At 34.1% G+C, this 72089-nt stretch overlaps 4 protein-coding genes across 5 annotated transcripts in view; all 4 read left to right on the plus strand.

Moving 5' to 3' along the window:
• Window positions 1-13627: 13627 nt before the first annotated feature.
• On the plus strand, window positions 13628-26018 carry LOC127853330 (uncharacterized). Of its 2 annotated transcripts, none has more exons than XM_052387765.1 (18): window positions 13628-13748; window positions 14088-14185; window positions 14680-14708; window positions 14991-15327; window positions 15446-15486; window positions 15876-15962; window positions 17102-17224; window positions 17658-17792; window positions 18108-18179; window positions 18565-18689; window positions 18872-18958; window positions 19191-19277; window positions 19712-19789; window positions 20335-20524; window positions 20741-20890; window positions 22303-22379; window positions 23976-24046; window positions 24172-26018. In XM_052387765.1, the coding sequence occupies exons 1-18, from the start codon at window positions 13737-13739 to the stop codon at window positions 24290-24292; spliced, it is 1920 nt and encodes a 639-aa protein (XP_052243725.1). In that variant the 5' UTR covers window positions 13628-13736; the 3' UTR covers window positions 24293-26018. The 2 variants fall into 2 exon arrangements, with proteins under 2 accessions (XP_052243725.1, XP_052243726.1); XM_052387766.1 differs by having other exon boundaries at window positions 13687-13748; window positions 14088-14156.
• Window positions 26019-36970: 10952 nt separating this feature from the next.
• Window positions 36971-37777, plus strand: LOC127852415 (uncharacterized). The gene is made up of 3 exons (XM_052386370.1): window positions 36971-37136; window positions 37386-37532; window positions 37692-37777. Exons 1-3 carry the CDS (start codon window positions 36971-36973, stop codon window positions 37775-37777), a joined length of 399 nt encoding a protein of 132 aa, XP_052242330.1.
• A 4207-nt stretch (window positions 37778-41984) lies between these two features.
• On the plus strand, window positions 41985-57595 carry LOC127853334 (uncharacterized). The gene is made up of 16 exons (XM_052387768.1): window positions 41985-42122; window positions 44060-44148; window positions 44413-44441; window positions 44820-45095; window positions 46886-46972; window positions 47199-47321; window positions 48322-48456; window positions 49265-49342; window positions 50280-50404; window positions 50640-50726; window positions 51289-51381; window positions 53044-53236; window positions 53964-54116; window positions 54887-54963; window positions 55452-55522; window positions 56078-57595. Exons 1-16 carry the CDS (start codon window positions 42111-42113, stop codon window positions 56166-56168), a joined length of 1719 nt encoding a protein of 572 aa, XP_052243728.1. The 5' UTR covers window positions 41985-42110; the 3' UTR covers window positions 56169-57595.
• An 11953-nt stretch (window positions 57596-69548) lies between these two features.
• Window positions 69549-72089, plus strand: part of LOC127853333 (uncharacterized) — a 16985-nt gene continuing 14444 nt past the window's right edge. The window contains exons 1-3 of the mRNA XM_052387767.1: window positions 69549-69579; window positions 71611-71702; window positions 71962-71990. Of these exons, the coding sequence (XP_052243727.1) occupies window positions 69568-69579; window positions 71611-71702; window positions 71962-71990 (133 nt within the window). The 5' untranslated portion in view covers window positions 69549-69567. The remainder of the gene's footprint in view (window positions 69580-71610; window positions 71703-71961; window positions 71991-72089) is intronic.

Raw genomic sequence — 72089 nt, forward strand, 5'->3', positions numbered from 1 at the left:
AATCGACCAAACAATGCCCCGTGTCTGAAACCCGAATGAACAGAACATAAATGCAAAACAACTGAAGAACTCTCCTCTCGCGCATGGCTTTTTTGTTCTCTGTTATCGAATTACCATCTGTTATCAAAGTATTCGCATACCTGACGTGTAATAATTGATACAAATAGTGCTAAAACATCTTACTACGGCACACTTAGTAAAAGACATTTGACAGCCAACGAGCGATGTTTAATTTATTGTCCTGAATAAATAATTTAGACCTTCCCATCGATTTACAAATTAAAATATTTGATCATAGAATTTTGCCAATCATAACATACGACTGCACAAGTTGGGGGTTCGAAAACCTAGATATTATTGAAAATTTTCATTGAAACTTTCTTCGCAGGATAACCAAAACTAAATTGTCCAGCCCAAAATACTGTCTTCATGCTGAAGAGGGCGGATATCCGCTAGGTATCGTAATAACACGCGAATGATCAATTTTTTTTACTAAAAGATGCTCGTCTTGAGCATCTAAAAGCGCACCAGTTTGTGTTATATGATTCTATAACAAGTTTTAATAATTGCTTATTTCTTTTTCGACATTGGATGTAACAATATTCTTGTATATCGTCTAGTCTGTATTATTTAGGAGAAATTTGTCATTCTTGAAGGCCCTTTAGCAATCAAAGCACCGACATCGAAAGTCAGATGGCTTATCATGCGTTATTATGAAATGCATGTTCAAGAACGTCTAAGTGAAGTATCGATCTGAAATTTGGCATACCCCCATGTGTCACTGGCAACGGACCGATTAAAATTTAACTTCATGTATGCCATAAGCGAGTTCAATTAACGGTACACAAATGTGTAAACACGATCCTTGTCGTATAATTTTACGCTTTACGCAGTAAACAAATCACTAACTACATAAAATCATTTAAATCCTTTCCTGTATATTTTCAGAATGATCATTTACTTACCGAACACAATAATATATGCACTTGTATAATGTAACCCCTTTGCTACCCTCCTATAATTTTGTTTCGATGGGAGAGTGTCAGACATGGGATGCGCTCTATTTAAAATTACTCCCACGCAGTAGAGTGCACAAAATAATACAGGCCCGCTTTACTCCGGTAATAAAATGCTATACATCTAGTACCTCAATATTTGTATTACACCGGTAATCTACGCGTGGTCTAAACGATTATATTTTTTTTACAATAAATATAATTTTCGGCGTTTTAAATTTATTGAATACGAAAATTACTTTCCCTTCAGTATGTAATTGCCACTAGGGGGCGCTGTAAAAGCACGAGGATATTCATGCATGAGTGAACAGAGGTCAGTTTTTGTCATTCAGCCTTGGGGACTCGCGTGGTGTACATGTTATTTTATCGGCTACGGTTTACACAATGGACGACACGGACCGAACCACGTGTAACAATTCTGAAGACATTAATATCGATTTGACGGAAACAGTGTCTGAATTAAACTTGTAATTATAACACAACAGGAAACGTGAGTTACGGTCATTGTTAAAATAATATTTTGTGTGGTCAGTTTACCGTTTTGGGTTTATGTTATTTTTTTAATAGAGCTCTTTAGACGGTGCCGTAAACGTTACCATAAAGGCCAACACCGTCGAATGGTTCTTTTCGCGGCCACTCTGGATGCAGTCCCCAGCTCGGTCCATGATTCGCGTTTTCAGAGGTTGGCCACTTCCAGCGGAAGAGGTTTGCAAGCAAACGCTCAGGACATGAAGTGGTGACGTCGCTTAGGCGACCTCACCCTAGAGCGATATGGATGAGTTTTGAGATAAGTACTCAAATGTGCGGTTTGAAGATGACAGAACTACTTATGATAATATTATTTACGAGCAAGGTCAGAAAGACTTTGTTGTTAAAAAAAGATTGAGAGAACATATTCAATTTTGGGAAAAAATGCTGCCAATCAATTTATTATTGATTTTATTGAACTTGGTTATAGTAATACATTGTATTCTTATAATGCGGCGTTTACATTAGTTCCCGGCAGCCACGGCAGTCCCGTTTGTCAGAAACGTATCGCGCCGTGTGACTGTTGCAATTTTTGCCCTTTAATCCAAGGTTTGCTAGGTTGTGCTATGTTTCCTCACGGTTTATCAAGGTATCCATGACGTCGAAGCGAAAACGCGGCCCTTCGACGGTGCGCGAAGTTTTCATCGACGGCCTGCCACGGATGTATAAATGTTGCTTCAAGGTACGATGCGTGCTGTTAAGTTCCCGCACGTTGTTTGCGTTTGTCATGCAGGTATGCTACGTTGTACACGTTTGTCATTCATTTGTCACTTTCTGTCAAGGTACCGTGCGAATCAAACGTGGACAGCCGAGAGGTTTCGGGCACGATTGTGCTCCCAGTATAAAAGTAAACTCTCAAGCAACAGTATTTATTATAACAAAATAATTCCAGTGACATGGATGTGAACGGCGAAGAGGATTTTGTGTTTGCCTGCTTATTTGCAGCATTAATTCAATCTTTGCGTTGTAAAGAGCTGAAAGAAGCACAAAAGTCCGGGAAAAGAAGAAGGAGGTCAATGTCCCTGTGGGTTCGTCCATGGCTGTCGGAAGTTAGAAAGCAGCAGCAAGGGCACTTTGATGCATTTTTTACCTAGGAACTCCGCAACGAAGATATCAACAACTTTCAGAATTATCTGAGGATGCCCCCAGAACTTTTCGAAGAGATCCTTAAAAGGATATCTCAAGTCATCACAAGACAAGATACGAAGTTTCTCTTTGCCCTTACACCTGGATTGAAACTGGCACTGCATTTCATCTTTGTGGCCTGCTCCACCCAGAGCCTGTCTTTGACCGCGGCGTCTTTGTAACCTGTGAGCCTCTTTGATGAGACAATTGGATTTTGCTGGAGGAAGTCAATTATGAGCTCTTTTCTTCATCAGTAAAATGTGTTATGACCATAGGGGTTAGTCTCTTCGTAGCACATGCCCCTCCGTCTGCTTCTTCTCATTTCTAAGGGGCGGATTAACAGGAGCAGTGGGTTCTTCTTGATCGTGCGGTGGTAGGCATGGACTTTCAGGTTGCTCCTCAACTTGAGCGTCCTTTGCAGCGCGGGGAGCCTTTGTTCGGCGCTTTCTTGGTGGCATTATACTGATCGAGTGTTCAGAATAAAATGAATGTTTCCTGAATAGGTATTTATATACTCATCTTCAGACCGCGCGAATCGTGTCAGACCGTACAACAACTCAACTGGTCGTAACGCATCTGCCTGCAAAACGCAACACACCGTAAAGGGTCAGAATAAACACGTAGCAAAACGGCTGTCAATTATCCTAGCTTGCCGTGGTAATCTTGAGAAAACGAAACAAAACGTAACAAAACTTGATAGAAACTTAACATGTAGGGGAATGAATAGGATTCCCGTCAGAGAACGGACCCTTTTCGGGCTCTGTTACATACTGTAAAGTTTTGTTGCGTTTAAAACGTGTTATCACGTTTCTCATTTCCGCCGTGGCCGCCGTGGCGATTTTTTTTGACAGTTTAAAATTTTGGCACGGCAACCCGGTTGTGTCACGTTTGGCTATCCCGTTCCCCTACGTTGCCTCCTGTTCATCCCGTTTCCTCCACGGTGGCCCGAAACGTGATTGCCGTGGTCGCCGGGAACGTAGTGTAAACGCAGCATTATCCAAAAGAGAATCGCTTAAAAACAATAAATTAGCGTGCGATTATAGTGAATTTGTTAGGAAAGAAATAACAGATTTGTTAGATCGGGTTTTGATACAAATAATTGATGGCCCCCTTGTGTTGTTAATCCTCTATCTGTCTTCATTCATAGCTATGATAAAAAGAGACTCAATCTTGATCTGAGATGTTTAAACAAACACGAATGGAAGCAATCTGTTAAATAACAGGATTTGATATTAACTTTGATGTTTCTCAAAAAAGGTGTTTTAAAATTAAGTTTGATATACATTCTGATAACCATTTTGTAAATATATTTCCTGAACATACAACTTATCTTTGGTTTTCATTTGAAGAGTTACAATTGTCTTGGATGAGATTTTACACACAGAATAATTACGAGCAGACAAATAAAACAGCTTGCGTCGGATAAAATGCAAGATTTGCTTCTCACTTTGTTAATCCTTTCGGTAGATACATGTTACTGGAAAACAGTACAGGAAATATACTGGATGGGAGATAATTGTAATTATGGGAGAGTTTTCAATAAGAATTTCTGAAAGAAGAATTAACAAGGCTATGAATACCATCGAGATTTAAACGGGCTCTGAATATATCCCAGTAAGGAAGGTAACTATTGTATAGCACATTATGTACATCAGTATTGTAATTGGTCCTGTAACTCATATAATGAATAGACATTTTAGTATCGATGTTGCGAAATGGCGATCGTGGAATTTTTACGTAAAGTTTTCAATAGTCTGAGGTAATTAGCATTTTGGATAAAAACGCTCAATTAGCTTTAATAAGGTTGCTGTTACTACTAGCGTTTGCTCAAACATCGTATATGAATGCATCTGTTGTGTTCTATGCCGGATATGGCGTAAGCACGGTAAATGGAGTGATGCATGTCGTGGACGTCAGAGCAGACAAAATGTCTCTTACTTGGCGGGAACTTTGTAGAGTTTACAGAGTTTTAGAGCATTATTTGATGTTCTATGGTTTACAGAAAGTCGGGGAGTTTGTAGTGTTTTTTGCAAAATGTTCTATGAAAAAGGATTGTCAAGATTTAGCTATCAACACATTTAAATTCACAGCGAAAAGAAAATCATTAAGAACTTAAAGGGATTCCGATAAAAAAAAACGCATCGGCAGATTATTTATCTAAAAGTGTAGAGAAGGATGACTGGGATATTGGTTTTAATTCATTTGACATGTTGCAAAGCAAATGGGGCCATTAAGAAGATGTAGATGTCTTTGCGTTAGAGTAAAATTTTAAACTTATATGATTCTTTAGTAGATTTTTACCGAGTTCAGTGCATTTGTTAACGATTTTATCATTATGCCTACAAATAAAGAGACTTATAAACCATACAGAAATGGTGTTGGCATATTTGGTACTGAAAACCTGCGGTTCAGAATGATTACTTTTTTCATTTAGTTTTACATATTTAAATCGGCAAGTGTTAAATTAATTGAACATTTTATCAACATTAGTTTTTATGTATAGTATGTTCTTGCAGAGGCATGCAGATGATATAAACGCGCTGCCTGACGTCTTAGTGGGTAGATGTCCTTGCTGCTGGGGTTACTCATAAAAATCAATAGCTTTTAAATCGTCAAGTGTTATTTACCGAGGGAGGTAATTTTGGTTATCATAATGACAATGTCATGGTTTAGGCGCTTGCCTAAATTAATCATGCTGTTTTTAAGCCCTCGATGTAAAAGAGGGAGATTACTCGTGAATGACTATGCGCTGAAGTGTTCAGTGGTTATGGCGTTTGCCTTAATACAAGTCACTTGTTACAAACCAGATGTGGGAGCGTGAGTGTAAGCACGGCACGACGTGCCGGCATCGGCTGTCGGGTAAGTTATATATATTGGAATGTATTTGTTTGGTTTTCAAAGTGTGTCCTTATATTGAACTTTTTATTAGGATTAATAGGTGGTGTAATTGGAGTTTGAGAAATAAGTTGAAAATTTGAGGCTATTTTACCCGCCTTGGGGTTTCATGTGCTTTATTTTTGACATCTTTATTCAAACTGCTTAGTCACCAAATCCTATTGTGAATGCTTTTTATACTATAAAGTGTTATCATGATTCGGTTCTAATTTAGTTAAGAGCAAATTTCGAAATAAAAAACAAATTATGTACCTGTACTGCAAAAGTTTTTCACTGAAAGAAAGAAAAGAAACAAAAGAAAACAATTTGTATAATCAAAGTACAATGGGTTCACTGCTACTTTTCTTTGGTAAGAAGTAATGGGCTGTTTAATTGAAAGAGATGTGATATAATTATTAACACAATGTATATGAGTAACTTGATTCAGTCATTCAAGACCGACAAGTATCGTTCATTTGTTATTTTTATAGTAATTCGTAAATATTCCATATAACTCATAGTTGTGAGTAAATTTATTATTCTCAAAATACTATTAAATTATCATCATCATTATCAACCATATCATCATTATCCAATCAACATCACTTCCATGAATGCCATCATTATCCTTATCAACGATATAAAACATCATTGTTATCCTCGTTAATCTTAACAAATGTTCTCTACAAATAATATCCCAAAGACACAATAAGAGTGGGTGTTTGTATTTAAGAGGACTTTCGACATATAAATGCAAAAATCAATTTGTCTGACGCCCGTTTGTCTTCCATGTGCAACAAAGATCCATCTCAATGGCACCGCTAAGTTGATGAGTCTCGAGACGCGCGTAAACGGTGTAACATCCTTGTTCAGATGTCTGAAGAACTCAAACGATACTAATTAAATTTTGTAGGACATGTCGTTATATATAATTAAACCTGCACATGAATGGCATGTGAATAGTGGAAACTTATTATTTTTAATCAGACGGTAAGTCTAAACCGAAAATCAAGAGTTAATGTTTGAATAACCTGATCCCGCCGATGCCCAACGCGCATACGGGACGCCCAAATGCCCATCAATCACGTTAAGTTGCTTAAAATCGTACACATATAGAAAAATGAAACATTACTTTTGTTTAAAGAAGCTGCGATTATTTGCGAGCTTCATCCACCACCACCAATCAAGAGAAGTGTACATGATTTCACGTACACCCCATACAATAATCGGTAGTAATAAACGATTCAGATAAAACCGCGATTTGGATACGCAACCCTACTGCTCATTTTTATTGCTTTCTTTTTTCTTTTAATGGCAGGGGGACGTATGAGGACCCATGGCTCAAGGCCGGTTTCTAGGTGCCTTCATCACCTCCCGAAACCTCTTAGTTTAGAGAAATCTACAATAAGAATCTATAACTTTATTGTAAACATTAAGTATTCTTTAGCAAAATATGTAAATAACACATAATCAATCTCATTTGCGCAAATTAACATAACAAACATCCATAAACTAATACTTAAAAATAGTGTAGATAAATCATACGTATTCGAGTATTATATATATTCATATGAAGAAATTTTGCAAATGCTGTACTAAACTGACATCAACATCTAACCAGTCACACCAAAACAAAAAGATATCGGGAATCGTAATAAAATAAAGAAAATACGAATACCTTGTAGAATTAAACGTTCATTACGTAACAAAACTAAAAATGATAGCACCCACATGTAAACATTCTAAGATTTCAATAAATATGCAGAAAGATATATCCCCAGGAAGTGAGAGTCTAAGATGATACACAAAACTTTGAATTAAAATTCACATTAAAAACACAATATCAAGTAAAAGATAAAACAAAATAATCAAGAAAAACTTAGCTGCTTCAGACTTAAATGAAAATACACCCATTGACTTTCACGGTAAAGGAATTGGTTCGTGTTAAGATCCCATCTCATATGTACTAAAAAACCGAACTGAAAATAAACTCAATATAGACTTTATAATTGCAACATTACCAACGTAAAAGAAATGTAACCGATTATTTAAACATACACACGTTCATTAAAGGCGGGCGGGCGGGTTTTTCACCCTTTCATTCTCCTTGTCCATACCTTGTTCCTGTCAAATACACACCTCGAATGGCGACTCAACAGATTTGCAGATCATATAAACCACAGAACGAGAAACCCGTTCGTTTTCGTGCTGAATCCCACTAAAAAAACCTGCATTTTTCGCGCTAAACCATTACCATCTCTCTTCTAAATAACATGTATAAAACCAATACAATACCGTATTCATCAAACCCAGAATAATTTCATTTATGGGAATGATATATGGAATTGAATAGTTGATACATGTATCGAACTAAATTGACATAGAATGATACTGTATGATGGCTGAGAGAAGATTGTATTATCATCCGTGTTATTATATGATGTATATGTTATGATGGATATTAGGATGTTAAGTTTGATAATACCTACCTACCTACCTACCTACCTACCTACCTACCTACCTACCTACCTACCTACCTACCTACCTACCTACCTACCTACCTACCTACCTACCTACCTACCTACCTACCTACCTACCTACCTACCTACCTACCTACCTACCTACCTACCTACCTACCTACCTACCTACCTACCTACCTACCTACCTACCTACCTACCTACCTACCTACCTACCTACCTACCTACCTACCTACCTACCTACCTACCTACCTACCTACCTACCTACCTACCTACCTACCTACCTACCTACCTACCTACCTACCTACCTACCTACCTACCTACCTACCTACCTACCTACCTACCTACCTACCTACCTACCTACCTACCTACCTACCTACCTACCTACCTACCCTACCTACCTACCTACCTACCTACCTACCTACCTACCTACCTACCTACCTACCTACCTACCTACCTACCTACCTACCTACCTACCTACCTACCTACCTACCTACCTACCTACCTACCTACCTACCTACCTACCTACCTACCTACCTACCTACCTACCTACTACCTACCTACCTACCTACCTACCTACCTACCTACCTACCTACCTACCTACCTACCTACCTACCTACCTACCTACCTACCTACCTACCTACCTACCTACCTACCTACCTACCTACCTACCGACCTACCTACCTACCTACCTACCTACCTACCTACCTACCTACCTACCTACCTACCTACCTACCTACCTACCTACCCTACCTACCTACCTACCTACCTACCTACCTACCTACCTACCTACCTACCTACCTACCTACCTACCTACCTACCTACCTACCTACCTACCTACCTACCTACCTACCTACCTACCTACCTACTACCTACCTACCTACCTACCTACCTACCTACCTACCTACCTACCTACCTACCTACCTACCTACCTACCTACCTACCTACCTACCTACCTACCTACCTACCTACCTACCTACCTACCTACCTACCTACCTACCTACCTACCTACCTACTACCTACCTACCTACCTACCTACCTACCTACCTACCTACCTACCTACCTACCTACCTACCTACCTACCTACCTACCTACCTACCTACCTACCTACCTACCTACCTACCTACCTACCTACCTACCTACCTACCTACCTACCTACCTACCTACCTACCTACCTACCTACCTACCTACCTACCTACCTACCTACCTACCTACCTACCTACCTACCTACCTACCTACCTACCTACCTACCTACCTACCTACCTACCTACCTACCTACCTACCTACCTACCTACCACCTACCTACCTACCTACCTACCTACCTACCTACCTACCTACCTACCTACCTACCTACCTACCTACCTACCTACCTACCTACCTACCTACCTACCTACCTACCTACCTACCTACCTACCTACCTACCTACCTACCTACCTACCTACCTACCTACCTACCTACCTACCTACCTACCTACCTACCTACTACCTACCTACCTACCTACCTACCTACCTACCTACCTACCTACCTACCTACCTACCTACCTACCTACCTACCTACCTACCTACCTACCTACCTACCTACCTACCTACCTACCTACCTACCTACCTACCTACCTACCTACCTACCTACTACCTACCTACCTACCTACCTACCTACCTACCTACCTACTACCTACCTACCTACCTACCTACCTACCTACCTACCTACCTACCTACCTACCTACCTACCTACCTACCTACCTACCTACCTACCTACCTACCTACCTACCTACCTACCTACCTACCTACCTACCTACCTACACCTACTACCTACCTACCTACCTACCTACCTACCTACCTACCTACCTACCTACCTCCTACCTACCTACCCCTACCTACCCACCTACCACCCACCCACACAAACCCACCACCCACCACCAAACCCACCACCCAAACCCACCCACCCAAATCCACCCCCCAAAACGCCACCCACCCAAACGCCACCCACCCACCCACCCCCCAAACCCACCCACCCACCCATAAGTTGCATAATTTATCGCTGTGTGAAGCATTTTACGTGAATTTGTTACTTGTCAACTCAGAAAATCGTGTGCCACATTGAATATATCGGGTAACCATACACATTCAGTAAACCTAACGATGTAATGGACAATCACACGATTATCGTTGAAGATGTGTCCCATCGTACGTTGCATTGATCGTCGTTTGAGAACCTCAAATGGCGACAGACGACATTCAATGTTATTATGAGCGGATTCCGTAGATAATATTGTTGGAATTAAAAATGAAAATTTGGTAATTTTGCGTTGATTAAACAACAGTATATAAAACTCATCTACCCTAAGTTTATCCTATCTTTAGATAACTTAACCAGTTTACGAGTAAAACTTTTTAATGCTGTGAAGCCAAACATTGGTCGCTATTGTAGTCACAGGTTGTTACCACTTTTAATTGTGATATAATGTTTGGGCCATGGAAGTTTCTCGGCCAATACGCAATGGCAATGCTGCAATCTCGATAGGTAGTTAATACACCAGTGAACACATGCTAAATCTCAACAAATGGGCACGAGTTTGAGGTGAGATTGTTCAATTATTGCCATTAGGAATTGCATTTGTAATGTGTAAATCTTCCATGATTTCGAATTAGTTTTGCTTTCGGCGCTCATTGTAGCTTCAAAGTTGTTTTTTTATGTAAGCTTATATATAGACGAGTTAAGTGTTATTGTTTACATTCGGGATTCTCCGCGCATGCGCACTGACTGGTTGGCAACATTTTTTACCGTCCAAATTGAACTTTTATAACTTTAACCACAGTGCATTTAAATATATAAAATATAAGGCACGTTTCGGAAATCGGGTCACGAGTCACACCGGCCGTCAACAAACAAGTGTATATTGGATTCTCAATCAGATACATGCCTCTAAAAGTCAACAGAGCATGAGCAATAACCCGCCTTCTATTGAGATATTTATTTAGTTTAAACCTATTTCTTTTAGATAGATTGCATAGAAAGCCAAAGACTTATTGGAAACGCTCTGCTTTTCCCAAGTACGTTTCTTCGGACTAGAACCAGTACTTGGTGTCTATGGGGGAAATACAAACAATGCTCCAAACATGGGGATCGAACCCGTGACCTCCCGATCGCGAAGCGTACACCATATCCACTACACCACTGCGACTCATTTATTTACAGCCAGATATAGACGCTGTCAGTAAGCAATTAATATACGAAAAGCATATTTGTTATGGAATAATAATATCAATGTTATTATTTGTGCGTTTTTCTTTAAAGTTATAGATGCAAAATTGTTTCGAACAGTGAAAGCCAATTTATAGTGTTTCCTGAAGTTGTAAGTATTTATCCCGGCTTTAAATGCAATAAATACGGTAGTGTATGTCTATTGTTTAATAACACAAGATACATATAATACAGGAATGATAGTATAGTTTATAAGCTTTGAAATGCCTTTGTGAACGATAACAACGAACACATGTGTCATTAAAGCCACACAATTTGCCTCTTACCTTGAAATCAAATACATGTTAATTAATACATATAGACGCAATTTAAAAGTGTGCAAAATTGTCATTAAATCCATAGCCTAGTTTGCAAGAAATGTATTATTTTTTCAAACGGTACCGCTTTTAAACCGAAAGTAGGATTTCCATACTTATAAGTCCATTTCGACAAACGCGATAATTTTAAATTTTAAAACGCATAAAAGGCGGATAACTACCTTGTAACCACCAGATATTTTCTAATTGGCATAGATAAAATTTAATCTATAGCCCAGTTAGCAAGTAATTTATTATTTTTCAAATGGTACTGCTTTTAAAACCGAAAGTAGGATTTCTAGACGTATACGTCCATTTCGACTTACGCAATTATTTTTAAGTTTCAAAGCGCAGAAAAAGGATTTCTACATTGTCACCACCAGAAATATTCTAATTGGTGTAGATAAAATATGTTTCTTATTTATTCTAAAATTTACTATGCAAAATAAGTTGTGTTGCTTTTAATCATCGTCTGTTAAAATGACATTTAATTAATTGCTCTTAAAATCATCCGCGCATTCCCGGCGGCCACAATAAAATATATGGCAACTATCAATGCTAACTATGCAAACAAAGAAGTACAAACGACAGTGAAAAGTGACTAGTTATCTTGGTGTAGGCAAAACTCATATTCAGACAATTATAAGGCGTACACGTGAGATAATGGACCAGTTAGAGGTGAACGTAGATTTTGAAAGTAAAAGCCCTACGCGTGAGTCGGTATACCGGTCAGTGAATGAGTAAGTGCATAAGTGGTTTATGAACGCTAGTGCGAGGCTTGTACCTGTGTCTTGACCTATGATTCAGAGAAAAACCTTGAAATTTACGAGTGAGTTGGGACATTTAGATTTCAATGCAAGCAATGGCTGGCTTGCTGTATTTATTTGTGAAACGATATAGCATTGTGTTAAGACTCAGGATGGTCAGCGAGGTGAATTGGAGAGTGTCACTGTACGAGAGTGGAAGCAGTAGCTTACTGCTGTTTGTGCGGGGTACGAGCCCAAGAACATGTTTAATATTGACGATAGCCGTCTGTTTTTCCGAGATTAAACCAGGTCAACCTACTTCACCAAGGATTAATCGTGTGCCGGTGGCAATCAATCCTAGCAGCGCATCACTATCACATTCTGTGCCTCCATGACTGGTAATGTAACATCATGGTCAGATAATGGGAACACATTTTTCGTATCATTAAATACGATGCAAAAAGGAATAGAAAACACAACATTATCTCAAGAAATATGTTTGTCTATTTATGCGAGAAGCAGAAGCCGTTCGTTATTGGTAAGTCACGGAAGCCGCGCTGCTTTGGTTCCATGAACACAAGGAAGCTACCGGTCCTTTACGAGGTGAATCGCAAGGCTTGGATGTTCACCACCTGATGGAGGATTGGCTCAGGGACCTCGATCGTCAGATGGGGGAGCAGAAGCGCAACATCCTGCTGCTGTTGTATAACGTCCCAGTCCAACATGATGTTATAAACAAATTAAATATGGACTTTCGCGTCAAGCAGAGTAAAATAAGTGATTTTTCAGGTAAGTGATTTGATTGTGTGTGTGGGGGGGGGGGCGGGGTCGTCATTGTGCTGACTGCGTTTTTTTTTGTTACCACTGGTGTATTGGTTAACTGGCTGGTATTTTATTATTTCATGTTTTCAGTATTGAATAAATATCAAATGTATTGTTTATTTTTGACAATTTACTGGTTGTGTAGTTATATCTATTTTGTACTTTGTTCTTTGTATAATTGCATGTACATAAATGTCAATACTTATTTATACATTTATATGATTGTTGCAATAAATAATATAAAAAAATAACGAACTTGAAGTAATAAATATAACAACATAACTGTGATTTCACTTCTTAATAATAGCATACATGCATTTGCATTCAAACATTTAAACAATAGAGAACATACATAGATGAGGTACCAGTTAAAAGCCTGCTGACATTTTTACAAAGTTTCAATCGATCTTGCGAACTAAGACCAGATATGAACACATACCACAACAACCAATTCCCGTGAGTGGTCTTTATTGGAAGGTTAGACTGTATTTATAAATACGGTAACGTTTATTTAGATCTCGTTAAGTCACATGGTGTTGTTATCGATTGCGAAATGGTTAGGTACAGACGAAATCGGATAAAGGGAACACTATGGACGAACAGGTATTCATTTGTTTACGTTCTACCGCATTAACAACTATTCATGCTTAACCGCAATTTTACGTGTACGTTTTCATGTGTGTGCATGCACTGTCTTATCATGCAAAAGCAGATTTAAGCGAAAACTTGTCATGCATTAAAATAGAAAGTAGGTTTTACCGTACCTGTACTACAATAACAGTTGTGTACCATATTACGTCTGATACATGAAATAAAACCAGTTTATTTTATTTAACTGGTAGTATCCACATTAAACAACATAAGTTTAGCTGTTTAAAACATGTATGCTCAGGATGAATATAATCACATGTATAATACATTGATGAGTAACGTGTCTTGTAGGTTGATTTAAATACCGAGCTCGAAGAGATAAAGTTGGGCATGCGGCGACTCGAGGCAAACATAAACAAGGTTATACAGTGTGGCTCAGATTGTCCTTGGTAACTGAAACTCAGAAACTGTGTTTTAATTAGTATCGCATTTTCATCATCTAATATTTGTCCGTTTATTTAACAATATCCGATGTTTTTTCTTGTTTCGAACAACTGATTTTTTGTTGAATACTACTCATGATTCAAATCAGATAATACATTATCGGTGTAAAGAATGAATGTTTATAAGCTTGTAGCATTATTTGGCGTTCTCGTATTACACGTTCAGAATTTATAGAGCATATCGTGTACACATTATTGTGACAGTAGGTAGCGGTTTGCCGCTGATTTTAATGTCTTCCATTAAATCTTACAAACAACTATTGGTAGTGTGTCGATCAACAGAACAATATAAACAGAAATAAATGTACAGATAACAGACACATTAAAATGCAATACATGTGTATGATAATAATAATATATAATATTTATTAATCCTATTAATAATTAAACTCACTGCGACGCATAACATTGCTGTTAGTAATACAGTTTTAATATTTCAGTTGCAGCCAAACGAAACGTTTACGGACAGGTACCTGATTCAAATCCTTATTAACAAAAGCACGACTTATTTATACACTAAAATGCATGTTCTCTCAGTTCTAGAATAAAACACAAGTATGAAAAATATGTTTCACTAGGTCCTACACGTAAGTAAACTTAGGGTACTAATGCATTTATGATTTAAACACATCAAGATGCATTATAAGTGTGCTAGGAAATGTATAATATCTATTCTGCGTTTACGAGATATAAAAAGCTACTTATTACATTAGGTAACGGCACTAGTCGTTTAATTATATCGCGACATTAGATTTAGATGCTGTTTCGTCACGCCTTGACGACCTGAAAGCTGCGACAAATGGCATTCTGTCATTTGAGAAAAGACTTATAGAGATGCAGACGAACATGTCCGAACTACAGAACGTAATAATTGCATGGCAGACGGACCAGGATAACAAAGAAGATACCTCAAAAGTAGAACGAGAACAATCAGAGGTTGAGACTCGTCAAGAAGCACATACGTCGACGTCTTTAGAGAAATCGGGACTGCACGACGGATGCACTGAAAACTCCGCAACATCAGGAGCCGAAAAGAATACAACAGATCTAACCCCCATGCCAACGAGCATGCAATCAAATGAATCGAGGTTATTTTCCATCTTTTTAACCAAACGAAGTTTTAATAAATCGATTATTAATAAAATGATACAAATATTTATGTATTGTATATTGACTCATTAAAATATTGCATTTCATTTTTTGTAGTCACGATCACACCCATGCTAGTTCAATCCGACGTGACATAGGTATGCATTAAATTTGAGTGTGTAATACTTAATTATTAATCATTTCATACTCTGTTCATTAATCAGATTTTTTCGTAAATAATTACTTAACTTTTATTGAAAAAACATTAATATATTTCGAATGTTTCAAACCAAGTTGAACTCATAACTTTGTGTTTTATAAGAGTTTACGTCAAAGACGCGAGATTAACGTAGCATTAGTGCATAAAACATTACAATATGTTCCAATGCGGAACAATATCCTGTTTCAAACATATATGGTACTAATGAAATAACCGCAATTTGTATTACATACAGCATATAGTGTATCCATTGAAGACGCTAATTTTAAGTTAAGATTAAGCATGAAACAGATTATGTTAATATTTTAATAACCTTGTTTCCTGCAGGCATGACTGTGATAAAGCAACCGCAACGAAAAGTGTTCCAGGAGCTAGATGCGTGGATATTGATGTTTCAAAGTGAACTCGACATTGGTAATATTTTCAGTGATAAAAAATGCATACGCACAAAACCAACGTAATCAAGATACATTAAATATGTATCCAATTCATTTACTTATATATGCAGCCAATTTACACTGATAATCATACAATATATTGCGCCTCACTAGCAAATTGTTTTGCGGGAAGCATACAGTTTAAAACTATTTATCAATTCCACAGCAACTTCTTCTCTGGGCTTCACTTTTATATTTACAAATACTAAGGGGAGATATCATTTCGGACCTTACGATCATGGTCTTAGTGTGTTATCTTACAGAGATAATAAGTTTACAAATTAATGGCGCTTTCTATGACGTATTATTGTCAGAATATTCTGTATTAAAAGTTTTAAAATTTTCATTAACATGATGATGTTTTATGCGTACAATAAACATTTCAATGATTCTTTCTCAGAGTTATGGGACTTCGAGGTCGTATTAGATGACAAATATACTACTCAAAATTTGCTAAGGATCACTTTTTATAGTATGTGTAATTTGGAGTTCACCCCTAGCTAGATTCAGACAGCGTCACGCATCAATGATACATCAATACATACAAAAAAATCAAAAACATACATTCTAATATCAAAACCTGCAAAATAACAATCTAAATTAAATGAAATTAAATTGAAGATAATGTGAAAATAAAAAGTGATCCTTAGCAAATTTTGAGTAGTATATATGATCTGCCCCATACGCAACAACTCATGACTAAGTATCAAAAATAAATAATAACTATTTGATTATTACAAACAAAAGGTGTGCAATTCACACATTTTTTTGAACTTGGCAGAGCTTTAATCCGCCATTTACTTGTGTATCCATAATTGAACTGACTGCTTTTTTTGTAAAAACGCTATACAAGATAAAATATTTTTTTATATTGTACATCACGCAACTAGCATATATTTCTTTTAATGACTGTATTTTGTATCATAACCATTCAGTACAAAATTCAGTGACTCTTGTTTGTATGCCATTAAACGAAAACATATTTGAAGCATAGCTAATTTATCCCAATTATTTTCGTTTACATATGTTTGTATTGTATTTATGCTATTGTATATTATAATAAAATATTGTTAATCATATTAGTAAAAAAACATTCGTGTACATGTTTTAATTTAGCTAGATTGCTTACGGGTGATATTGATGGTGTGGTGACAGTGTTGTTAATAGACATATCGGAAAGCATGGCGGAGGGTGAGGCGTGGGTACAGGCCAGAACTTTCGTCAAGTATTATCTAAAAGGCACTGCTTTCTTTTTATTTAATTATATTCGTTGATGTTTGAGAGAATAACAATGAAAAATAGCACGACATGTTTTCTCAATGACTAGTGAAGATATAATCATAGATTATGTCGAAACGGGTTATATAGCACTGTTATTCTCGTTTTTGAAATAACAATTAACCCTGAAAACTGATTAATACATAAAAAATTGTTAACAAGTGGTCTATGGTGTATATATTTATGATAGATACGCATTATTAGAAACGCACGTATCGCTCATTTAAATTGTTTCTTAAACAACTATATTATTGAACGCACTTTAGACGATTTAATTCTCAAATATTTGGTGACAAACAACTGATATGTAAAAAAAAATACATAAATTTACTACCAAACTGACAAATATATTTCATATGAACCATTTTACATAGATTTTAACTAAACTCTACAGGTTTGAAAGAAGTTCGACGTCTTGAAGGTGCTAGTGACATCAAAGATGAGTACATTGCAATTGCAACATTTGGGCACGAAACTAGATTGCAAGTACATTTAACAGTGGAATACGACACCATTGTTAAATACATAGGTGAGAACGCACTCATCATTATTTGCATTTAAGCCTGCAATTATAATTTTCAATCTCAATGGATTGCTCAATGTATATAAGCCGTGCTCTGTGAAAAATGGGATTTAATGCATGTGCGTAAAGTGTCGTCCCAGATTAGCCAATGCAGTCCGCATAGGCTTATCAGGGACGACACTTTCCGCCGTAAATGGATTTTTGCAAAGAAGAAACTCTCTGTAAGTAAAAGATATAAAAGCGGAAAGTGTCGTCCCTGATTAGCCTGTGCGGACTAAAACCCCTGTTCACAGAGCATGGCCCATATGTCTTATTTTGAAGATCATGTCAGATTGGGTGGTCCAAGTCCATTGTATGGCGGATTATGGATGGCAATGGCTGGGGCAGCCGCAGGTTGTTTATTTTAATAACTAGATGTTTTTTTGTTATCCTGTTCTTATTGTACAATGTTTGCATGTTGATCATTTGACCAAAACGTACAATATGTTAATTTGAAGCTATAAAGCATGCGTACATTTAATGCATATCTTAAATTGCATTTTTTTCGAGATCATTAATTAAGGGCACGTTCTACGATACTTACATAATAATATGTAAAAAAGGTTTATTTCAAATGTATTGATACAATAATTATATGTTGATTTCATTTTTAAAAAAGCTCGTGCAATTTATTTTGAATCTGTTATCCTTATATAAGTGTTATTGAACATGCCATCGTTATGTATCTTTCTATATTTTTGTCAATAATAAGGTTGTTCTTTCTATTGTCATTTTAAAGGCAAGTCCTTCACAACTAATGGCATTTTAGTTGTACCAAAAATAATCGTCATTAGCGACTATCGACCAACTGAAAGCCTTTTAATAATGGGGCCCGACATTCCAAATGGAGAAACTATCGACGAGGTCTTTCTTTAGTTTATTATGTGATTTTACCAGAAAATATACAATAAAAATCGTGAAATCTGACATGTACACTTTCGAACAAGCTACCGCGTTATTACATTTGCTTTTATTTATTTGCCTCTGTGCACGTATTGTATAAACAAATCGCCATTCCAAAGCAATCGTGTTCTGTTTTATTTTAGAGCATGACTGAGATCGTGTCCATATTGGGAGAAATGAATAAAAATAACAAATCAGTGTTCTTCGTAGCTGTAGGAGACTTTAACAAAGTAGGCATTAACCGATACTGGGACTGTACACTTTGTAAGAATAAATTATTTGTTTTAATCATGTGCTTATAAAAATGGTAATTACGATACTATTTTCTATATTTGCATGAGCACATGCGGGAGAAAATAGTCTTCAGAATCTGTTAAAGTTTTTCTTGGCAACTGAATTATTTTATGATGTTTGTGACGTTAATGTATGTCGGATATCAGTAATGGCACCATTAATTTTTAGGATTTTGTCGACGTGCTTAAGTCCATCGACAAAAAGGTGTACAGCTACACGGACGGGCGAAGACTCGCAAAACGTTACTTTCTTTCTGTAAGAAAAACATTCTTTCATTTTAACAATCTATGTTATATGTAACAGTAACTGCCATCTATGTACATTTTTATATTAAAAGCCACACACCTTGAAATGAAAGTAAACTTAAGTATAAATAAGAAACATATTTTATCTATGCCAATTAGAATATATCTGATGGTTAAAAGGTAGAAAACCGTCTTTTTGCGCTTTAAAACTTAAAAATAACCGCGTTTGTTGAAATAGACGTATACGTATAGAAATCCTAATTTTCGTTTTAAAATAAAAAAAATAAAATTAATAACTTGCTAGCTAGACTATGGATTTAATGACAATTTTGCACACTTTTAAATTGCATATTTATGTATTGATTAACATGTATTTCATTTAAAGGTGTGTGGCTTCTAATATTTTACTTTATTTGATAGTAATATATGTTTCCATTTATTTAGACCATGGCCGCTTCTTTTGATTTCGGGGCATTCCTGTTTGACCTCAGAAGACGCCCACACATGTCGAGTGAAGATCGGGTAATCAAGAAGCCTTTATTAGTACAAAAATGCGTTTTAAAAATGTTTTATATACTGTTTAATCACATATTCTGAGCACGGCTCTCGAAACAGGGAAACAAGGAAAAAAATAAAACTGATAAAACGTTGTGGAGACTTATGTTTTGGCTTTTCTGTATTCTGCCTGAAGAATACTGAGAAATCGGATATGTTCGTTTTACTAGCCTTACATTTCCTATATTTAATAATCCTTAACATTCGACAAACGAAACCGAATTAAATAGATATGTTTTTAATTATCGGTTGTATATGGTTATATTGGGGATGCTATTAGGACGATGTCAATGAAGATTCTCATTAAAAAGCACACCGAGTTTCAAAAGGAAGTAATGTATTAAGGCATTAGTACAGCAGTGTTTTTGGTTATTATACAAATATTGCCTTATTTTATGACAACATCACGTTTATGGGTTAATAAAATGCTATATTGGTATTTTTATATTTCTTTTCACACTATCCGCGAAAACATACGTTTAACCATCTGCAAACTCAATGTTCGTTTCTAGGCAGACATGCAGGAAATTCGAATGGAGTCCCATTGGCGATCTTTGAATAAAGATCCAAAAATATTGTATCATGAAAGTTTGAGCACAACATTACCCAAGATCGGTTCGCGCGTACGACGCGGACCAGATTGGCGCAATTATGATCAGGACGGGAATGGGCCAGGGACAGTTGTCGGGCATTCAGAGGAAGGCAAGCACGTTTACATTTGTTTTATCTTCATTCAATAACTTTTTATATACACAAAGGATTTATGTTCCCTGGTTTCTCCAATTTTATAAGTTCAATATCAATGTCAGACAAAAAGTCTTTAAAATGTTCCTTTGACACATTGTTAGTCATCCAAATCCATCGCTCAGCAATCAGGTAATGTATGCCACATTTTTGTCACACAAGTAATTCTTACAGATTCACGTGTATGGGTTAATTGGGATGTGGATAGTGAGCATCTCTTTCTTCAAAACTACGGAGAAAATGGATATGACGTACTAGTAACAGGAGAGCAGCGAACGTTGAAACCAGGAGAGAAAATTTCTGTGGGATGCACAGTGAAGCCAGGTATAAACTAAACGATTTAAGTAGCTCTGCACCTATTTGAAAATTAAATAAATATTCGTCACGATATGGATGACTTTCTAAACTGTATCAGTATTAAGTTTTACATATATATGCATGAAAGGATTGACGTAATAATATAATGAGTATATTGATGTTATATTACACGTATCATGGACGAACCATCTTTCGAACCTCTTAATTTTTGACACGTCAATATAAGGACTATTAAGATTGAAAATAGTGAAACATATTAATATGAACTCTTTTTGATAAATAACTTGTTTTTATATGGCAACTTTAATTGTTATGTTAACCTCTTTTGATAACATTTTTTTTGCAAGTTTCCAGCACCACCATATCATGTTAAACTTTCAATGCCGCCAAAACAACGAGTACCTGCTTTCGAACCCTTCAGTGTACACAATTAAAATTGTATTCGCCCCATGATTTGACCATGGTCACGTGACTTATTACAGCAACCGATTTGTGTAAATTGTCAAGCAAAGTTGAGAACGAAAATTAGACCAAGTTTTTTATAAGTTTGTTACTGAAAATCATAACATATGTAGAAAGCATTAAGGAATACAATGATTTTTACGTGTTTTATGATTAATATACTTATTTTACATGTTTTTTGTCGCATTTTCTGTGATTTGCTGCTACGTGCGAGTCGGGGTAAACAAATTACTTATACACAAACGTTGACGAAGTGCGTGTGCGCGCATGCGTATCAAATGTAAACAAATGAAGTGTTCCAAAAGAGGTGAGGTTTGACAAGAGGTACTTTAACGATATATGTGTCTGTATTTGTGAATACATTTGTGCCATTATTGATGCAATTCCCTATCAACGCCATATATTTACAATAATCATGTGAATACACGTTGTGACACTTTAATACGAACTAGAAATCTTTCTGAAGTACGCGAATGCGCCTGCTCTTTGTACAACGTCATATAAGAACCATACCACATTTGAAGTGTAAACAGAAACGTTGACTTTTAAGCGAGCTGCGAGCGACAAGTCCCGATCGTGTGCGTGAGCAAATTTGATTTTTAAATCACATCGTGAGAGAAATAATGAAGGACTATACGAACATATTAGTAATATGCAAAAACCTGAAGTGTATTCTCTAACAATTGCCTTGAAGTGAACGACATGTTTGTTGCACAGGACCGGTTGTCTTCATATGATTATTATTTGTGTCAATTTATTTTGCCATTTTTATGGCGGCGGCCTAAGACATAAAAAAATTATATTTCTTTCGTAGTTACTGCGGGATCATTAAAGACATTTATTGTAATCCATGATATGAGACAACGTCATGTTTAACATATATACATATTACGCACCAAAGTCAGTCGATAAATGCAATGTACTCATTTTTTACGACTATTCATTTTTTATTCAAGGACGAGACTGCCAATATCAAGGTTTTCGTGAGTGGAACTCTGGTGTCGTCATTACAGTCGAACCACCTAAAGCTCACGTACGTAGCTCTTGTTCTGTTATTTACAACTGCCTGATCGATTTCATAAGGAAAACAAATACACGTAGCATTGGGGTTTGGTTTACGGAGCATTGATTAGAATACTAACAACGCCAAAATATCTGCAATAAAATATTGTTTTCATGATTATCTCGATACATACCAAATGTATTAAATTTCGATATCTGATGCGAAACTGTTGTAAAAATACCAAACGCACCCCTGAACAAAAGTTTATAGACGCGTATTTAAAGATTTTAGCTTGATAATTAGACAGTTAATACAAACATATTACACACTTGTTCCGTGGTACAGAACGTTTTTAAAATGTGATAAAAAAGAACATTTACCTCTAAAATTTCAATCAAAGGGTAATAGGCATCGTTGAAATTGATTTCACTTTTCTAATTCGACACGTTATAAAATGTGCAATGCGGACTTTCTATAATGTTAGCGCCAGGGACTCTGAAGTAAAACTAATCCTGATTACTTTACATACTAGTACGGTTACTCATGTAATGTTTACAACAATGTGTCTGCATTATCGCTCCATGCAGTGTCTTTTTATTTTCACGAAGTGGGGCTGATTTTGGTTCAATTGTAGAGAGTGGAGACAGTTAGCATACTCAAAATTACAATGGAAGCTAAGATGGCGTCTAAATCTTATGCGAGTAATTTTATAATAAAATATTTATCAAAATAAAAATAAAATTAAAAGGCTTTAAATATGCTTATACCCGAACTCATCAAAACGCAATCTAAAGCTCAATTTAAGATCAACAAAAGACAAAATGCTCTTAAGATTCGCTCTGTACCACCAATTTTTCTTTGTAATATGAATACATAAGGTGCATAAATGCTTATTTCTAGACAGAAAAAAGTAAAACGTAATTTAAACTTGTATTGTTGTAATTGCAGAAATTATTTATAATTCTGTTTAAGTAAGGAGATCATAAATAAAAACAGGCAATTTAGGAAATAAATCTTTTAATATTGCTCTGTATTGTAAAATCACCATGAGTATCATTAGTAAGGGGATATTTTATATAATACATTCCATCCCAATCTAGTTGTCATCAATTACTTAAACTGCTATTGCATTTGTCCCATGAAAGCTACAGAAGTTCAAAATGCATAATTGGAAATGAAATGTTTTACTTTTTAGTTCAATTATGCATTTGTTGTAATTGCTGCTGTACGTCTTTTGAAAAAAAAAAGAAGAATGATTTTAGGTTAATACACATGTTGCTTATTTCGAAACCAATTTTAATAATCTAAATCATGATATTGACCTTCACGTTTTATGGCATTGATGATGATCTTGTTTAGTAAGCCCTTTTAATTGTTCAGCCATTTCATTGAAATGTGCAAATCTATTCGAATTAAGAACTATAACAGATAAACAAAGTGTTTTAAAAACAAAAGCAAAACCCTTCTTATGGCATATGGACGCCATCATTGTAGAAATGGTAATTTGTAATATACCAACGATCTTAAAATAAACTTCATGCGTCAACTCCCTCACCCCCTTGTGAATATGCAAAGAAAAATACCTTGACCAAATAATGAAATGGTTCAGGTCATAAATTGTTTCAGGTCCGTTGGGACAGCGGATCTCGTGGTGACTATAGTTATGGAGAGGATGGAAAATACGAAATAGAAATCTGGTATGCATAGCATATTTCATTGTATTCTTTTTTGTTGAGCCTTTATGAGTTAGTTAAATTGCTATCCATTTCGGTTTATATTTATTTTTGATATAATTTCATAATACTATTTTAATACATTGAAGCACATTGACAAGAGATAAAGACTCCGGAATGGCGCATACTCCTTTGCCAGTCAGACATACTGATAAACATGAAGTGAAGCCCGAACAGAGCACCCGGAAAAACAAAAACAAAAATGATTGACAGCACCGTATATATATCCAATATGGTTATTTATTAACAGACACGGAAAATAACACACTTTCACATTGTTTGCTTGAAATTGCTTTTATAAATTTTGTCTATATTATCAAATATTGTGTTTCTTAACATAACAACTGTATATTGATGCCAAAAACAAACCATGCACTCGTATTGAAATACACTTTGTACACTCAAGCTATGAATATAAGAACTATTCATCAAGTTGCATGGGAATAAAAAATAATATGATATAAACAAATGGATGTTACTAAGTTTTGTAAACTGTATTATGAACAAATAACTGTAATATTAAGCGAATTGTTGTGCCATACATGTTGTGACAACTTATCTTTTACGTGACACACAACATTTCATCAAATACAATTGCTTTTGTTCATTTTAACAGTGATGGTATTTATCGTATATCAGTAATTTAAAGAAATAGTGATTGAATATGACACTCATTAAATAGGCATGCATCCCCTGAACTATGAATGCATTTTCTTATACAGTATACAAAGTGGCTTTAATAAATTCACACTTTTCATAGAAACGCTGTAAAAATTCGAATAGGAATATTTATATACTATAAGACATTTTATTGACACTGCAGTTTCAATACATGTGAAGCGTTGTGAATTATCGGTGACGCAAAGTAGCAAGGAACGGTAGCAACGTGATGATGAAGTGTTCCCGTAAAAAATAATTGAACATGTTTTAAAAAGTGATGTTTAAGCTAATATTAAAATAATTCATGCGTATCAATAATTTAAAAAATCAATCCGGATTTACAATTCTTACCCCATTTCATCCATAAGCACGATTGCGTATCTTATAAGGGCATCTATAAAAAGCAATTATTCCTATTGCTTTCTTCTATCGTTTTGCTATTTATTTGTATAAATGCAAAGCGTACATATATCCAAAGCACGTTCACTTTCACGATCATTTACGTCTATAAAAGTGATCCGCTTTATTTGTTTGGTATCGTGTTAAGTTTCGCTCAATATAAATTGAGCAAAATGTGAAACTGCAAACATGCACATATACAAGTCCATTTTTTGTACGCATCAACGTATTTCGCTTCATTTCATTCATTAGTTTAGTAACCGAGAACTATGTTGAACACATTTGGCCTGTATACGAGTTCTTTATGAGTCCATGCGAGCTGCATATAGACTGCATATGTGTCCTTGTTGGGTCCTCGATAAGCGGCCAATATGCCGAATGTTTTGAGATTCGACGTATAACCTTTCAAACGACTGATATATGCTACCAACAAATTAATTTAGCAGCGACATATGAGCAGTCTTGTGATTAATGTTGGGGTTATGATCCCCTGTTGCCATGACTTCAAAATGTTTGTCTTCTTCTCGCCGTCGTTCTCTCAAAGATAATTGTATTCCATATTCCTGTCCCTCCTAGTTTGCCATTGTCTAGATAACAAAACATAATACCATAAAAAGGCACATGCCGACTGTGTCAAACATTGTGTTACAAATAGAAAGAAAAAATGATTTTGTTTAAACACCTTAACATGCACTACAGAACTATTAATCAAACATGTACACAAATGTTCTTCACATATATTTTTGTTGCATAAACATGTGTGTATGCATTTATAATTGTGTATGCATTTATTCACAGATTTATTGTGTGAGAAATCATCGTAATTATTAAAACATATGGTAAACTGCATGTATCATTGATAAAATTACCCAGTTCTCTTCTGTGTTGGCCTTACTAGAACAAAAATCGCCGTTTTTAGATACAATAACAGTTGTTTAGAAGTGTGTTTCAAAAATACGTTGTAACAAAATATTTACATTTCAAGTCAATTGTCTAATAATGCTGAAATATGGTAAGTTTTACATGGGTTCCCTATGCCAGCGTATATCATACGTACATTTATATAAGCATCTTGGTTAAACGTACCGTTAACCACTAGGACGAAGAAAAGAAAAGTTGTAAAATATCGAATTTTTTACAATTATTAGTTTATATTGATTAAAATATCACGACTGCTATATTACATTACTTGAGCAATAACAGCGCCTGGCATATGCTCGTCAGAAGCAGACACATGCAACTGAAATTATCGAAACCTGGGAGACTAACACCAAACTCTTTCATAAACGGGTAAAAAGTCAAAGGCAATCCGAAAATGACCGAAAACAACTTCTTAAAGTGGACGGCGAAAATATAACAGGGCCAGAAAACATCATGAATGCATGGAAATGTCACTTTGAGAAACTGGCGACTCCGGAAGACAATTATGAGGAAAATGACAAGGTATCTTAAGTTGAAGAACAGAACAACATCATTGAAGAGATCATCAAGAAAAGCGGAGAAAACATAGACCCAGTAATTGCAAATGATGTCGTCAAATCAATAAACTTTCTAAACACCGGAAAAGCTGCCGACGCAAATGGAATCTCAGCCGAACACTTTAATTATGCAAATGAAGAAATTTCTCCGATTATAACCGATATTATTAATTCAATTTTCATGGAGCTAGACGTACCGCCTTCTCTAAAATGTGGAACATTGACCCCTATTTATGAAAAGGGTATGGACAAACGTCTGCCTGGTAACTATAGAGGGATCGTAGTCTCTGACATTTGTGCAAAAATCCTTGAAATCATTTTGAAGATAAGAGTAGACAACATCTTTGACCCTCAGCAAAACCAAATGCAGTGATGATTCACGGCAAAAAGTTCTTCGATGAATGCGACCTATATAGTCTCTGAGGCAATGGAACACCAAAATGAGACACTCACACCACTTATCTTAGCGACGCTAGACGCCCAAAAGGCCTTTGATCGGGTGAACCATAGAATCCTTTTCAACAAGCTATACCACTCGGGGGTAAAAGATCAATCGTGGATACTTCTAAGTAACCTATACCGAGAATCAACGGTAAGATTCAGTTGGGATGGTGATTTGTCAGATGCCTTCATTCTGAAACAAGGTACCAAACAAAGGGCTCAACTGTCTACAACTCTCCAAAAGGTGTACCACAATCGTCTACTGATCACAATTGGAGACAGTGGCTTGGGGGCCTTCATAGGTGATACACGCGTAGCGACGCCAACATGTCCTAACGATACGGCTCTCCATGCAAACACCCAGGAAGAACTCCAGGCCATGCTAGATATTGTTGAGTACAACACCAAGCGAGAACTTGTTAAAATAAACCCGGATAAGTCAGAGCTTCTCACACTGGAATGCACGCAACCAATGTCAAGCACCTCGGAATTGACCGCACTGCTAAGAACACAGTTGCCCCCAGATGTAAGACTCAAGATAGCACAGAGAACAGTATATGCTGCACTAGGGCCAGGACTACATGCCAGAAGAGGACTATCACCAAAGGTATCTTTTCATGTCTGGAAAATGTACGTCATGCCGCGGTTCCTTTATGGTATAGAAGTACAGGTGCTTTCATCCACATATCTCAGGAAACTAGAGGCCTTTTAAAGAAAGATACTTCGACATCTACAGGGCTTGCCAGAGAGGTCATCGAACGCAGCTGTCTATGCCCTGGTAGGGGCCAAACCCGCTGTGCTGGTCATTAAGAGAAATCGCATGGCACTTTTCTTGAACATTGCACGTTTACCAGGATCAGTTGAACATCAAGTCTTGCACCGCCAAGTGACAATGTCATATCCAGATCGTAACTCATTTTCAACAAGCATACGTCAGATCCTGCACAAAAACAATCTCACTCCACCGGAAGATCTACTACAGAATCCCCCGCCAAAACATCAATGGAAGACCACGTTCAGAAATGCAACAACAAACTACTGTGAGAGCACCTGGAAGGAGGAACTATCAATACAATCTACTGCAAAGTACATACAAGTACAATCTGCACCTATTGGACATCAACATAATATTTGGGCATCGACCGATCCAAAACCACATGAGATCCGGAGAGCTGAACTCAAAGCCCGGTTCCTTACAGGAACCTATATCCTGCAAAGTAATACAGCCCGGTTCACTCGGAACGAGGTATCTGCTACCTGCAAGCTGTGCAACATTGGTGACGAAACCAGGGAGCATCTTCTACTGACGTGCAAGGCTCATACAGAGGTACGAAGCGAGGGAATGAACATGCTGCAACAAATTATTGGGAGACAGGCGTTTGCTGCCATTCGTTGTAATAGGGACAATCAATCGAGAAAGCAGAAGACTGATGTCGAGAGATGGTCACAGATCTACTGCGAGCGAAGCATTTCATCTCGAACAGACCAACTTTCTGTAGCAATATAGTGGGTATCTAAATTATGTATTTTCCATCATAAATTGTCCATATTATACTTTTGTGGGTTTTGCATGACCAAGTAAGCCAACAATGACATGAACTGACACTAACTTATGATAAAAGGGAAACGAATTGATATGCACGAAAACTGTATATAAGTTGTGTTCTGTGAAACTGTACATATGTGCATTGTGAATAATATTGATTCAAGCTATCCTCAAGAAAACTTCTACTTAGAGGATTGATCCGAAGCGAACGGATTCAGCCCCAAGAAAACAACAACGATAACAGATATAGTAATGTTCGCAAAACCGGGAACAGTATCGCATATCTAAAAAAAATCTGCTAAATAAAGGCTATTTGGTTTTCCAATATATTGTTCCCTAAAAACGCGATACGGTCACAAAACATAACGTATGGAATTTGAAGCATTTTACTGAATATGTTGAATTGATTTTGGAATCAGAAGTACAGTCAAACTATTCAGAAAACATTTTTATATCAGGTTTATGCAAAGAAAGTCTTTGTTTAATAACTTCTTTTAGCAAGTTTAAAATTCTTAATGATTTATTCTTACGATTGAAATCGAAACTGATATAATTTAAGAGGACAGATATATATAAAGATTTATATAATAATAATATATAAAAAAAAATTCTATTTGTGGCGCTAATTGTCATGATCGGCTTAAATGGAAGCTCAGGTAAGATACTTTTTAATAAAATAAATAAAATGGCATGGGTAATACAGATTTGTGCTACTATATCCTAAAATATTGATTATTGAGGTGATGCCTACACTGACTCTGCATTAATCTTAATGTCAACATCGCTTAAACTAGAAACGACATAGTAAGAATAACAAATCATATGCGATTATTTCTTTTGTTACACAATCAATGCGTTAACTTATACAAGATTTCGATATACGTGTTCTCAGATGCAAATAGATCGTCGCTTATATGACCATTTGTGTTCGTTCGGAAAACTTGTTTTTGATACTTTTCTATGCAACAATACAATAACAAATTTAAATTAAAATAATCGTACATAGGTATGATTCAGTAAATGTACGAATACTTCTGCATGTTTAGTGTGCCCACATACAGTATCAAGCTTCGTTTCATCAATGCAGCAAATACGCTACTCGAACTAAATGCATTTGTCGACTTGAAGATGTAGTAAGTGTGTTCAACCTTTTTTAGAAAAATGCTGATATAAACGAGATAAAAACTACAACAACGTTCATATTAAAACGACTGGACACGTTAGTAAGATGCGGAGAAGACTGCGAGTGAAATATGAGGCTTAGTGGATGGATTGGTGGTGAGAAAGATGTTCATATATAAATATATAATAATAACAAACACGATTAAATCGTTAAATCAAAATCGAAGTAGGGAACTAGCATTGTCATTCTCGTTTATTTAAATATAACAATTGCGCAATATATTTTTTTACCACTGGTTATTAAATAAAAAGTATTTAATATGATAATGATCATTCGAATTGTTTAAGCGTTTAGGATCGATACTTTTTAATTCAGTCACATAACACCCTGACATTTTATTCTGAAGTGTTAAATGTTTCATTTTTATGGTCATAATTTTTTTTAACAATATAATTTGATATTAACGTAATTTACATAAATTACTACAGCATGCAGTTTTATTATTCAGCAATTGCTATTAATATTATCGCTTTCACATGTGGGAATGTACTCATGGGCATTTGTTATTGAAACTAAAACCATTTCTTAAATTAAATAATTTAATCATACGTAAACCATTTTGTCACAGTTAATAAAAACGAACTTACATCGCCCCATGTAAAAAACCTGAGTTGTGAATGTTGTTTAATGCAGTTCCTCGCAGGTTGAGCAACTAAGAAAAGGTTTGTTTATACAATATTGTTTTTATTAACATTCGTTACAATAACCTTTATATTTGCTTCAGTGATATAAATGAGCCTCTCTCTGTGAATAGGGTTTTTAACGCATGTGCGTAAAGTGTCGTCCCAGATTAGCCTGTGCAGCTCGCACAGGCTAATCAGGGACGACACTTTCCGCTTTTATGATATGTTTTGTTAAAGGAAGTCTCTTCTTAGCAAAAATCTAGTTTAGGCGGAAAGTGTCGTCCCTGATAAGCCTGTGAGGACTGCACAGGCTAATCTGAAACCACACTTTACACATATGCATTTAACCCCCTTTTCACAGAGCACAGCTCAAATAAATTAATCGTTAGAGTTGTCCTTTATTTTCTTAAAGCCTTTCAAGCCCTTGAAGAGCGAGTGAACGCATTGCAACTCAATGTCATTGACCTCAAGAACGAGGAAACCGACGAGCAAAGATTTACTAAAATTCAACTCAGAATTGACGAATTAAGACAATCGTTATTTTCGCTAGATTATAAGAACTCCAAACAAGGGTAAGTTGAGCAAATTAGCTCAAAAGATGAAGAGCTGTCTCTGAGTTTATACCGGGATGCGACTGCTGCGTCCTTTCCAACAAACAAAGATGACGATCATATGCATATTCGTGATTACGCAGGAGAAGCTTCGGATGGAGCAGTCTTTCATGTCGGTGAAACCGCCACTTATCCGCTAATCGAAACCAGAAGACACACCAGAAGTGAAACAATTGAACGAAACCAATCCGCTAGGTATTGGTCGCGTGAAAGATGTTATGAAATAAAATTACCATACCGTACACTAAACTAAAATATAGTATTATACAATTATATTATAGTCTTGCTATTTTCACATAATTTTATTATAGTCTTGCTAGTTGCATATCATTAATTTATCAAGAGATGTTTCCATAGCATTAGTGGTGTTTTTGTTATTGATTGATGTATTCTCTTTTGAATATCAATGACCATTAATCTGATCCAAAAAGACCTACAAAGAATGTTTCCAGAAGTCAAATGACGGCAACATCTATAACATCTAATACAGGTTCGATTTGAAATTAAGATTATTGACAAATTGCATACGATATATAATAATACGATACTAAGCTATAGATACTATAGATGTACTCCAATTGTAAAGTATGTTAATTTGGTTGTAAATGATTTCAATACTTCAAATTGAATATTCATTTAAGTGTGCTATTCTGATAAACCTTGTTCAGGCAATTGATATAATTAATGTTTAATGATTAAATAAGACCAAGCGTTATTCGACAGATTCAACAGGATTTTGTGTATGGAGATGGTGATTATTGGACGTTTTTGGCTTCGCAACAGCAGAGTTTGGATTGAAAGGCTGTTAAAATAAATCAAACTATCATATCGTAGATTTTGTATTCCAAACTATATCATGAGGCGTATTAAAGAAAAATATTTGTCCACCAAATGCTGTTTTCGAGAAACCCATATTAAAGAAACATATATGCGAAAGAGTTTAATTAATCATGTTATTAAAGTGATATTATAGGCATCTAATGGTATATGATATGTTTATAGTAGTCTATCGCAAACCTTGTTTATTTTTGGTGATTTAAATTCATATACACTTATATTTGTTAATGCAGCATCAACATACTAAAACAATATCCCGGATATAGAAAGATAATGCATTTGAATATCAACCGTACTTTCGTTTTGACAACTGACGACAGAAATGATTCGATGTACGATGTGAGTCTAAATGTAGTTTTTATGCAGATTCGTTCATACGACACAAAGACACGATTTTGTTTTACGGATCATTTCGGCTAAGAGGACTGGGTGAGTCATGTAAAATATCGAATATTATATATTGTTTTTATAAACAACCGGTAGCAAGATGAGTTGTAGATAATTGGTCAGTTATCACATTTTACTAACTTTTTTGACCTGTTAATTCTTTTCAGTTCAATTCAACAGTGAAAAATGCCCATAATATCACTTTAAATATAAATTGATATGTACCCCACATATAATTTAATAAGTATACCCGCTCATGAAAGTGAAGTCAATATAATAAAGCAAACAACGTAAAGTAACTTTACTCCAGACCGTTTAAGCCATTATGGCGTCATGCAAAATGGTGTCGTATTTATTTATGATATACATCAAGGAATATGTTAGCAAATTTTCACCTTTACGTTTTTGCTGCTGCTTTTGAAGAATGTTTAATTACAGAAATGTTTGGTTTCAATATATAATACCAATGTTTGTTTTTTTACGATTTCGCTAGTTCGCGTGTAAGTAATGCAATATACTGTTTCCTTTCGTCGAATATTAAAGAAATATCTTTAAAAACATAAGGTTCCGACCATAATTATTAAAAAATAATTCCAATCTTGATTTCTTTTTTATCTCCAAATAATTGGTTCATGTGTTTAAAATTATATACTACAAACCATTGAGAAAATCGTTGACAAATGATTTGGCCTGCGACCAGGCGTTCCCAGAAGCCATGGTCTCTGATATGTCGAGCCAGAGAACTGTACGAATGGTTTCGCCATTTCTGATTATGTATGTCTCCATCGGAACATAAAATAGCAATATGAGTAAGCATAGTATATATTCTAAAAAGTATTAGTAAATTAAGAATTCACCTTGTAATATCACATTAGTAAAACACTAATGGTTTTCGTTGGAATGTGAAAATCAGATTTTGTAATATTTGGTATAATACCGCGCACATGAACATGTATAAGCAACTTATCTTTTCTGAGAATCCCATATTAGTTATTTATTAGTATGCGCTTATTAACTTGTATTAAGCGTGTGCTTTGCCGTTTGATTAAAACATGGTTTATTCTTACATGTGCACTTTTTGTGTCCTTTTAAATGCATTGTGTTCGATAAGCATACTACCATTCATGCAATAAACTATAATTTACACGGCGTTCTTAGCAAGTTTATTTCATAAAACATAATTAGCAATTGAGTAATTGTATTGAATCCATGACAGCGATTGCTTCGTTAACACTTAAATCACCTGGGTTTTTGGTACATACATGATTTGTTTGAACATTTCATGTCGAGCAATTGGATAATTTAATTCAATTCCAATGTCAATACATATCTGTAATAATCGTGTGCAACTTTAATTTTAAACAGCCACTGAAATTATAGAATCGGGGGTCTTGCTTTGTCCAAGAATTATTGTAATCACAGACGGCAAACCAACAGAAACTGGCTTGCGGGGCGGACCCGATATCCAAACCAAAGGAGACGAAGTAAATTGTGTAGTTTGTTTGAACATATTTATATTTTTATAAATAGTTTAGTCCATTATTTATAAAAACTATGTGTGAGCTCGTTGACCTGTATATTGTGAATCCAACTCAACTGTTGGATAGGATATTTAAGAAATGTGTTACAATTTGATTGTGGAGTTTATAAATATTTAGTGGGTGTTATCGCTCTGTTGAATCGCCGATTAGTTATTAATAATGCTAAAAGCGAAGTATTACTTACATGTGACATTTTTCGCAGACGCTTTTGACAATATTGAGCGCTGTGCAAGAAAATCGGAGTCATGGGGGCGTCGGTGTTTTTTGTCGGCGTCGGAGACTTCGACGAGGTATGAACGATCAAATTTACCCACAAGTCGGCAAAATATATAAACCGGGGCTAGATCAATGTTGCTTTTCTCTGACATGAACAGAAAAATACTGTTAATTTAAAAAATAATTGGATACATTAAAATAGATATGTACATTAAACATTTGTATAACATGACCTACGCTCCAGGAGTGAAATAACGTAATGCTCAAGTATGTTTATTACACGGGTGTTATTACACTAGTTATATAACTATGAAATGACGTCATTTTTTTGACGAAATGACGTCATTATTCCAGCGAATTTCTTCAGTTAAACTCTTTTACAATGTGAATAAACGGTGGAAAGAGCATAAAATAAAAAGAAAATGTGTTGGTCATGTTATACAAATAATCTTAGATTCGTGGTCATTTTGTATTGAATTTATTAAACTCGTCATCTAAATAAAGATAAAAACTCGACAAGCCTCGTGTTTATCTTTATTTAGATAACTTGTTTAATAAATTCAATACCAAACGACCACTCATGCACTATTCTATATGTAATATATGCTACTGAACTTTTACCGCACATGGTTCCATATCTCCGATTTTACAAAGTAACATGCAAACATGTGTACACGATTCAGAGTTCATGTAGTGTTCCTATATTTATTTAATATCAAATAAACATTATGTTTAATAATGAATACATTATTCTTAGGAACATGTTTTTCTATAGAACAAAAGTAATTAAGTTTTGATTTAAAACATTTCGGGTTAAACGTCAATAGTGTCTATTCTTTAATGCAAGTAGGACTTCTTAAAACTCGTTTCGGCATCCAAAGGGAGGAAGAAGCTGTTTGCTTACCAAGATGGACGGAGGTTGGCGAAGAGAACATATCTTTGTGTAAGACGTGCTTTGATATTCGACTGTCTTCTAAACAGTTCATCGGCTATTATAGTATATTTTATACAATACCCTACCATATTTCAAAGTTTTAGTAGCATTGCTAAATTAAATAACGCTGGCATAAGACCGGTATATGGGGGTTTGACTCTTATATGCCAGATTCTCATGTATTGAAACATTGCTTTGACGTCATACATTGTTCTCGCTGTAGGCCACCTTAAATGAATAATTTGACTGGTAGCTGTCAATGATTAGTGTTTTCGTAAAATGTGCATGTGGTGATAATAATGAAAATGCGTGTCAATCTGTCATTTGAGAATACGTGAACTATGTTTGATATTAGATATAAGCCTCAAACTGTTTATTTTGTACAGTACTTAGCGCATTGCTTTTAAGCAATCCGATGCAATACATAATCGACAGTTTTCGTGTTGTTGTTTTTTTTAATTTCATAACGTGTTTTAACGAATAGAAACGTGCTTTATGACTTTAGCACCAGGTGGGCTTGAGTTTACATAATCTTATTAAAATCATATTCAGTCTATCGCAACTATACTATCCCTGACTGGATATGATGGCTCCACGTTATTGGTAACGTTTAGATGACCTTTCCTAGAATAAATTAAATCGATAATTGCAAAATGTTGTTGTTTCACTTTATAATACGTTCTCAAATCGTGGCTTTAGAAAAAAAAACAATGTCAATAAACTCAGTAGGTCTGATAGTTATACTGTAGCGTAGGTCATATGAGGATCACCTGTTGCGACCTTCCAAACATTTACCGGTTTTATTTTAATGAGATTACATTCACCTTTACAAACATGCTCTTCTCATTTCATTGGAGTTCGCCTGCTTACAGATCTTCATCGGTTATTAAATAGTACGAGCGCGTTTTGTGTACAAATATTGAATAAAATAAGTATTTATAGTAAATATTGTCTTTTGATTTTGTTAAGGCGGAAGAAATGTTTGTTTTTAATTCTATAGGCTTTTACGGACTTGTTTTTTAGACGCAAACGAACTTGTTCGACGATTCATCTTTCATAAGGAGTGCCTCTGTGCTGTCGGAGGAAGATAATGTAAAGTTTTTTTTAATGTTATTCTTTATTCTTATACAACGCATATCTTATAGTTCACACATATCAGTAAAGTAGTAAACTACCAGCGAACTTCTCCTGTCTCTTCACACAACAGTGTATAGTAATAATACTCCTTCACTTCTGCCCAACACTCTCACTTATATGCTGACATAAAACTTATCCGGGTAGTATTGAGTCTTCGGATCGTCCAAAGTTCGTCCGTTCCGTTTTTTCAGAGTTTTTTGGAAACAAAAATGTATATTAGTGATTAGGGTATGATTAAACAAATGATTATTTCAAAAATTATAGAACTTTGAAAATATTATTAATCCAGATAATGTCGTTACCAATGCCTGAATGAATTTCATTACTTTTTATTATAAATTTACGTTGCAAAATACAGCTTGCAACTGTTCATTGTGTAACTTAATTTTGAAGACTTCTTATGTATGTTATCTGTCTTGAAGCTACTGCACAATTCATATGTCTACTATTTCTGGACAATACTGGTCAGAAAACGAGTATATGGCGTGTGATGTTCAATTATCCGACATGTACGCATCATATTCTCGACGTAAACCCAAAACTTCGTTTGATCCATACGCTGCTGAGAATGTGTTTAGTATGCAACTCTTTCAGAAAATGTTTATGTCATATGGACAAAAAATCGTATGTAAATATGTTCAGTCATACATTGAACGGTCTGGTCATCTTTCATTTGTGTTTGCAATATTGAATTAATTAATAACTAAAATTACATTATACGAATTATTAACTTAAGTTATAGTAAATCAATTGTATTTCAATCATTGCGAGATGCTCTCCAATTAATTAATTAATATTAACAGCCCAATAGCAGCACTACATTACTAACACGTGACATTAAAACTTCAACACACACTTTGTTTAGGAGGATATGCAAGCCATTCGAGTTGACTCAATGGCACGATTAGGACAAAGGGAAGAAATGAACAATGCGGCTTATTTTGAAAATAAAAACGAAGCCTTTCCGGTCATTGGTTCCCGAGTGCGCCGAGGTCCTGACTGGATGTTCGATAACCAGGACAACGCTGGACCTGGAACCGTCGCTGGGCACTCAGAACATGGTTTGATATTATTGTGTAGCATTTTCTCGAATACAAACTTCAAAAGAGCATTTAATTTAAACTAAGAAATTATTACACAACGCTTCTATCATATAATGAGACGTTGGGCGCAAATGTTGTTGTACTTTGAGTCGATATGAAATATATATAAAACGTAGCCGTACATCTCGACCAGTGTCCCATAACTAGTTATATTACAGAAGTCAAAGCACGTCGTTATTATTTGCTTTATGCGTATCACATTTTCAGATTTTAAAGTCTGGGTAACATGGGATTTCAATAAAATGACTGGCATGTACAGATACGGTATGGGAGAATACGACGTGCTTATCTCGGATGAGCCGCGTGTGTTGAAAGCTGGAGAGAAAATAGCAGTTGGCTGTCGAGTGAAACCAGGTAATGTGTATATATTTACACTATGTAATGAAACTGTATTTGTTAAGACTTTATATTCATCTGTGCTTTAATATTTCGAATCTCGATATATCTTGTCTCGTTTTCTTTTTAATGATTTGGTAATGTTGATATAAAAAATTGCATGGGTTTCTTGTATAGGTAGGGAGGCTGGATCGAAAGATGTATCTGGTTCAATCCAAGGTGTAGTAATACGCATGAACTCAAAGAATGCACATGTACGTTAAACATATTTATTTACATATTATATTTTAGTTTTGCGGTTTTGTTTCATATTCGTTTACGATGAAAACATGTTTAAATTGCACATTTTTGGTATGGAACACAACAAATTACTATTAAAATTATTACATTCATTATAATATTCATCATCATTAGTATCGATATCGTTAGGATATTGTTAAAAAGTATAATAACATTATGTTATAAAGGTATTTTTATACGTACAAAAGTATTATATTACCGATTTCATATAAAAGGTGCGTGGGGACAATGGCAAAAGTGGTGATTACAGCTATGGCGCAGATGGACGATATAAAATAGAGTTGTGGTAGGTAGTTTGACACCTAACTTTATACACTTACAACGAGAGGTATATAATGAAAAAGTACGTAAATTAATATATAAGTATTCAATACTTAATGGATATCATTTAAAATTGGTTGAGACAACGAAGCCCACATACACAATTATTTGAGTTTGTGTTTAATGAATACTTATCTCAATAACTCTTGTTTTTAGCAAATCAAAGGGTCAAACAGGCGACGATAACAGCAACACCTCTACATGGGGCTCTATCACTAGGTCGAAAAAAAAAACAAAAAAAACATGCGAGTTCATGAAACAACACAGATAATGCGTTAGTGTCTCATTGATATGACGGTTCCTAGTCGTTGATCCATATTTTATTCCTTTGCGTTTACGTTTATTTTGTAAAAACTTACTTCATGTTTTGATTTTAAAACTATATTCTTTAATCGATACACATTTTTTTATATAAATGTGTCATTGTGTACAAGGACGTTTAAACTTTTAGCGTTTGAACATGTAACAAACAGTATATGGCGTATATAGTGTTGGGCTTAATTTCGCACTAACCAATATTAATATATTGTCCGATTGTCTCGGCATCACAATTTGGGCGTGTTACTATGTAAGCAATATTTACGACAACACGTTCTCTTATCTTTTAATCGATAAGTGCAATTTTATATTAATTCGACAATGTCGAAACTTTTTTTTGTGTTTCATGATTTTTGTAGTTAATTAGCTATTTATCTAAACAATTTTTTTTTATAGAATTTTAGTTTGAGATACGACGTTCATGAAACTGTTTTTAATATACGATTAATACAAATGCTCCAGTTATATTTAAAAGGTTTGTTCGTGGAGATGAGTATTTATAATGGAACATTTTTCATATATAGTTGATGTTTCTCATTAAGTGCGCATATTTTTGTGGTTCAATTCTTTAAATAAATAAAATTAGTAATCGTGAAAAGTTAATTTTTGTTTAATCAGAGCAAACTTATAGCTGGTATTGACTTTTTAACAAGTTCGCCTACGCTATTAATATTTCACATTTGACAACCAAACTATAAAATTTGGCATTTTAAAACTTGTACAGCTTCTATTATTAGTATTCTTAATAAAAATGCTGGACTATGCTCTTCTTTGAAAGCCACCATGTTGTTTTAGGCAACGCGATTTTCAAGAGTTGAATATAGCCATTTTAAGAAATCTACACTAATGGTAACTCGCCAAAATTAACCATACATAGCAGTAACTGTTCCATTAGTATTGAACACTATGCGAATAATTATAGTCCAAGATGTAAAGACGTGTCCAGTTTAATTGATAGATGTAGCCATTAATTAAATAATGACAATAGGAAACGATACGAGCTTGTTTATTGTTTATAAAGTTTTACACGCATGGTGACAAGTGTGCCCGTATTTTCATCACATGCATGTGTTTTGTATGAAACCCGTGAAATAAAACATGCTGTGCCGCCTGTAAGTTTTGTTTACAAGCTGAAACAAAAAAAAATCACTGTTAACGAACCAATATGCATTTGTAAAGTTTAAAAGAAAGAAATTTCATAATGTAATATGTACAGTCGTAAAAAGCTCATCTCACACACGTTATCAACCAATCAGAGACGGTTTAATTTTTTAATGAATTTATATTAGCACAATAAAACTGATCCCTTTGCAATGATTCTGATAACAGCACAAATTATTTTCGAGACATAATGCAATCGACCAAATTTAAAATGCCAACATTTTTGGCATCCAGTTAATATAGTTGTGACTTTAAAATAAATTATCTTTGCTCAAAAATATAAATCTGAACGACATTCGGGTCGTTATATCCGTTCTCGATTATTTTACGACCATTGACAATGAAAAGCTTCATAAATCACACATACAACTTTAGAGCGCGAAGTCACGTGACTCGTAGAATTTTAGAACGAGGCTGAACGTGTAGCCATTTCTAATAGTGCCACACAACGCCGCATGTAATTTCAACAATTCACTCTTATGAACATTCGGCGAGGTTATGATATTGAACGCCAAAAAATCAAATTGAAAGTAATTTGTACAAACAGACTGTAAAAAAACTGAATATTAAGTAATATAAGCCAGTTTTATAATGATAATAAACTAAACGCCAGACATTCGTTCCAGCGGACAATCGTTCCTTCCCTAATTTTGACACGTGCGGACATTCGTTCCTATGTTGTTTTGACAACCCGGACATTCGTTCCTATGTTATTTTGACAATCCGCACAATTGTTCTTACATATTTATTTCAACCAGGACATTCGTTCTTACGTTATTTTGGAAACACGGCGATTTGTTCCTACGTGATATTGCCCGCCCGGAATTGGTTCCTTTATAAATGCTATCCTAGTCATTATTATCACATTGTATCCAAATTTACTTTTTTAAGAACGAATATCTGGTCTGCCAAAATAATGTTGGAGCGAATGTCCGGTTGTCAAAAAACATAAGGAACAAATGTCCGGGTAGTCAAAACAATGTAGAAACGAATATACGCCTTGTCAAATTAGCGTAGGAACGAATGTCCGAATACCTAATAGAGTGCTTAATACCAATTCATTTTAATTATTTAAAAAAATAATGCTTAACATTTTACGTATTTAGCGGGTACCTGTTAAATAAAACTAAGTCATTAAGTAGTCATGTAAAGAGTGTACGTAAGTGTACGGAACAACATAATTTAAACTAGCATTTTCGTTGACCACATTGGGGTTAAATATTGAGTCTGAAAAATACAAACAATAGAGATGTATGATATAACATGATATATATGTATCACTCATTATCACGTATACAGAGAAGTCAATATGCATGCATAGACACTCCAGTAGCACCACGTCCGTGTTTTTCACTTGTTTGTAATAATTCTTCAATATCGTCATTCAGTCTTAAAGAAAATTTATTTAACCTAAAATGAAAGAAACTTAACACATCAATAGTGTCACGAATATCGCCTTTAAGATTGCTTTGATTTATGGTCGATTCAACACACCATTTACACGTTCAATATTTCATGAAAAATAGCACACACCAACACACCCATACCTTTGAGAATTATATTTTTATAATAATATGTATTGCATTATACGGCTTATGTATATCTTTGTTTATCGCAAGTATCGATGTTTAGTATTCAGACCACTTTTACTCTAGTAATAATAAGTAACTCGTATTTTTATAAAGATGAAATAAAATTTATAACATATACACTTATGCAACTTAATTATTATGTCGTTAATTATTATTTAGGTGTTTCAATGTTAATTGTATAATTACTTATCAATTAATTGACAAAACACATGCCTGTATGCCTATGTTTGACGTTATTGTGACAAGTTAAAGTGCTCATGAAAATCCTTTAGGCAAACAATACAAATCAACTGGTATATAATCATCGGTATTTTCCGCCAAGGAAAATTACACATTCAGATTCGTTCTAAAATTCCACGCGTCACGTGATATCTAAGAAATAGCAACAGTGGTAGTATTGAGAAACTGGTCTATTGTGTTAGCGAGATGGCTGCGTCGGTAATTCAGTTGCACAGTCGATTTACCGCACAAAGTAATTGTGTTCAATAGTATGTTTTTCCTTGTAGTAACATCGAGAAGTTTCCGTTCCTCTTCCGTGTCCACCATATTGAACGACGACTATTTTTAGGAACGAGAAATCTCATTGTCTTAACTATAAATAGGCATTTTTTGTAATTTTCCAAGAATGTCGAAAAGCAGTACTTAATTTAAGTAAATTGTCGTCGGCTCATATTGTTATGAAGTGCATAGACACGCAACGCACTGCTGTCATCTTGATATATGAAACATTGTTGCGCCCGTTATTTAAACGCAAAGTAGTTACGATTAACTGTTTACTAGCTCTTCAACAAAGTTTAAGTGGACGAAAGCGTCGATGTAAAATACGGCAATCATAACACTGTAGTTGGGAAATGAATTATAATTTTCCTTTTCGGTTCATGTTTTTCTGATATAATTGACTAACATGGATTCTCAGGTATGTAAGTTATTATAATTTGACCTAACAATGAAATAACATCGGAATAAACGTTTAATCATTTAGAAGTCGTTCTTTCTTAATTATGACTTGAATCTGAGAATAAGTACTTTGTTCAACCATGTTTTATTTGTATCTGACACAAATACACAGTATATATGTTTAATACACAAAATGAGGTTTCTATGTTACGCATACAAAAGGTTCTGTGTATTTCATTGACAATAAAATGTTAATTGTTTAGTAAATTAAATTAAATTTAACAAATGCGGCGTACACACAATTTTGCTATTACAATCAACCGCTTAGAACACAAAATATACACAAGTCAAATTAGACGACAAAATTAAAAGCTCATATTTTTCTTGATTCGTATAATATTTTATTGCAAAAATCTTACCACAGGATCTTTTTTTTTTTAGGAAAAACGCATATTTAAACTCATGCTAAATTGTCCAAATGAACTGAAAGTGACTTTTTCACATTTTGTCGAACTTACAATATTCCAAATTATAGTGACATATTAAAAATATAAAACAAATTTATCAGGGTGCGAATTAACACTAATTATGTAGTCGCGAAGTGATTAATAATTTGACTTCTGTTTGTTTCCTTATGCCAATAAGTAGTTTGCTTATATCTCGTATACACATTTTGATGTTATGTAACAGCAAATTAAGGCGAGATGTTCAGGCGTTACTTTATTCATCAAAGAGCAATGTTTCGAGCCCAAGAGAGGCAAACACTTTTTACTCTTTTTTCTTTCTTTATTACAATTAATTTATACTGGATCTAGTTCCGATTGTTACATATATCAATTATAAGCCCCAAGTGCTGACGAAATTTAAAAAAGGCACAATCTGTAAAGAGGTCCCTTTGACACTTTTGAAAAATACAAAAATATTTTAAAAGGTTTCTTTAAGTTACGAAACAAGGAAGATTCGTTATAGCACATATCTTTTTACACTGTGTCTAACTGATTTATAACAATCAGCCAAGCTCTGTGAACTAATGGCTTAATTTATATGCGTTAAGTATCGTAACATATTTTCCTGTGAGGTCCGAACAGGCATACAAGGGGCGATATTGTCCACGTATATGGAATTGTCCCTTTAAATGGATTCTCTATCAAACGAAAATCCAGTCTAAGCAGTAATTGTCGTCCCTGATTAGCCTAAGGGGACTCCCACACTATATTAGGACGAATTCAATACACATGCATCAAGACATGCTTTCCAGGAACACGGCTTAAATATTAAATAGAGATTATACGATTTTGTCAAATATTTATGAATTTATATAACATGTGTAAAAAACTTATTATACATATATTTCAATATAAATTAAAATAAAAGTTAAGAAGAACATGTGTCGAAAAATGCGAAATAAGCCAGATATTTAATTCTGAAATCGAAAATGTATGTACAGTCGAATTCGCCAGCATGTATATCATGCATGTACGATGTGAATCTAAATTTAGTTTTACGGATCATTGTAATTTCCTGCAACGATATCGATTCATACGACACACGAACACTTACTCCGATCCTAATAAAAAGACGAATGCTTCGGATATTGTAGGAAAATTTGTACGAAATATCTTCGTCACAATCGGCTCGGGGTGCTAATTTGTCTTTGCTGCATTTTATGAAATTCGTCTTCAATGTATTTTTTCATGCCTATTTTGTGTTATTGTAACATATTTGTATCAATATATTACAATTTAACACATATAAAAATCGTATAATCTCCCTTTAAAAACAACTAACATAATATTACACAGCACCACTAAAACACTCGTATAAATGTAAGTGCTTATGATTTCCCTGGCTTGTTTCCTTTTCTGCCCTTCTGCATTCACCTCTATATTTGCCTTTGGCATTTTAACAATCGGAAAGGGCATTTAATACAAGAATGAAAACAATCCAATGTTTCAGATACCAGATGTTTCAGAAATAAAGACAGGCACAGAACGCATCCATGCGATTTTATTACAAAACGCCAATTTACAAGCGGGGTGCATCTGGTAAGATTGTTGTTATCGACGTGCACACCGTGTTTCCATAAATATATTAAATATACAAACACCATTTTTTGTATAAATACTCATCGGTGTTTGTTGTGTGCCATGCTGTAAAATGTTATTGTCAAAAATTGTTTGTCAATGGTATGTACTTTATTTACGTAGTACGTTTAAATACATCGATTTATACGTGTATTGTGTATTTTAAGTAAACATGCAGTATGTGCGTTTACTTATTTATTCTTAACTGATTGTACTCTTTTGCAGCAGAGATAAAATAGCTGACATCAAGAAAGGTAATTTATTACAATTAAACCAGACATATAGAGACGTCATCAGAGGAATAATGTTTTAATAAACCATTAAAGCTGCTTGATCACATATGGTGAGGAGAATATATGTGTGCTCGAACAACTTGTTTGGAGTCTCTGGAATCTCAAACCGATACAATTAACTCAATTACGAATAGTTTAATATTATAATACAAATAATATCGGACTAATAGGCTGTTTTGGGAAAGCCCTTCTGAACGTATTTGACAGTGTATATTTAATTTCACGTTTACACGTATAATGTTTTGCCAATACATATATGCATACAATTATACATGAGATAAAACGCTTAGTCATTCATTGCATAATCACAAGCAATTTGGATTTTTTTGGTCAATATAGAACTGGATGCTCTCAAAGAAAAATTGTCAAGTAGCGAAGAGGAATGCAAAACAGTAAGAATGAAACGTGACGAAGTAAAGGGTGCAAGAGCTAGAGAAATTCATGAACTCTCAACAAAACTTGAACGTATTCAGAGAACCATGGAACGCAACCGACCATTGGGTAAATGGGCAGGCAGCGAGTATGTAGAAACCATGCATTCAGCAGAAAGTGATACATCGGTGTCAGATTTCGGATCAGTTACACCATTACAGAAACCGGATACACATTCAAACCGTGAGTTTCGCTATATTGTATATGGTTACATATCCTTTTTACAACCATAATACTTATTATTTTTCTGATAATAAGTTAAAAAATAATGAGCTGTTTAGGATAGACGTCATCATCATCATCTCCATTATCATCATCATCATCATCATCATCAAAATCATCATCAGCACTATCAGCAATTGAGTATTATATCGGTGTTTTAGCAGGGATTTAAACCATGTAATTAATATATTGAGTTATTTAATAATTACATAAAAAATAATAAAGTAATAATAATAATACCACATTAATACAGCGCCCTTTTCATACAGTATTGTGCGTTCAAAGGCGCTTTACAAAAGAATCTATTGGCACTGACTTGAGTAAAATAACATTAACTAAAGCCAATACTTGAAACAAATATACAAATTTGTGTGATCCACTTAGATTAATGTTTTTCCCGAAACCGAAATAAGCAAAATAAAAACCGTGGATTCTAAGAAATTCAAAAAAACTGACATTGACTATGCAATGACTCAAATAAAAGAACAAAACTATAGTCAATATTTAGAACAAATATGCTGATATATGTGATCCACTTAGATTCCTGTTTTGCTCGAAATCGAAATAAGCAAAATACGAACAACGGATTATAAGAAGTAAATAAAACTGACATAGACTATCCTTTATGCAATAGGCGTTTCTTGTAGAAAAGTGGTAACATAGTTTGATGTTAAAAACAATATGTGTAAGACAACAATGTTAACCGTATTCAGTATCCGTACCTGAAAATGAATCATGACTGAAGTTTTTGGTACAAAATACATAATAATTTAAGTTTATTTAGACCTCTTTCAAGATAATATTTGTTACACTATTTTAAACTTCAATAAAACAAAACTATTAAGGGCATTTTAGTTCAAGAACGTGTCATACACTCATATATATTTTTTTGCTGGACCTTTTAATAAATTGTTATTTAATATTGAGTTCAAAAGCAGGTGAAAAACTGTTAATATATAATATTTGCTATTGACTAGTTTGGTTATTGGTTTACATGCATAGTTCAGGAAATGTTAATGAACATTAAGCTCGAGAAAGCGTCATGAACTGTATACATGACATTTTTCTGTACAGGTTCATGAACTGATTCCCGTAAAGTTCACGATTACTAAATGAAACATAAACAAATGTTTGTACCAACAAGTTCATGGACTATTACAAAAATACCGTGTTTATTACCAGTTCTAAAATAGTTTATTACTGGTTGTGTCTGCTCATGAACTGTTTATGCACATTTAGTCCATGAATAGTGTATAAAGGCGTCTGAATTTCTTCATGAACTGATTTCCTGAAAAAATTGCTTCTGGAGACTATATCCTTGGAAAATGTGTTATTAAAAAACTGAAAGTTAATGAACAGTTCATTAACTGTTAAACAATTATTGAATATCACTACTTTATGAACAATTCAAAACATTTTAAAAGCTATTTAATAAATATATATTCTGTAAAGATTAATGATTTGAATCGTGAAAAGCTCAAAGACACTTTTAAAAAAGAATTCAATAATTTGTCAAAATATGACTTATGAATTGTAAATGCATTTTAAGTAATTGTGGACATGAACAGGTCATGAATAGTATTTGAATAATTGATAACCATCTCTTACAACAGTAGTATTTTATGTTTCTTTAAAAAAAATAGAAACTATCAAATAACAATTTATAGATTTATGAGAAAAAGAAGTTGACGTTTATTTCTAAACTCGCGACTTGCTATTTGTGTCAACGCGATTAATGAATATGTTCATAGGGGTCTGCGTTAAAAGGCAGTCTGAAAGACAGAATTCGATGGATGTAGACAAATGGCAACTCCTGGGAAGCCAAGAAGTAGAGAGGGGTAAGTAATAAGGAAACATATTTTTGAAGAACCTGATAAAGCAACTTCTAGAAAAGCAAGATCAGTGAATCGTTATGAAATAAAATGATTAGTTTAAAAATAAATTCACGTCATGCTTGTGAGTCAACGGTTTATAATAAATAATTTGAAACATTACATTAATTTTCTGAACATTAAGGAGAGTCGTAGCATACATTTATTTCGTTGTGTGTGTGATTACTGTCAGTTTCCTTGCTGTCTCAAACGCCTCGCGGCTATCACACTGTTTTGCTGCTGGACATATCAGAAAGCATGGCGGTAGGAGATTCTTGGAGAAAAGTTAAAACATTCGTAAACGATTTCATTTCCGGTATGTTTCTTGCATTTATTTTGTGTACACTATTTTAGGAGACTTTTCAGTTTTTCAGATACTAATTTTAAATAGTTACTTTTTTAATAGTCTAAAAACTATAATATTATATTATATGGAAATTGGTCTTATTGCAAATTATTTGAAAATAAGACCTTATATTTTCTCAGAAGAGATTATGCCTTCCAAAGTTTTATCCAGCAATATTTTCTAAGAAGATAGAAACATAACGCACGTCAACATATTTACTCCCTTTAGAAAGAAGATATTGTTTGGTATTACCAATTAAACAAACAAACACTTTGAGTGTATTAATGTTTTTTATCCCACTTTTACAGCAAATTCGGTTGATTTTGATTAAAGCCCCGATGATTAAATTTTTGCTATAAACCACGGCATGCTACGTTGTAAACAAATGTAGTTCCTTGTATTTAACAACTAAATGTTATATTGATGTTATAAAACTTTAAGATTGGCAATTCAATATCAATAACATTGTAATTAATAACGCACGACTCTTTGTCACAGAACGATATTCTGATTTATAAAAAAAAATGATTATTCGATCAGCGGTTATTTTTGGAACGCGGAATAGTACACTGACCTTGGTTGCACTAAAGTAATTATCGAAGTACGACAAACACTCGTGAAAACTAATTTTGTTTAAATAAAAAAGTTTACTGAATAAAAAGTGGGATAAATAGAATAATAGGTAAGTGTTGATTATAGATCAAAGCTCGTGCTTTTTGTTTTCTAAGCCGAGCATGATAAACCTAATCAATAATCAACACTTACCTATTATTCTCTATGTATCTTTTAAACTAATACATCCATGTGAATAAGAACAACTAAGAATTTTGCCGGTTTCGCAATACATGATTCATTTATAAATATACGCGTGTTATTAAAGTGATACATGTAGAGAGAAATTGCTAAGGAAAAAAGATTTCATACCATACATTCTATAAATTATACGCCGATTTCTATCAAATCAAAACAGGGTTAGATGAACACTCTGTACTGCATCAACCATCACGACATGTTGATGAGCATATCAGCCTCGTTACGTTTGGCCATAAAACACACGTGGAGATACCGATGTCAAAAGATTTCAAACAGATCAGAAATAAGATAGGCAAGTTTGATTTTAATGTTAAAACTTGTGTAATGTTTCAGTAAGTTGCAAATTTAGTGTAGGTTATACGACATCATATTCATTATTGTTATATGAGGCACTATAAAATCTACATTTGATTTCAAATAGTGAATATATTATTGAAAAAGTACCATATAATGTAACTTCAGATTTTTCTCTAGGTTTTTGCTGGGGCATATTGGAAAAGAACGACTGTTGTCGATATGTGTGATTTTTATTGCACGTGCTACCTTTTTAATTCTGCATACTTTCAGAGCAAAACCCAGCACTTAAAGATAATTATTTCAAAGTAACACATGTGATTTAGAAAAAGGCAATTGAGAAAAGCCTAATGAATACATATGTTGTTGTAAAAGGCGAGTATTATAATATGTATGAAATAATTTATTTCAATACAGATTAGGCGGTGATTAATAAACAAAAATAAAAGTTCATTAAAAGTGGTACTAGAAAATAAACGAAGTCAGAGTTTTTTTTACAATAGCAAAGATTGTTTATAGTACAATCGAACACCACTTTTTTTGGTTCTAGAACATTATGCTAGTACACGTGTCGGTATTGGCGTCAACGTGGTCGTTTTTAAAGTTATTGAATCGATCAACATTTAATTTAATGGATCTAATACAAGATAAATCATATTATTAAATTAAATTTCCCGTAAATATTCACTCACGTATTTGTTTAAGATTACACAAATACAATGCTGAAAACAAAATAGTATTTAGCCACTTTAATTTGTGCACTCAAAGCGGGTGTGATTAAGATCGATTTGTTTTCCTCGTGACAGATGATATTGAGTTAGGCGGCCCAAGTCCTCTTGTCGGAGGTCTGCTCGTTGCACGTGCAGTTTTAATGTCGGTTCAGAGTGAGTATACTAGTGTTCACTGTAGCCAATTTGTATAACTGGATACAGCTAAATATTATTGCGTATACCTATATACTTTTTTTGTACAAGTATGTGCCTTTCGAAGATTTATATGTACTTGCTTGTAGTAGAGGTTTTACCGTTTGCTCATTTCGTTATATGAGATGTTACTTTGACATTAAAGGGATCTTTTCACGCTTTGGTAAATTGACAAAATTGAAAAAAGTTGTTTCAGATTCGCAAATTTTCGTTTTAGTTATGATATTTGTGAGGAAACAGTAATACTGAACATTTACCATGGTCTAATATAGCTATTATATGCATCTTTTGACGATTTTAAAACCTAAAAATTATAAAGCGTTGCAACGCGAAACGATTGAATAATTTGGAGAGTTCTGTTTTTGTCGTTAAATTTTGTGAAACTAAGAAGATTGCTTATATAAGGTATAAAATACGTCACGGATGTGTACTCGGCGGAATAGCTCAGTAGGCTAAAGCGTTTTTACTTCAGGACTCTAGCAGGACACCAGGGGTCACTGGTTCGAAACCTGCTCCGGGCAATGTTCTTTTCCTTTTTTTAATTTTATTCTTGATTTTTTACTGGAGCTTTTACGATCCAATGTTTACATTTATCAATATAAAGCATTTAATGAATAAGTTAAAAAATGCCAAAATCTGTGAAAAGGCCCCTTTAAGGCTCATATTTGATTTTCTGAATACAAAATAGCAGTGTTACGATAGAAGAATAAACAATGCGCTGTGGAAATAAATAAATATAAAGTAAACATATTAATTCGTGAGATCATTATATGAGTCGCCTCTTTGCTAATTACATGTTTGTATTATGCTGTGATATGTATTCTTATTGATCACTTACATACTAGTTTAATGGTTTATTCAAAATGTATGTCTTTATAGCAAAATATATTCTTTGCAGATCCTCCTGCTTGTATAAACAATGGTTGTTCGCATCATAAGGTAATTCTTTTAACGGATGGACAGCCAACAGAAATGACGTTATACAGCGGACCAGATGTTGTTGACCAAACCAAAGTTGACGAGGTAAAGAAATTTGATACACATTCTATATTTATTTCTTCTAGACTTTCTATTAAATGATGCAAAGACAAAAATCCATTAGTCTTTAAATCAATGACAATAGGATACTACATTTTTATATTTTTATACTCGTTTAACTAAATATGCCCCTATTGTATTGTACGACATATTATTGCATATTTATATGTTGCTGATTTGTTTTTATACGCTGTTTCATACTAAACTTTGTATAATGTAGGATATGATGAACATAGTGTGGATATTAGACATATTAAACGAAGGCGCGATGTCGGTATTCTTTGTAGAGGTCCCCAATTGCACCACAGTAAGTTAAACAATGAAACAATTAACTTTACGTTATCTGATTAACTTCCTTACATAACGATATTTAAAAATTGTATTTGATTTTGATGTATATATTTATTATATGAAAAAACTTGCACAAAGTAGAAGCATGAACAGTGACATAAACACATTTACGTGTTCATAAAATGCTTATAATGCATAGTTCCCGGTCAATTTTTTAAGATATGTCGAACTTCTATATTATTGAACAGAATTGGATTGTGATAGAGCTACTCACCTTTTGCAGTGGTAAGCGTCTGATTGTATTTAAGAATATACACGTGCATCTATAAAAAATACACTTTTTAAATACACGTGTACTCTTAATTCAATTAAACGTTTTTATTTTGTACTTTATATAAATTGTCATACATTCAAAACTCTTCAGAATTATTTTGTGTTGTTCCTTTAAATGACGCACATTTGTATGGGTTTTGAAACATTGTATTAGTATCGTCACGAAAGAAGTGCATGTATGCATGTAACAGTATCGCTTTCCATGACCCATATATGATTTGTGATTTGATGACCTTTTGTTGTAGTCATTTTTTTCATGTATCCGATCGGTTGAGCCACACAGAAATATATTCGACTGCAGTGATGGACGCAGATTGGCTAGACGCAATAACCTTTGCGTAAGAACGCATTTTTGTTTCTGAGTTATACTTTACGTAAGTTGTAATTATAATATATTATAATTATAATATCCTGTCAGCTTCTTCTAGTATTTTGTTGGCATATGTGTTCCATTGTCTTTGATTAAATGTAACTCTAAATAACAATTATTGTTTTAGATACAAACGGTCCAATATTAGTATTCATCGACATGACCTTTCGCGGTTTACAAAACATGACCTTTTGCGGTTAACAAAAATGCTTTATTCGTGGATTTCTTACTTAGATAAAAGCATTATGAATTGACTACGGCATATTCAGATGTGAATGTAATACTTGTTAGCGAGTAACTTTACAGAGGTGAGCCCTTTTATTAAAGGACAATTAATTAGTTAATTTTTATGAAGTAATACTGTTATTATAAGTAAATTGGACGCCAAGTACAAACAATATAAAAACAAATGTGAAAATGAATTTGACAATTAAAAACTGAAAAATACAATCTAGATACAAGTAATTCTTAATACAAATAAATAACTAAATTCGAATTTTATTTTTTTATCCCTGAAAACAAAGCATAGAAACAATTTCGATCAGGTGTTAATCACTTATGATTATATATAAATTGCATTTATTGTCATCTATCTGCCGCGTGTTGGCTGTAAACAATGTCACATCGCTGAATAACCACGATTCAAATGCGGGGCATGAATGATTTTAACAATCAGCGCAAATTCTTAGGGAGGCGGAAAACTATAACGGGCGAGGCATGGTATGGTATTGCGCAAGGGGGGGTTAGAGGGTTAGGGTTAGGGTTTGGGTTAGTGTTATGGGTCGGGTTAGGGTTTGGGTTAGCCTAAACCCAACCCTAACCCTAATCCGACCCCTAACCATAACCCTTACCCTAACCCTTTTTTGGGGTTATCACCCCTGACCATGCTTCGCCCGTTGTAGTTTTCCGCCTCCCAAATTCTTACTACTGAACATCCACGTGTCAAGTGTCAGCTAAGTACATGTTCTCCCATGTATGTAGAATCAGGATATATCTGGATTGCGAAACAAACACAATGTGTTTATTGATGACGATGCGTGCTAATGGCTTTCAATCATATGCTAATTCGATCTTACAACAATTAAAAAATAAGGCATCATTTGTTGGTATCTTAACGCTTTCCCACTCAGTAGCAAAGTGAAAATGGCTTTGTGCAACCAGCATAAAACCAGAACAGCCTGCGAGTAACTCGCAGACTGTTCAGGTTTTATGCTGTTTGCTGCTCATCAGTATCTTAGGGGTTTTAAATGAAGCCTTTAAAACTTGAATCTAGTACGACAGGTCTTTAATTAGATGTAACTTTGTAAGGGACAAAACATGCATCAAAATACGTATCTTAGTGACCAAAATACGTATCTAAGTGGTCAAAATACGTATCTAAGTGGTCAAAATACGTATCTAAGTGGTAAGTGGTAGTTAAGTCAATAAATCGGTCTACCCACGAAATCAACAAAAATCTTCTTCGAATAATATTTGTGCTGTATATGTTGAAGGAAGTTCACAATTTAATAACGTATATCAATAAATAAAAAAATACAATAAAGATTATTTAAATGCAAACGTATCTTTTGTTTGGCACATATTTGTGTAGTAAATTACACAAGCTCCTTCATAGCATTCTTCTTTCTAGGCAGATAAAACAACAAATAACCATTTTGCTGTTTCAAACACCGCAAGCCAACGTCGTACACTTGGTATGTATCGCGAGAGCAACTGCCAAACGCTGCCCATCATTGGTTCCCGCGTACGTAGAGGACCCGACTGGAAGTGGGATAACCAGGACAGTAATGGTGTGGGGACAGTGGTTGGACATTGGGACAATGGTAAATGATAGCGCGCAAATCATTGATAATCTCTAATTTTTAAACTGTGTGTAGGAGAGTAATTATAGCAAATTAACGAAAAAAATGGTGTCCTTAAGTCGCAGTGAATATCGCTTTACTAAAGTTATTTAACATGCATTTTGCTTAAGAATGTCAAAGATGTTCCTTTTATAAATTCATCCTAGTATTGCATATTGATGAAACACAATACTTAAAATAGACAAAAGTGTTTGTTGTTCAAACATGTTGGAGTTTTTTTGGAAGATCTTTATCATAATTACTTGTCCACTTTATGTTACTGCTATAAGTTGACGTACTCCTGTTAACATGTAAAGTAGTGTTGGCAATGTATCCCTTGTCTGATTACCCAACTAGCGGATGAAAACAATAATTTGTTTTCTTGTGATAAATGAGGCGTTTTATTTTTAATATTTTTAGATCATTGATAATTGAAACCTTCTACAGTTCGCTTGTCGTCTGTCTTAAAAATTATGTCAATTTTAAGTTTGCTTCAGATGTTATCTTTCTTACAATCCGGGTATATTTCTATTAAATTCATTAAAACGATTTGCGCTACGCGTCAAATCAAATGTTTTCTATTATAATACACAGTTAATGTAAGATATTCATATACAAATGAAACACACTTCAATATCGCCAACAGAAGAAACTCAGCAGAACCTAATACCATTGCTTTGCAATTGTTTCATTGTTTGTTTTTAAACAGAAACATGTGTGACTGTGGAATGGGACGCAAAACTTCCGGGGGGTAACCTAGGGTACCGATACGGCAATGGACTCTTCGATCTTCTCATTGTCGACGAGGTTCGACGCCTCCAGCCCGGGGAGTTAATGGCAGTCGGCTGTCAAGTGAAAACCGGTATACTTATGTGAAAGACACATTTAAAATATATTTCGCCGTATTCAAAAAAAAGTATAGATGTATACGAATAGTACAATAAGCAGTATTCGTCAAATGCAGTTCTGCCAACAATAAATTTTAATTTAGTGCCCAAAACAATTATGCATTGACCGACGCAATAAACACGAAGTCTAACAGGAGAAATATTTTAAACAACAACGCGCTTGGATACATTAGAAATATACAAGAATATGATAGTTTCGGTGCAAAATTTCAACTATTCAATTATCGGCTGAATGCCGTTTATAATTAATAATACATTTTATTGACTTTGTGTGCGTAAACTGCGAAGGGAATCATTTAAACTATGATATGTATAAATGAACCATGCTTTGTGAAAAGGGGGTTTAATGAATGTGCGTAAAGTGTCGTCCTAGAATAGCCTGTGCAGTCCACACAGGCTAATAGGGACGACACTTTCCGCAGTAATGATATTGTTCGTATCAACAAAGTCTCTTCTTTAAAAAAATCAAGTTTTTGCGAAAAGTGTCAACCCGGATTAGCCTGAGTGGACTGCACAGGCTAATCTGGAATGACATTTTACGAACATTAATTAAACCCACTTTTCACAGAGCATGGCCCATATGTCTTTTTTGAAGATCATGTCAGATTGGGTGGTCCAAGTCTCATTTATTGATTACATAAGTTGTGTCTCTTAACTTAGTACAATATTGTTCAAAAATCATTGCCCCTGTGAATGGATTATTCATCGTTGTGATATTTTTCAGGTCGACATGGTAAATTTAGGAATGTCCATGCGTGGAACAAAGGTGTTGTCGTTGAAATGAAACCACCTAAAGCACGAGTGAGTATTGTATATTAAAACTCTTTCGAATACTTTAAAGCTCTTTCGTTATGCATCGTGATACCGTGGTAACGATTATTTAATTATGTATACATTTTGACAATATATTGATTAACTTAGCAGTCTGTTATTTAGAGTTAAAACATGATTTTATTTCGACCAAGATAACCAAGCAGAGCGGCGGGCTCATCATCTTATTCCGATCATATACCTACTGACTGATTTTTAAAACCGTTGTGTCATATACCGACGACTTTTTTTATTCACAAATATTAAGAATTGCATAAATTCTCATCGTTTAGAAAAAACTTTAAATGCGTGCACGCGGCATGATTTTGTTTTGATTTGGAAATATAAAAAAAGTTATAAATGACGAAAAAAACAGCATTCACCCTACTCAACGCAATTTAAAAAAATCTATAATATATTATAAAGGTAATAACTAATGATTTGACATCATTGATATCTTTGACATTTTCAACATATAGGTACGTTGGGACAGTGGAATAAGAGGAGATTATAGTTATGGCGAGGACGACAAATTTGAAATAGAAATTTGGTACGGGTTTTACACCTTAGTAACACATTCAGATAACACTACTGGTGTTGAAAGGTTGTTTATTATAATATGCGTCTCTTTAAGTATGCCATTCAATATCTTGAAGTATAAACTAATTTAAGGATCTACCTCAATTTTCAAGTATTATTTTGAGACAACAAGGTGCTTTCACAGAGTACCTATTTCATAACTATACGACAACACGGTGAAATGGAACTTAAACTAACTGCATCTAATTGTACGCAAATAATGCAAGATAATGATTTCTTCAGAGCTGCATATTTATAGCGAATAAACTAAGTTAAGAGACACAAAATTAGATTTGTTTAACTATTTTGAATTATTAATATGTATGTTCAATAGTTATGTGAAAAATAAACTGAAATGTTCCAAGGTAATGCTTTAAAGGAAAGGTACCTGCCTTATATTTATGACCTGCTTAAATTAATAAAGGTTTTATCTGGCGTTGGATAATTTGTGTTTTCTATTGAAATGTATGCAGAACAAACTCATATCAGTCACCCATTATAAATTAACATCCGTTATTGTTTTCAGGGAAAGTGCCACATCAGCAACAACTAAGACAGAATCTGACGAAGCTGCATCTGGGTCGAAAAGTAAAACCAAAATCAAGCTTTCAAAGTAGTATCGCGTTCTGCGTTGATCCTTCGGTCCAATTCTGACCTTAAACAAATATCGGTCTATTCCACTGATGCGAAACGTGAACTTAGCCTAGTGTATGCTTCGCAAAGGTGCACAAGTTGTAGAGTCTTTTACATGAGCACATATCTCGACGTTTTTTAATTTTATTACACTGATTCGTGACCATAATGATTCATAAATACGCCTTGTGAAATACTTTGAAATAATGTGAAATAATATGAACATTACCATGAATATTTAACAAATAGTCCCAACAAAAGTGTAAAAAACAACAAATGTTGTTAAACTTCCAAATAAACATCAATAAATAGTTTTGTATCTCATAGACAGGTTCAGCATAGTAATAGCGAAATCAAAAAAATAAAGTTGTAGATGTCTTTGTCAATATTTAAATAGACATGATTCCCATCAACCCCACGCAAAACTTGAAATATCCTTCTAATTAACATCTATGTGAATAAACCATGTAATAAAAGTAAAAGTAACATATTGTAGTGTCGGTTAACACACATAGAGTAAAACATTATTCAGTTGCAATTTGAATTCGTTTATTCTTAATGGTAAACACATTCGGACATAATACTACTACACGTGTTCATGACAAGTCGCATATCATTTGGTTGTGACGTACGGAAATGCAACGGATCAAAGTCTGAAAAAGAAACAAACAGCTTGATGTGGCCAGTTGTTGCGTAAATAACATTGGACAGATCGCTCGGTATTGGGAAACATATATATACAAACTGTGTAAATATCGTAGAGTTATGAGCATTATACTGTTCACTCCCTCTCAATGCCATGTGAATTTGAACCACATCAATACCATGACGCTTTTCAATAAACGTTTATCAAAGGACTTATATTCCTTTAATGTGTAGTTGAACGGGCCTTTTACTCTGCTGTTTCTCTCAGTGTTTCGCATCGTCTAAAATGGTATAAGTTTAAGCTACTTAATGATAATGGAGTAATATTCCCCACACGAATGTTAGAGTGATAGATGGAAAACATAAATTATCTATATAAGTCTTGAACGTCATACGACCGACTTTCCCAGTTGTAATCTACATGCATAGGTCAATGGGTTTATAATGTTCCATTTTATTTATATTTTCTCTCTGATAGGCGTTTCTTGTTTGATTTAATTATTTTTAATTTGTTTAGCAGTCACATAAACAACCAAGCTATGTAATATGGAATTTTTACACCCATTATTGCTGCTTCTTCCTGTATTTGCGCGATGATTATCTGAGATATTAACTCTATGATTCTACATTCTCAAATCTTTTCTATAAAGAAGGAATGTAGTTGACAATTGTTAATAGTTTTATTTGATCGTTCGTCAAAAAGTTGTAATTCTGTTACTCTTGTATCTTCAATGCAATTGAGTAATTAAATAGTAATTAAATTGAATGCGTTTTAATTCCCTTTTATTATTGTTTAATTTGAGTTACAATGCTATGACGTTAAATTTTATTTACACTTAAAAGTATTATGAATATTGCTGGGCCAAGTGTGAGGTTGAGCGCTCTATAACCAGGTTTAAACCCCCAATGCTTTGCATTGACCGTTCCAAGGCGATGACCCCAGCTTTATTCATATTTTGTGTTTATGTTGGTTTGTATTGTGCTGTATTGTGCTGTTTTGTACTGTTTGGGCAATCGGTCACTTGCCTTAAATAAAGGACCAACTAATTGTTTTTAATGAAAATTCAATACTGCTCCAGCAGCTGGAGTTTCACTTCTTTATATTGAAAAACAAAATTAAATTGTGTGTTAGTTTTAACTTGATTTCGCACGGCGGAGAAACTCAATCCGGAAAATTGATTGCGCAATTAAATGTACATAAATATCGATTTTACTATACGCAGCAGTATGTGCATTACCTTTCCGAAAAGTGAACTAACACTAATTAAAACAAAGACATATTTATGAAAGCATACCTTTGTTGACTTCCCTAAACTGTGTCCTTCCATATGGCAAAATGTAACGCATTGTGTATTGTTTGGCTAACATGTATTATTAATGTCTCGATCAAGAATGACTACAAACAAGATATATAGGATATGGTACGAGTTGTAATTTCATACCCTATTTTATAAAACGAGTTCAGGAATTTTGTTAGTAAGCGAGCCTTTCGCTCTTTATTAATAAAATATGGTATGAAATGACAACGAGTGTCCGATCTTTTTATCACATGCTTTTAAATGAGCAAATAAAATAAATATTTACGCAAACATAATGACAAATCCTGAATATTGTTTACATTTCGTGACGTCATTTGACGTTGCAACGTCATTTAAGCAAAATAACAAAATGCGATTAGTCAACCAAACGAAAATAAGCCAATGAAAACGCTTATAAACTAAAGTATATTACACATGTGTAAGATAAAAATATCCGTAATGTATATATTACATGGGAAACAGGGTATGGGTTATCATAACAAATGTGTTTCTTTTAACTATGAACACTTATACCCAGGCACAAACAACCCTAACCCATTAATTTATCAATGGGCATAATAACGGTTGATATTATATTGATTTTGAAAGAGTTTAAATTGGGTCAGCTTTGTTTGTAACGTCGGATTAGTGGGGAATAGTGATGTTATTAAACTCTAGATTATTCAGTTATATGTCTGTTTTACATCATTACATGGTATATTCGATTTTATTATACCTCACTTTTATTCACAATGCTAAACTCCCATAGGCCATCGTGACATAGAAATTCTGTCAGACCCAGCGGGAAAAAATTTACTGTCCAAAAAATACTGTCGCCCGCTACCTTAGCAATCACGTGCCACCAGCGGGAAAATATGTACTGTCCAAAAAATACTGTCGCCCGCTACCTTAGCAATCACGTGAGGAGTGGTAAAAAAAAACTGTCCCATTCGCGCATGCGCAGTACGCAGTTTTGCATTTGCGTTGTTTTTGGATAATTAAAATATTGATTGCAGCTGAAACTGTGCTGTAGAATAGATTAATGCCATTATTTAAGCTTTGACAGGAGTCATAAAAAAATCAATATAGTATAAACGACACGCTAACCTCAATGGCAACTTTAATCCAATGCTAATAACAATAAAGTAACAACGATATACACCTTCAGTATATGTTTTTAAGGCGTTATGCATGACAAACACACAATCCGAAATGCGTTTTGGATTTGTTCGTTGCTTTAAACAAATATTTTACTGTTAAAAAACCATCACGTCCATATTGTTGTCCCAAAATGTTTCGTCACCGAAATGACGTCACACGACTACGTCATAAATTGCGTAATCAAGTGATGAAAATAAAATACGGAAGGATGTGGTTCGGTAATATATTTTTTAAGAAATAATTGACGACTAAGAAAATTGATGAGATAAATCGATTACAAGGTCGGTGCCGAATAAAATGAAGTTCATTTTGCTCGGCCCGAAAATCTGAACCACTCAACATATTAATGGTTAATTCATTGCTGAAATTAAATTCAACTATTGAATATTACAATTGTTCATGGTTCATATAAATTGTTCATGTTTGAATAGTTTGTTCGGTATAATAAACGCCACGCTCTGATTCCATTTACTTGTAGGCATAGATCAGTTTGAATATGGCCTTAATACGTGTACATGATAACAGATTGTCTTTATTTATTTCAACTATACAGACACAGAACATTATAATTGTACCGCGATTGTTCCTCGATACGAATCTTTGTCTTGCATTATATAACCAGCTTCTAATGAATGTCTAGGAACAACATGTGAAATTACACACAAAACAAACCAAATCGTGCAATCTCAAAGTTTGTGCAATTGTTCACTGAAGCACAAACTCAAATGGGCCTTTTATGTTCATGTTCTTTCAGGATCTATCAGACACTCGTTACATTATCGCGCTCCAAATCTCGTACACGTTTGCGTTTCTAGACATTGTACTGCAATCAGGGGGTATCATGTAAAATCTTTTCCTAATGAAACCAAGCACATCTTTCATGAAGAGGATGAAAGCAGTGGTGCTAGACAAAATTCATACATTTGGAATTTCAGATACTCATTAGTTAATGGCGGAGTCAAATATCAAATTAACGACGCTTTTTCCAATCCGTTTGAAAATGTGTTCGTATTGCTTTTCGATAAGTATGTTTGCTCTGTAGTATATTCGGTATTAGTTACGGTAAAAACCATAATTGAAATAGTATTATAACATTATGAAGATGTAGTTGAAAACTTAAGTAAACATTAATCGATTAATAATTTATTAGAAGCGTTGACATTCAGAGGTTCACAGTCAACTAAGCTGTACATAAATTACACAATCATATCGCGATCAGTTAATAAAGCTGTGAAATACATCAAGACGACAATGATGGCCTGAAGCGCTCAACTTAGTTTAAGAAGAACCTATCTCGAAGACTTTAAAAAGTGACCAACTTTCGACTCCAATTTACCTTAGTTTACGCATGTAAATATACACGTTGATACATATTCGTATTTTGCATTGGTACAAAATGAAAAGTATCAATCAAAATATCGCAAAAAGTTCTGTGGCAGAAACATAAATAACTTTAAGGCGAACTTTTGATTTCAGCTTTGGGTTTGGCTGAACTTCATACAGATATAGATCTCGACGGAAAGATATGTTAATTTTAAGGCTAATGGGTAATTATCAGTGACTGTGAACTATGTTTTGTATTGCATAACACTGGTTGGTATTGGTAATGCCGAAGTATATCGCTATTTGTTAGTAACAAATACACATTCACTGTGTTTCTCAATTAGACGTCATAGAGGTGGTTGTGATGTACCTATATAGTTTCACATCTTCTCAAAGCGACCGCTGTATCATGTACCATATACAAATTAAATATGAATTGAAAAACTATGCATTATATTCAAAAACAAGAAAACTTGTGTGGATTAGATTATGAACTTCACGTAATAATAAGAAAAATAAATTCCTTTTGATTTTTTTTCTTGAAGAACAATGTATTTAATTCCACTTAAACAACATGGGCACTATAACTCATGGTAATATCTAATAGTCCACATCTTATAAACGCTGTATGAACACATTTATTCAGACAATATACATATACATTTTGGAACAAAGCTCCGTTCATATTTGGATAAAAAAATCCCTTATCTGAGTTAATATCTTTAACGAAGTTTATCGCAAATACACCAGCACGATTAAGCATGACTAAGCACGTCCACTTCTCATTTTCTAGAAAATGAAACTGGACCCATTATTTAGCAAAATGCTATATATCTAATGTTCAAATATAATCGGAATCCTCATCACACGTTTAAGCCATATACAAACCTACACTTTTGGCAAATCTGTTTTTGGGGCGATTGCCTTCTGCATTCGCCCAATAGGTAACATAATATGCGTATAACGAAGAATGTAGTCCGTTACTGCATTTAACCACTTTGCATCCAGATTCTGCATTCCTAAACAAAATAGTTCAGATGAGCGCCTCCCATCCATGACAACGTCTTTGCACTGTGGCAGTAGCACCCGAGTAACACGCAGTCCTCACGGAAGGTGTACACAGCGACGAAAAATCGGTTCAATACTGAACTATCTACACTTACCGATACAGCGCATTTATGTTCTTTCGGTTTAAGAAATCAACTGCGTTCGCGATATGGGCGACACAATTTAATTGCCACGCGCTACATTTTTTTTAACTGTCAAAGTAAACATCTTAATGTTCTCTGCGCTTTAAAGTTTTTATATGACAATTCGCCCGAGGTTTTCATGCCAATTTTGATTTTTTTACTTACACACGAAATACATGTTGTGGTTGTCACTTTCACAGCAGCTAATTAATTTGTGTTAATATTTTCTAAGTAATCAAAACTATCTCGTATTGTCCGTCCGAACAGTAGAACATTATCAACATTTATTTTTTGTTCCCATAAAGTCGCTATATGACCTACACTGTGTCGGTGTAATTTACAATCCAGCAAATAAACTAATTGAATATATATTTAACTAATAATTGAATCTACATGATGTAAAGAAACCTTATGACAATGTTTGTCTTCACAAAATCTCAGATACATATAACACTAAGTCAGAGTAAAAACCTAGGCCACCAGTTCAAATGATAAGAATCAACATTGTATTCACAAACGTTTCGCAGTAATGAATTGGCACGTAGGACAATGACTTGTTTTAAAAAGCAGCATTTACTTTTAACCCCAATAGCTAAATCATATATTATGTTGACAGCCTGTCACCCTTTGTTAATTCCACATGCTTTATTCAACATAGTTGATTGGTTGGCATCACGGTGTATAGTGTTTTTACTAACACAAAATTTGAGCAAAATCGCCCCAGCAGTACTGTCAGTACTTTGATTAATTATGTTCGCAAGTATGCTATGGGCAGGACCTTTTATAGGTCATCCTCTGCAGTTTGCAATTTTAAGCTATTCCATTTCTGAAAGATGTTCTGAATATGAAGCCGCGATACAAGTGGAGAAATAGTTTTGTTTTTGTAAGTTCTGTTTTCACCTGCGAGACTTTCAAATGTAAAGATAGTTTTGCTTTTAAATAACGCTTGATTGCTATTCTAAGAAAGTCATAATGAATAAAACTGAATAAGCCAAAGATAAATGTTAACAATACGCAAACGTATCACAGAATATGTTTTTCTTATGTTCACGTTCAATAGCCGCACTATCAAGTTAATAATACACACGTATTACAGAGAACGTACCCAAGGCATTCAGTAAATGTATGATTAAATGAAACTTATAAAAATCACTATATTCATAAACATGGTTTTAATTTGCTTAATAGAGAAAACGAATTAAAACAAACTTGCTGTCAAAAATAACGACCTAATTGATAAATAAATTAATCGTTATAAAAAGTTGATATTCTTACCATAGAATGAGACGGTGGTATTTTGTAAGTGTGCATTATTGCACAGGCTTATTAAAATGAACTTAGTAGAGGGGTAATATATTTAATGGTCTAGTTCGTTCAATGTCTTATATGCGCATCATTAATAGCCATCCAATATGTATGAATCATCATATTGGTTAAGTAAATTACGAATACATCCAAAATATAGGTGGATACATTACATTCTGTCCAATTAAGTGTTAGGCATTTTTCATTTTACGTTCACATAGAAAATATATCACGTTGAAACAGTCATTGGTTTTACTTGATTCAAGTTAAAATCCGATAGTCCCGGGTCATCGTTGAAGACAAAAAAACATATTCATCGATATTTATTTGTGGATGAGTTCCATACCGTAGTAATTGTTCTACTTACCCCATTAAAGAACCTGTTTTATACATCACATTACAGTATAAATGCACTGTCTTACAGCAATGGCGAAGCCAACGGCAAATGAATATCGAAGCGGTCAAAATGGTTAGGATGCATCTTCCTACTCCCTCTCAAAATTTAGTTAATATGATTACAACTAATGTGCGCCCACAGGGTGCAGGATCAACGGGGTTTTCAGGGATTAAATACGGGTTTGACAGAATGTAAACACACCTTTAAGAACTTTATTAATGCAAATATCTCAAGTTATTGAAATACATTTACAAACATTTGTTGTGCATTAAAGACAGTTTACTTGCAGTTTGTGCTGATATCTTAAGACTGATGAAAATATCCCTTAACACACATAAATTCCGTAGCAAAATTTCACGTTGCATGCTGCATAACCGTGTAAATGAATCCAGTACAGGCATTTTTCCATAAGACGATGACATAAGCACCACACGATGTTATTTGTGAATGACCTAATTGGTGTCTCATCATTTGATTCTGTAACGTAACGAATGTTGTCGGCATCATTTTTTAAATATAATAAGGGCATTTTCACCAACGCAAAAGCCCAAATTTCATACATTCTTCAAAAGACATTCACATATTTACTGCACAATTCTTATTCACATTATTCTTGCCAAATACTTGCAAAAACGATTTCAATTCTTGTGATTTTTAAAGTTAGGCATGTTCAATCAGAGACATACATCCTAACATTCATTCGTTTTATAAGCTGGTGACAATTTTCTATAGTATACAACTAATTCAAAGCATGTTTATCGCATATTTTGAAAGGATACAGTTATATTTCATATTTGTTTGCACTATTTCTTCGCACCAAATACAAGTTAATAAATAAAATTACGTTGAATTATTTAATAACTAGTGTTGAAGTAGACTAAACGTATTTGCATCATTGAGAGATACATATAGTTTGGTTAATATTTGTGGATATAGTCCAGTTTAATGCTTTTCACATCGGTTATTTACAAGATGGCTAGAGAAAGCCTACATGTATTATCAACAATCCAATAGCACTACAATACATGCAGGTTACATTAAAACGTCAATGCACACTTTGTTAAGACGGATATGCAGGACATGCTAGTAGGCTCAATGGCACGATTAAGCCACAGATGGGAAATGAAGACTGCGGCTTATTTTTTTGATAACGACGCATTTCCGGTTATTGGTTCGCGAATACGTCGAGGCCCTGACATGATTTTCGATAACCAAGACAACTTCGGACCTGGAAGCGCCGTCGGTCACTCAGAGCATGGTTTGACATAACTATGTCGCATTTTCTCGAATGCGAGCGTCAGAGGAATATTTAATGTACAAAACAAAACATTATGATCAATAAAATCGTCTAATAAATGAGACGTTGGGCGCGAACTTAGTGATACAGATTGAGAAAATATTGCATATATGCGAAACCTAGCTTAATATGATCGACCAGAGCCCTAACGCTGATTCAAATACATGAGCAAACAAATTTCGTTAATATATTCTTTTTGCGAATAATACTTCCCGATTTCAAATTATAGGTAACAAGGGCTTTAAATAACGCGACTGCCCAATACGGATACGGTATGCGGGCATACGACGTGATTATCTCGTATGAGACGCGTGAGTTGAATGCTGGATAAAATATAGCTATTGTCTGTCGAGTGAAACCAGGTAATATGCTATATATCTGCGATACTATTGATTTAAACAGTATTTGTAAATACGTATCATTCGAGTGTTATTGTTTAATTCGAGTCTCGATGAAATGTTCATCATTTTCTTGTCATATGATTTGGAACTTTATATCAAACTTTGCCTGTATTAATGGTAAAGGTAGAGACGCTGGATCGAAAAATGTATCTTGGTTAGTCTAGGGTGTAGTGTAACGCATGAACTCTTGCACAAATACGTAAAGCAGTTCTACGTTCAAAATTACGTGTAAGTTTTGTGTATTGTATAAACATAGAAACTCCAAAACCGTTTCAAATCAAATGAACACACCTAATTTATAGCAATACTATGACATAGCATGGAAAAGTATTATACTATTATGGTATATAGGTATGGTTATACGAAAAAAAGTATAATAATACCGATTTAATACCGATTTCAAATTAAAGATGCGTTGAGACAATAAAAAACGTAAAATCATTACACTTATTGCGCAAATGCTAGCTATCAAATAGACTTGTTGTAAGTGACAAGCTTTCAATTTGCACACAAATATATCAATTTTAAACACTTAATAAGAACAGTAAATTGCTGAAAAAAACTTTTATAGTATACCGAATGGATATAATTTACAATTGTTTACGAAAAAGACTCCCTCATTTTAAATAATTTAATTACGTGTTTTGGAAATTTTGATCTGAGTGTTAGTTAATATACACCATTCTAATCTCTAGCGCACCAAATGCATTATAAACGGGCGACATTATACGTAACAGTAACACCTCTGTATGTGGTTCAAGCACAAACACAAATGAAAATGAACATGTGATATCATGAAACTGAATCCGATTCTTTGTCTAGTGTGTCATTGAAATGACGGTTCGAAGTCGGTGATCCACACTGTGCCTTACTAAATGTATTAGATTGTTTTTTCTTTAATCGATACACATTTTGTAGACTTTTCAAAGTGTACATGTGCACAAGAATCTTTTAACTGTGAGAGTTTAATGGGAAGTTATTTTTATTCAGTTTAAGTTAATTTTTAGTTGTTATTTGGTTTAAAATAATTTAGTTTACGCTTTTCATTTTCAACATATGCAAACAAACAATGTAATTTGGCCTTGTACAACTATTATAGCGGCTTCATAAAAAAATCAAGACGATGCTCCAAATATTTTACTATTAGTCTAGTAGGAATGGGGGTCCACGGTGCATGATTGGAACCTTTTTTAAAAATATGCTGATGATGTTCTACATTGTCTTGGGTAAAAGAAAATGTTTGTTCCCAAGAAAAATGTCATGCCCACGGGGTCTAAATCCAAGATGCATTGTCAATTAAAATCTTAGAATCATGCAGCGTGAGTCCCTGATACTACTAGAGCTCAATGTGAGAGATTTTATACCCATTGTTGATAAATGATTTTTATCTTTATTTTTACAATTATAATAAAGATAATATGAAATTTATTTTTAAAATCAGGAAATGTGTTTGTCAGAAACTCAATGCCCCCTACTGCGCCGCTTTTTAAAAATTATTATTATATCCCTTTAATTAATATAACTTCCCTCTACCTTTAAAGCTTGTTACTTCCCTTGGTTTTGTTGTTTGACCTTTAACCTTGAAGGATGACCTTTACCTTGACCTTTCACCACTCAAAATGTGCAGCTCCATGAGATACACATGCATGCCAAATATCAAGTTGATATCTTCAATATTGCAAAAGTTATGGCAAATGTTAAAGTTTTCGGACGGACGGACGTACAGACGGACGGACGGGCTGACGGACAGTTCAACTGCTATATGCCAATCTACCGGGGGCAAAACAATGTGCCTACACTTAAAAGTATCAAAAAGATCAAAATACATAAACATAACAAGTTAACAAGCCTCGTATGTCTAAAAATATATCAATATGCACATTAGGCATTTTTTTCTTTATATTTGTCTTTTACCCAACCCGCTTTTCTTGTCTTACAAATCACATTAATATTATAATATTCACATGAAATATTATTTATTAATATTCCTTAGTCCCTTAGGTGTGTATACATGTAGTTAGGATAATAATTGTATCTAAACTGTTTTTCAGACACAAATTGAAACATTTTATAAGGACAAAAACACATGTTTTTTTACCTTATTTTCATTCATACAGTCATTTTTTCATACAATGTTTAATTTTTCACCAAAAAGCTTATTTGTTTAATAATAATAATATGTTCTCAATGGCTTAAATTAAAAAGCTTACCAAAATCATGGACAATTTATAATGTTTGTGTCATTTGCAAAAAAACGGCATTTCCTATGTTTTTGGTCGGCCATCTTGGCGGCCATCTTGAATTTAGACCCCGTGGGCATGACATTTTTCTTGGGAACAAACATTTTCCTTTACCCAAGACAATGTAGAACATCATCATCATATTTAAAAAAAAAGGTTCCAATCATGCACCGTGGACCCCCGTTTCTACTTGACTATATAGGATTCACTGTTTTAAAAGCTTTTTAATGTACACATGTCTATATTGATTTGAATTTGTAATTGTCATCTCAACTTACCCAACACGTTGCAATTATATTTGTATGGTTTGCATCTTATCATTTAGTAGTTTTATGTAATTTATATTGAAATGTATTTCTTTAAATTGCTACTCTCTCTAACTGATTAAGCTGAAGTCTCACTTTGCATATCATAATAAGACAATCGGCCTTTGTCATTAGTTCAACACCTTTAAGAGTTTAAACGAATGATATCATGCGTATGCAATTGAAGGTTCACGTGGTTTATATTTAAATGTACTACTTAGTATCCTTTTACGGAAGTTAGATGTTTTTCTGGATATTCCACGAATGCTGAATTCTAAAAAGCAATTACAATAAATGCTAAATGCAAAAGTAACTAAAGCAAAACATTTAGAATATGAATCTATGAATTCATAATAGATTGTGATGATGATGTGTTGTATAGTTTTACGTATCAATATCGTTTCAAGAAATATGTGAACTTATATAACGATAATCTCCAGTACCTACCGTTAATTGTTTGATCTATTTCACGTACTTACTATTGCACATTTTCAAACATTTCGTCCTCAGAAGTTTTAGTTTGATTACAATGTACATACATCATTGAATAGCAGTAATAAAATAAATCAAATCTGATTATTTCTTTACTCTTCACAATCCAAGTGTGGATATTATTAATGGTATGTGAACCTTACGCTACAATGACGTAAACCTCATTTTAAAATAAGAACACATAGTTTTAATTTAGCAGGTTGTTTGTGTCAATATTGCATTATATGGAAAAAATCTCGCTTTCATTTATTTGTATTTGCAACGTTAATATTCAATTAACATTGTTGAATGACGTAAACAACTTCTTACTAAAAGATTTTAAACGTTTTAAATACAGTTAGTTTTTGTCACACAACCAGCAGATATTTTTTTAAATATTATAATCGCATGAAGACAAATCTTTGAATCTCTGTGATAGCAACTTTGTGCTTTGAGGCAACGCAACTTTAGGAAATCTACACTTGTGGTATAACTCGACAACAATAACCCTTCACAAGTCTCTTTCGCAGGGATAAAATTAATTTTCGAGACTTCAGTCGATCGACCGCATTGCAAATCGCCAGGTTGCTGGCATCTAATAAGTATATTTTCACATTTTAATCAGTGTTCTTTGTTATACACAATCTTAGATATTGTTGTTTGTTAGAATGTAGAGCGAATAACCCGTTTTCTATTATTGTATGATCCTCTTACCACACATTAAACATGGTATACATATACAAACAAAAATATACAATTAATTCTACTTACTTTGCTTTTTGTGTTGTTGCTGACATAAGCAACTGTATAAGCAAGATATATGCGTCGTTATGACGAGTTATTCCGTTCCTTTTCTTTTTCCACCATATTTAACGACTACCACGGCTGACTCGGTAATTACGTAACATAGTAAACTCAACACAAACCATCCTTTTTGTTCGACAGTGCATTTTCTTCTTTGTCGCAAAAGCGCGATTATTCCATGTGTATTGTTTGTTCTCCATATTGAAAGACCGCCGTATTGATTTACGAAACGAGAACTCGTATTGGCTTAACTAAAAATATATATTTTATGTAAATTCCAAGAATTTCGGAAATTGTTTTTTTTATTTAAACATAGTTTCGTTTGCTCCTCTTGTAATTAAATGCAAGGACAGGACAGGAGCTTAAATCACCTTGATATATGAAACTAGTTTTCCGCGCGTTGCGTTACCGAAAAGAAGTTGCAAGTTAATGTTAACTTGCTTTAAAACTAAATTTAACTTTACGTAACTGTAAAACATGACCTTGTAGTTGGGATCGAATTACTATTTTCGTTTTCGGTTCTTTACCTCTGAGTTAACCGACAAGATGGACTCACGGGTAAGTCAGTTATTGCTACCTTAAAATTTGAATTAACGTGAATATTATTTAAAATTAGTTTGTCTGTTTATTATTATGACTTAAATGATATAAATGTTTTTCCATTTTGTATTTGTATAATTCTGAAATATATGCACTTCTCTTTGCCAGCGTTTATGTTTTTATATACAAGTTTAGGTATTTTACTTTCAAATGTCAACATATTAACGTGTTTATCCATACCTTAGACCCGCGTTCTGAAATAGGGCGTTTCAAAGATTTTCGCACACAGTTGTCTGTATTGTCATTTGCCATGAAATTGTGATTGTTTTTTAATGACATTTTACCCACGCGGAATGCAGACTATTAACAATCAACCCTTGATAACAACAAATATGCACATTTCAAATAAGACGACCAAATATAAACGCTCACATTTGTCTTGATTCGTAGATAAAACTCGGTGATTTACAGCGGATAACTTAACACACGGACCTTTTTTAATCGGACAAACGAATACTTGAATTCATGTTTAATTTTATGAATAAACTAAAAGCTACATATCGACAGGTTGCCAAAATAATTACAGTTTACTGAGTTTAGTCACATATTGGACAATGATAGATTACTTTACATCAGGTACACTAATGACGTAGACGTACGCGTGAAGCGATTTAATATTTGGTGCCTCTGGTGCTTTCGTTGTTATTTTTATGGCTATACGAAGTTGACTTTTTTAAAGTATACAAAACTTTACAAAGCTTTACATCATATCAAAGCCCAGCAGGTTGAGTGGTAAAGGCGGTATTTTATTATCCAAACGAGCAGCAGTACGAGGCCGGATGGGATGAATAACCTTTTTATGTGTTTCGTCGTGTTTCTTATTATGTTTTATTTTATTATATTATTGTTTTATATCGCATCTCTTTAATTCCGATGCTTGCATTTATCAAAGGAAATCTTTATAAGACGACTAATTTTAGAAAATGATACAGTGTTTTAAGAGGTCCCTTTAAAGCACATTTTTCTGTCATCACAAACATGACAATTAAAAAACATGCGCAAGAACAAGTATGTCTTAGGAAACGATTAAAATTATTGTGTTGTTCATGCAATCGAAATTGGTTTTTAAAAAGACATAGGAAACAATTTTCAGCGAAAAGCACTTGTGTTACACAGCATTTTAAATCCACGGCTAGTTTCTTAAGACTTAAACTAGGCCCCAGTAGTAATGCATTATATTGCCCGAAAATTAAAGATCCCGAGCTTCCGAGCTCAATTCGATTTGAAATAATTTGTTGTTACAGTTTTCTTTATAATAATATTATTTTAGGGTATTCCCAATAGTATAATTTTGTTAGTTGACAAACATGAAACCAATTTTATTTTAGATTTTTTTTTGCGAAAAGGTGTCTTTAATGTTTGAAACAATAGGAAAATAGGAAGTGCTGCATGATCAGCCAGGCGTATTCACCTGTTTCACATTTAACAGGTAATCGGTGGGTTATAATGACGAAACAAGGAAAATTAATTGTTGCACAAATCCTATTTAATCTTTGGTTAAGTGTGTTGCGTGCAATATAAATGACCCACGCTCTTGGGAAACCGGGCTAAATGCATTTGCGTAAAGTATCTTCCCAGATAAGCCTATGCAGTGCGCACAGGCTAATACGGGATGGTACTTAACACTTTGAGGAAATTGTCCGTTTGAATGATTTTCCCTGATAAGCCTGTGCGGACTGCACACGGTAGTATGGGCCGATATTTTTTAATGCGCTGGCATGAAGTCCTGTTTTCCAAGATCGCGACTCATTTTTTTTTAAACAACTGACAAAAATATGGTCTATGATAAATTTATGAATATGCCAGTTGAAATCATTTACTATTGTTTTCTTATATAGCCCAATCTACCAATATAACGTCTATGAAGTATGTTATCTTTCTCAGCAGTCTTTTATTCGATAAGAAACGACAAGAGTATTATATGCATTAACTATTGCAAATAAGCAAGCGCATTTGCTATAAAATGTAAAATAACATCCAATGTTTCAGATAAATGAAACAGTTGCGGAAGTAAAGACAGACACAGAATGTATCCATGCGGTTATATTACAAGTCGCAAATTCACAAGCGGGATGTAGCTGGTTAGATTGTTTTATCGTTGTTTACACCGTGTTCCTATCATACAGTTTAATGTTTAAACCATTTATATCCATACTCATCGGCGTTTTTCTTGTGCCATGCTATAAATGTTATTGTAAAAAAGTAAAATAATGAATGTGAAGTAATATATTTTCGCAGTGTTTTAATACAAATGCATAATACGTGTATTGGATAGTTAAAGTACACATGCAATATGTACGTTTACCTGTTGATTTTATACTGGTTATACCTATTTTGCAGCAAAGATAAAATAACTGAATTCAAGAAAGGTAACGTACTACAATTACATAAAAAAACTATAGAAAAATGCTCAATCTAATAGTCGCATAAGCCATTTTGGCTGATTGGTGGCATATGATAGGGCGATA

Source organism: Dreissena polymorpha, chromosome 12 (assembly GCF_020536995.1).
Source record: "Dreissena polymorpha isolate Duluth1 chromosome 12, UMN_Dpol_1.0, whole genome shotgun sequence".
Classification (NCBI taxonomy): Eukaryota; Metazoa; Mollusca; class Bivalvia; order Myida; family Dreissenidae; genus Dreissena; species Dreissena polymorpha.

Coding starts and splice junctions, on each gene's coding strand:
- LOC127853330 (XM_052387765.1), top strand. Junction 15,963..17,101: donor TCAAAGTGAACTCGACATTG/GTAATATTTTCA, acceptor GTTTTAATTTAG/CTAGATTGCTTACGGGTGAT. Junction 18,180..18,564: donor AATGGCTGGGGCAGCCGCAG/GTTGTTTATTTT, acceptor GTCATTTTAAAG/GCAAGTCCTTCACAACTAAT.
- LOC127852415 (XM_052386370.1), top strand. CDS start 36,971: ATGGCACGATTAGGACAAAGGGAAGAAATGAACAATGCGGCTTATTTT. Junction 37,137..37,385: donor CGCTGGGCACTCAGAACATG/GTTTGATATTAT, acceptor TCACATTTTCAG/ATTTTAAAGTCTGGGTAACA. Junction 37,533..37,691: donor TGGCTGTCGAGTGAAACCAG/GTAATGTGTATA, acceptor TTTCTTGTATAG/GTAGGGAGGCTGGATCGAAA.
- LOC127853334 (XM_052387768.1), top strand. Junction 46,973..47,198: donor AAGCCAAGAAGTAGAGAGGG/GTAAGTAATAAG, acceptor GATTACTGTCAG/TTTCCTTGCTGTCTCAAACG. Junction 54,964..55,451: donor TGAAACCACCTAAAGCACGA/GTGAGTATTGTA, acceptor TTCAACATATAG/GTACGTTGGGACAGTGGAAT.